This window comes from Oncorhynchus kisutch, linkage group LG7 (assembly GCF_002021735.2).
Source record: "Oncorhynchus kisutch isolate 150728-3 linkage group LG7, Okis_V2, whole genome shotgun sequence".
NCBI classification, from domain to species: Eukaryota; Metazoa; Chordata; class Actinopteri; order Salmoniformes; family Salmonidae; genus Oncorhynchus; species Oncorhynchus kisutch.
In genome coordinates, this window is record NC_034180.2 from 45,712,754 (window position 1) to 45,782,799 (window position 70,046).

General features: G+C 42.0%; 5 protein-coding genes and 3 non-coding genes across 13 annotated transcripts in view; 7 read left to right on the top strand and 1 right to left on the bottom strand.

Moving 5' to 3' along the window:
• Positions 1-13,125: 13,125 nt before the first annotated feature.
• On the top strand, positions 13,126-43,098 carry LOC109894667 (CAAX prenyl protease 1 homolog). Of its 3 annotated transcripts, XM_020488306.2 has the most exons (17): positions 13,217-13,421; positions 15,448-15,602; positions 15,832-15,913; positions 16,734-16,869; positions 16,989-17,191; positions 18,760-18,896; positions 19,036-19,177; positions 32,057-35,073; positions 35,951-36,097; positions 36,255-36,341; positions 36,438-36,554; positions 36,688-36,840; positions 36,994-37,135; positions 37,374-37,531; positions 37,892-37,996; positions 38,116-38,259; positions 40,659-43,098. In XM_020488306.2, exons 8-17 carry the CDS (start codon positions 34,969-34,971, stop codon positions 40,881-40,883), a joined length of 1,383 nt encoding a protein of 460 aa, XP_020343895.1. In that variant the 5' UTR covers positions 13,217-13,421; positions 15,448-15,602; positions 15,832-15,913; positions 16,734-16,869; positions 16,989-17,191; positions 18,760-18,896; positions 19,036-19,177; positions 32,057-34,968; the 3' UTR covers positions 40,884-43,098. The 3 variants fall into 3 exon arrangements, with proteins under 3 accessions (XP_031685037.1, XP_020343894.1, XP_020343895.1); XM_031829177.1 differs by lacking the exons at positions 32,057-35,073; positions 35,951-36,097; positions 36,255-36,341; ... (5 more) ...; positions 38,116-38,259; positions 40,659-43,098 and adding an exon at positions 30,986-31,465 and having other exon boundaries at positions 13,126-13,421; XM_020488305.2 differs by lacking the exons at positions 32,057-35,073; positions 35,951-36,097; positions 36,255-36,341; ... (5 more) ...; positions 38,116-38,259; positions 40,659-43,098 and adding an exon at positions 21,502-27,090 and having other exon boundaries at positions 13,130-13,421.
• Positions 28,715-35,314, bottom strand: dynlt1a (dynein light chain Tctex-type 1a). Of its 2 annotated transcripts, XM_020488307.2 has the most exons (6): positions 35,208-35,314; positions 29,784-29,895; positions 29,448-29,489; positions 29,216-29,339; positions 29,022-29,099; positions 28,715-28,889 (listed from the first exon to the last, which is right to left on the bottom strand). In XM_020488307.2, the coding sequence occupies exons 2-6, from the start codon at positions 29,808-29,810 to the stop codon at positions 28,819-28,821; spliced, it is 342 nt and encodes a 113-aa protein (XP_020343896.1). In that variant the 5' UTR covers positions 29,811-29,895; positions 35,208-35,314; the 3' UTR covers positions 28,715-28,818. The 2 variants fall into 2 exon arrangements, with proteins under 2 accessions (XP_020343896.1, XP_031685038.1); XM_031829178.1 differs by lacking the exon at positions 35,208-35,314 and having other exon boundaries at positions 29,784-29,909.
• Positions 43,099-47,492: 4,394 nt separating the features above from the next.
• atp5if1b (ATP synthase inhibitory factor subunit 1b) lies at positions 47,493-49,407 on the top strand. The gene is made up of 3 exons (XM_020488309.2): positions 47,493-47,625; positions 48,842-48,954; positions 49,121-49,407. The coding sequence occupies exons 1-3, from the start codon at positions 47,557-47,559 to the stop codon at positions 49,260-49,262; spliced, it is 324 nt and encodes a 107-aa protein (XP_020343898.1). The 5' UTR covers positions 47,493-47,556; the 3' UTR covers positions 49,263-49,407.
• A 1,033-nt stretch (positions 49,408-50,440) lies between these two features.
• Positions 50,441-54,159, top strand: rpl13a (ribosomal protein L13a). Its single transcript, XM_020488314.2, has 7 exons — positions 50,441-50,555; positions 51,904-51,976; positions 52,242-52,307; positions 52,610-52,711; positions 53,212-53,297; positions 53,465-53,524; positions 53,902-54,159. The coding sequence occupies exons 1-7, from the start codon at positions 50,535-50,537 to the stop codon at positions 54,109-54,111; spliced, it is 618 nt and encodes a 205-aa protein (XP_020343903.1). The 5' UTR covers positions 50,441-50,534; the 3' UTR covers positions 54,112-54,159.
• LOC116374739 (small nucleolar RNA Z195/SNORD33/SNORD32 family) lies at positions 52,429-52,510 on the top strand. The gene has a single exon (XR_004210700.1). It is a non-coding gene; the product is annotated as a small nucleolar RNA Z195/SNORD33/SNORD32 family (small nucleolar RNA).
• On the top strand, positions 52,894-52,965 carry LOC116374735 (small nucleolar RNA SNORD50). The gene has a single exon (XR_004210696.1). It is a non-coding gene; the product is annotated as a small nucleolar RNA SNORD50 (small nucleolar RNA).
• Positions 53,698-53,780, top strand: LOC116374740 (small nucleolar RNA Z195/SNORD33/SNORD32 family). The gene has a single exon (XR_004210701.1). It is a non-coding gene; the product is annotated as a small nucleolar RNA Z195/SNORD33/SNORD32 family (small nucleolar RNA).
• A 435-nt stretch (positions 54,160-54,594) lies between the features above and the next one.
• The window catches only part of LOC109894671 (heterogeneous nuclear ribonucleoprotein R), a 15,667-nt gene continuing 215 nt past the window's right edge, over positions 54,595-70,046 (top strand). Inside the window, exons 1-13 of one of the 3 annotated variants that reach the window (XM_020488311.2) lie at positions 54,605-54,781; positions 57,939-58,096; positions 59,346-59,464; positions 59,563-59,670; positions 59,786-59,899; positions 60,474-60,653; positions 60,854-60,989; positions 61,394-61,599; positions 61,792-61,941; positions 62,052-62,173; positions 62,300-62,841; positions 64,119-64,196; positions 68,404-70,046. The exon at positions 68,404-70,046 is cut by the window's right edge and continues 215 nt beyond it. In XM_020488311.2, the coding sequence (XP_020343900.1) occupies positions 57,943-58,096; positions 59,346-59,464; positions 59,563-59,670; positions 59,786-59,899; positions 60,474-60,653; positions 60,854-60,989; positions 61,394-61,599; positions 61,792-61,941; positions 62,052-62,173; positions 62,300-62,841; positions 64,119-64,147 (1,860 nt within the window). In that variant the 5' untranslated portion in view covers positions 54,605-54,781; positions 57,939-57,942 and the 3' untranslated portion in view covers positions 64,148-64,196; positions 68,404-70,046. Of the gene's footprint in view, positions 54,782-57,938; positions 58,097-59,345; positions 59,465-59,562; positions 59,671-59,785; positions 59,900-60,473; positions 60,654-60,853; positions 60,990-61,393; positions 61,600-61,791; positions 61,942-62,051; positions 62,174-62,299; positions 63,700-64,118; positions 64,197-68,403 lie in introns of those variants that run through there. The other 2 variants (XM_020488312.2, XM_020488310.2) reach the window with 2 other exon arrangements.

Consider the following 70,046-nt stretch of genomic DNA (forward strand, 5'->3'; position numbering starts at 1 on the left):
ATTTGTTGGGCTGTAAACATATGTAGTTCCCTTGTACACCTGGGATATCTTTCAGCTAACCACAGGTGGTACGGATGTCTGTGCATTTGATTAATTGAACCTCATTTGAAATGCCAATCTCTTTAAGAATCCCAGAGGCAGTGCCTCCTCTCCCTAGGTCTTTTATTGTGCATCTTATCATCACTGGGTCTATAAAAGCGTAGCCCTCTTCACTGCCAACGTCAACAAAATACTTGACCATCCCCACTGAGCCATGTTGGGTGACCACGACATGGTTTACTCGTTTCCATAAAGTACTTCCTGTTTTGGGATGAATGCGATTCCCATTAACGATCACTCTATGGTGAAATTGACATGGTTCTTCGTAAGTAACGTCTGACTCTCCAAGGAGAAAAGCCTCCCTCGAGGTTCCGTGCAACAGGATACTCTAGTAAAAATACATAACTTTTTTCACATTTGTTTGGCCGAGTTTGTAGCCCCTTATCATTTCTTCAACAAACCTTTTGCTAGCTTGGTTTGATTCTATAGAATAGCAGGGAGTGTCGGAACTCTGTGGCAAGCAGTCTTTTGTTTATGTGCTCTATTTCTCTTCCAATGTACCAGGACTCAGGGTGATATTTGGACTCAAACCACAGAGTAGTCATTTACTGACACATGCCAAGTAAGGTGCCCTGCATGTAATCAATAGCAAACCCTGCCATCATGTTGAAAACCGTAGGGAACACCTCTGCGGTGTTTAGTGTCTGTGTGTGGTTCTGGCTCATGCAATCACCAAGGCAACCCCTCTGCAGGTGTTTAGTGTCTGTGTGTGGCTCTGGCTCACTCAAGCGGATACACTCTAGTGAACCCATGACCCTTTTCTACCACTTCTCCTTTGTGATAGCACCTGTTACCCAGGAGCTTCTCAAAGGGTGGCTACTTTGAAGAATCTGAAATATAAAATATATTTTGATATGTTTAACACTTTTTTGGTTACTACATGATTCCATATGTGTTATGTCAGTTTTGATGTCTTCACTATTATTCTACAATGTAGAACATCGTAAAAAGAAAAGAAAAACCCTTGAATGAGTAGGTGTGTCCAAACTTTTGACTGACACTGTATATTCTGCAGGATTGCTGCATGATTTTTAGTGCATTACTCCTGTAGGACTTTGTAAGGGACGTATCTTCTCCAACGTTATAATGAAAGTTTATCTTCAAGGTTTTATAACAGACTACAACTATTGGTGTATTGCCGCCACCTACTGTACAGGTAGTGAACGAAAAATGAAAATATGCATTGCAGGAAATCAAATCAAAGTCTTTGTCAAGTGTGCCAAATACAACAAGTGTAGTAGACCGTACAGTGAAATGCTTACTTACAGGCCTTAACCAACAGTGCAATTTTTAAGTAACAAAAATAGGTATTAGGTGAACAATAGATAAAGATATTTTTTTTTAAACAATAAAAAGACAGTGGAAAATAACAGTGGCTAGGCTATATACAGACACCGGTTAGTCGGTCTAATTGAGGTAGTATGTACATGTAGGCATGGTTAAAGTGACTATGCATATATGATAAACAGAGAGTAGCAGTAGCATAAAAGAGGAGTTGGCGGGTGGTGGGGGGTGATAATCCTTCAGTGATAATCCAAATAACATCCATACACAGGTTCAGGAAGGTGAAAATGGTGCCCACAGACATGACAGCCCTTCTTCTATCTCCTTGGCAACTTTGCAGAATAGTTTGTGTTATTTCTTACATTATTAGCCCACAACGTTTTTTGTGTTATTCCATACAGCCGGAAATAACTTTTGGATATCGGAGTGGAAGGAAACTCACGAGGACTGGGATATGTTCCTGGTTGCCTCTGAGAATAATATTGACTTATACACGGACATGGTGACTGAGTTTGACTATTAAAACGTACCCAAACCAGAAACTGTGGATAGATGGCAGCATTCGGGCAAAACTGAATGCACGAACCCACAGCATTTAACCATAGAAAAGTGACTGGGAATATGGTTGAATACAAACAGTGTAATTATTCCCTCCGTAAAGCAATCAAACAGGAAAAACGTCAGTACAGAGACAAAGTGGAGTCGCAACTCAACGGCTCTGTCACGAGACGTATGTGGCAGGGTCTACAGACAATCATGAATTACAAAGGGAAAACCAGCCACGTCGCGGACACCGATGTATTGCTTCCAAATCAAATCAAATCAAATCAAATTTTATTTGTCACATACACATGGTTAGCAGATGTTAATGCGAGTGTAGCGAAATGCTTGTGCTTCTAGTTCCGACAATGCAGTAATAACGAACAAGTTATCTAACTAACAATTCCAAAAAACTACTGTCTTATACACAGTGTAAGGGGATAAAGAATATGTACATAAGGATATATGAATGAGTGATGGTACAGAGCAGCATAGGCAAGATACAGTAGATGGTATCGAGTACAGTATAACATATGAGATGAGTATGTAAACAAAGTGGCATAGTTAAAGTGGCTAGTGATACATGTATTACATAAGGATGCAGTCGATGATATAGAGTACAGTATATACGTATGCATATGAGATGAATAATGTAGGGTAAGTAACATTATATAAGGTAGCATTGTTTAAAGTGGCTAGTGATATATTTACATCATTTCCCATCAATTCCCATTATTAAAGTGGCTGGAGTTGAGTCAGTGTCATTGACAGTGTGTTGGCAGCAGCCACTCAATGTTAGTGGTGGCTGTTTAACAGTCTGATGGCCTTGAGATAGAAGCTGTTTTTCAGTCTCTCGGTCCCAGCTTTGATGCACCTGTACTGACCTCGCCTTCTGGATGACAGCGGGGTGAACAGGCAGTGGCTCGGGTGGTTGATGTCCTTGATAATCTTTATGGCCTTCCTGTAGCATCGGGTGGTGTAGGTGTCCTGGAGGGCAGGTAGTTTGCCCCCGGTGATGCGTTGTGCAGACCTCACTACCCTCTGGAGAGCCTTACGGTTGAGGGCGGTGCAGTTGCCTTACCAGGCGGTGATACAGCCCGCCAGGATGCTCTCGATTGTGCATCTGTAGAAGTTTGTGAGTGCTTTTGGTGACAAGCCGAATTTCTTCAGCCTCCTGAGGTTGAAGAGGCGCTGCTGCGCCTTCTTCACGATGCTGTCTGTGTGAGTGGACCAATTCAGTTTGTCTGTGATGTGTATGCCGAGGAACTTAAAACTTGCTACCCTCTCCACTACTGTTCCATCGATGTGGATAGGGGGGTGTTCCCTCTGCTGTTTCCTGAAGTCCACAATCATCTCCTTAGTTTTGTTGACGTTGAGTGTGAGGTTATTTTCCTGACACCACACTCCGAAGGCCCTCACCTCCTCCCTGTAGGCCGTCTCGTCGTTGTTGGTAATCAAGCCTACCACTGTTGTGTCGTCCGTGGCCACGCAGTCGTGGGTGAACAGGGAGTACAGGAGAGGGCTCAGAACGCACCCTTGTGGGGCCCCAGTGTTGAGGATCAGCGGGGAGGAGATGTTGTTGCCTACCCTCACCACCTGGGGGCGGCCCGTCAGGAAGTCCAGTACCCAGTTGCACAGGGCGGGGTCGAGACCCAGGGTCTCGAGCTTGGAGGGTACTATGGTGTTGAATGCCGAGCTGTAGTCGATGAACAGCATTCTCACATAGGTATTCCTCTTGTCCAGATGGGTTAGGGCAGTGTGCAGTGTGGTTGAGATTGCATCGTCTGTGGACCTATTTGGGCGGTAAGCAAATTGGAGTGGGTCTAGGGTGTCAGGTAGGGTGGAGGTGACATGGTCCTTGACTAGTCTCTCAAAGCACTTCATGATGACGGATGTGAGTGCTACGGGGCGGTAGTCGTTTAGCTCAGTTACCTTAGCTTTCTTGGGAACAGGAACAATGGTGGCCCTCTTGAAGCATGTGAGAACAGCAGACTGGTATAGGGATTGATTGAATATGTCCATAAACACACCGGCCAGCTGGTCTGCGCATGCGCTGAGGGCGCGGCTGGGGATGCCGTCTGGGCCTGCAGCCTTGCGAGGGTTAACACGTTTAAATGTCTTACTCACCTCGGCTGCAGTGAAGGAGAGACCGCATGTTTTCGTTGCAGGCTGTGTCAGTGGCACTGTATTGTCCTCAAAGCGGGCAAAAAAGTTATTTAGTCTGCCTGGGAGCAAGACATCCTGGTCCGTGACTGGGCTGGATTTCTTCCTGTAGTCCGTGATTGACTGTAGACCCTGCCACATGCCTCTTGTGTCTGAGCCGTTGAATTGAGATTCTACTTTGTCTCTGTACTGGCGCTTAGCTTGTTTGATAGCCTTGCGGAGGGAATAGCTGCACTGTTTGTATTCGGTCATGTTACCAGACACCTTGCCCTGATTAAAAGCAGTGGTTCGCGCTTTCAGTTTCACACGAATGCTGCCATCAAATCCACAGTTTCTGGTTAGGGAATGTTTTAATCGTTGCTATGGGAACGACATCTTCAAGGCACGTTCTAATGAACTCTCACACCGAATCAGCGTATTCGTCAATGTTGTTATCTGACACAATACGAAACATCTCCCAGTCCACGTGATGGAAGCAGTCTTGGAGTGTGGAGTCAGCTTGGTCGGACCAGCGTTGGACAGACCTCAGCGTGGGAGCCTTTTGTTTTAGTTTCTGTCTGTAGGCAGGGATCAACAAAATGGAGTTGTGGTCAGCTTTTCCGAAAGGGGGGCGGGGCAGGGCCTTATATGCGTCGCGGAAGTTAGAGTAACAATGATCCAAGGTCTTTCCACCCCTGGTTGCGCAATCGATATGCTGATCAAATTTAGGGAGTCTTGTTTTCAGATTAGCCTTGTTAAAATCCCCAGCTACAACGATAAATCGTTTCCAGTTTGCAGAGAGTTAAATAAAGTTTGTTCATAGCCATCGATGTATCTGCTTGGGGGGGGGATATATACGGCTGTGATTATAATCGAAGAGAATTCTCTTGGTAGATAATTTGATTGTGAGGAATTCTAAATCAGGTGAACAGAAGGATTTGAGTTCCTGTATGTTTCTTTCATCACACCATGTCACGTTGGCCATGAGGCATACGCCCCCGCCCCTCTTCTTACCAGAGAGATGTTTGTTTCTGTCGGCGCGATGCGTGGAGAAACCCGTTGGCTGCACCGCTTCGGATAGCGTCTCTCCAGTGAGCCATGTTTCCGTGAAGCAAAGGACGTTACAGTCTCTGATGTCCCTCTGGAATGCTACCCTTGCTCGGATTTCATCAACCTTGTTGTCAAGAGACTGGACATTGGCAAGAAGAATGCTAGGGAGTGGTGCACGGTGTGCCCGTCTTTCGGAGTCGTTTTTTTGGGTCGCTGCATAGGATCCACTCCGTTGTCCTGTTTGTTAGGCAGAACACAGGATCCGCGTCGCGAAAAACATATTCTTGGTCGTACTGATGGTGAGTTGACGCTGATCTTATATTCAGTAGTTCTTCTCGACTGTATGTAATGAAACCTAAGATGACCTGGGGTACTAATGTAAGAAATAACACGTAAAAAAAAAAAATGCATAGTTTCCTAGGAACGCGAAGCGAGGCGGCCATCTCTGTCGGCGCCAGACAAACTAAACACCTTCGCCCGCTTTGAGGATAACACATTGCCACCGACGCAGCCCGCTCCCAAGGACTGTGGGCTCTCCTTCTCCATGGCCGACGTAAGACATGTTAGCGTGTTAACCCTCGCAAGGCTGCCGGCCCAAACAGAGCATGCGCAGACCAGCTGGCTGGAGGGTTTACGGACATATTCAATCTCTCCCTATCCCAGTCTGCTGTCCCAACTTGCAAGATGTCCACCATTGTTCCTGTACCCAAGAATGCAAAAGTAAATGACTATCTCCCCATTGCACTCACTTCTGTCATGATGAAGTGCTTTGAGAGACTAGTCAAGGATCACCTCCACCTTACTGCCCCAATAGAGCCACAGACGATGCATTCACCATCGCACTGCACACTGCCCCATCCCATCTGGACAAGAGGAATAGCTAGGTAAGAATGCTGTTCATTGACAAGAGCTCAGCCTTCAACACCATAGTACCCTCCCTGGGCCCTGGGTCTGAACCCCACCCTCTGCAACTGGACTTTCAGACGGGCTGCCCCCCCAGGTGGTGAAGGTAGGAAACAACACCTCCATTATGCTGATCCTCAACACAGGGCCTCACAAGGGTGCGTGCCTAGCCCCGTCCTGTGCTCTCTGTTCACGCATAACTGCATGGCCACGCACGCCTCCAACTCAATCATCAAGTTTGCAGATGACACAACAGTAGTAGGCCTGATTACCAACAATGACAAGACAGCCTACAGGGAGGAGGTGAGGTCCCTGGCAGAGTGATACCAGGAAAATAAACTCTCACTCAACATCAACAAAACGAAGGAGCTGATCGTGGACTTTAGGAGACAGCAGAGGGAGCATGGTCCTATCCACATTGACGGGACCGCAGTGGAGAAGGTGAAAAGTTTCAAGTTCCTCGGTGTACACATCACTGACAATCTGAAATGGTCCACCCACACATACAGTGCAGTGAGAAGGTGCAACAGCACCTCTTCAACCTCAGGAGGCTGAAGAAATTTGGCTTGGCCCCTAAGACCCTCACAAACTTTTACAGATGCACAATTTAAAGCGTCATGTCAGACTGTTTCACCGCCTGGTATGGCAACTGCACCGCCCGCAACTGCAGGGCTCTCCAGAAGATGGTGTTTGAAATATCCAATAAATGTCGTTCCACTTCATGATTGTGTCCCACTTGTTGTTGATTCTTCACAAAAAAAATACAGTTTTATATCTTTATGTTTGAAGCCTGAAATGTGGCAAAAGGTCGCAAAGTTCAAGGGGGCCGAATACTTTCGCAAGGCACTGTATATACTGTATTTTAGTCAATGCCATTCCAACATTGCTCATCCTAATATTTATATATTTTTTAATTCCATTTACAGATTTGATCAGGTATGAAGGTAAGACCCAGATGCAGACAACATCAAATTAACAATGGTTTAATAATCCAACAGGGGCAATAGACAGGTCAAGGCAGTGTCACAAACCGTCTCAAAGCCCGTAACAAAAGGGAGACAACGTGGAGATAAGGCGTAACAAAATATATATTATTATATTATATATATATATTTATTAACTAAAGCAACTAAGGAAAATATACAATGGTGTGTGTAATCAGTAATCAGTAGTGTAAGTGAGTGTTTTGCATGCATGAATGTGATAATGCAGGTTGTTGAAAGATGTTGTCGCAAACAACCCAAAAACCACCAAGAAACACAACAAAATCCATAAAGGTGTCTGCATGGAGAGAGTCTCCTCCATGAATGGGGAAGTGGTGTATTTATCCTGGGAGACACCGGACCCAGGTGTTTCCCATGTAGCTGACGACCCTCCCAACTCCGCCCACCAGCATCCTAATAAGGAAATAACAGAGAGAGAATACGGCAGACAGAGTGGGAGGGTCGTCACAGCAGGCAGGGGTCAGTAACCAGAGGTGGAGCAAAGGTACTGGACGGCAGGCTCAGCGTCAGGGTAGGTAGAGGTCAATAATCCAGACGTGGGGCAAAGGTACAGGAGAGTGAGAAAAGAGAGAGACTGGGGGAAGCAGGAGCTGAGACACAAAAATGCTGGTTGACTTGACAAACAAGATCAACTGGCAACAGACAAACAGAACACAGGTATAAATACACAGTGGAGGATTGGGAAGATGGGCGACACCTGGAGGGGGGTGGAGACAATAGGGGGAAGGAGTCTATATTAAAGAAAAGTATTAGCCTTATTACACCCTTTTAACATGGCATACATTTGAGGATTCCATTGAAAATTTGATGTCACTTGGTGTTAGTCCATTTAAATGAACAGAAATTACATTGTGAGCAAAATTAGTCATCATATTAATTCAGTAAATTATTTTTAAAGGGTTTATGATTTCAGCATCATTTAAGAAAAACCTCAACCAAACATTTCTCAGGTGTTGCAATCATTCGTGTTACACCTACTGTTGGCACAATGTTATTATAATGGTAAACATTAGTCATTACGATGCTATATTAGTTGATGTAAAATGGGAAGATATACCCAAATACATTTTAATAAAGAAAATAAAAAGGGGAAGAAATCCCAAAATGCCATGCTCAAATGCCACCGCAATTCAAAAACAACCAATTTCTACCAACTGGAAAATTCCCATTGAGGACAAATATTTTCACAGACAGACGACTGCTTTGTATCAAAAACTACAAGCAGTGTTGGATTTCCCTTACTGTTACAGTAGATCCCCCCCCAGTAGATTTCCTTTTATTTTAAAAATGACCCTTCACTGCACTTCAGCTCTGAAGTGGTTGTGGCATAGAGCTACTGAACAGATCTGTTGATGTTGTGAATATCGGGCATACAGTAGCCTATAGCTGAGCCATTCCATCCCATTGAGAAATAAGGACAATAAACAGCAATGTGCATACGTATAATAAGGACGAGTCTGGAGTTCACAATGCCAATGATGAGAAGTCACGATTCCAAGGACCCCTAACGGGAATATCTCCATTCCAAACAGAGAGACAAACCTAACAGGACATAATTCCCATCTCTCTCATCATGCCAGACCTCCAGTCCAGTCAATATAAAACAAACGTGAATATAAAGAAACCATTTGAGATGAATGGGGATGAGATTGCTTCTGTAAATTGCCTTGTGTGCTGACAGCGCGGCTACATGTGAGTGAGATGGGCGCCTGCTGTTAGCAACACAGGATGTAGTGAAGGTCTTGGTACCCGTGACAACCTGTACTACCTCAGGGACAGAAAATAACCATATGGAAGGACACTACATTTTTTAAGTCTCATCACAGATAACTTTAGCATGTTTGCTAATCAGCAACTTTGCAACTACTTACTACTTTTTAGCTACTTTGTGACTAAACTCAGCAAAAAAATAGAAATGTCCCTTTTTCAGGACCCTGTCTTTCAAAGATAATTTGTAAAAATCTAAATAACTTCACAGATCTTCATTGTAAAAGGTTTAAACACCGTTTCCCATGCGTGTTCAATGAACCATAAACAATTAATGAACATGCACCTGTGGAACGGTTGTTTAGACACTAACACCTTGCAGACGGTAGGCAATTAAGGTCACAGTTATGAAAACTTAGGACACTAAAGAGGCCTTTCTACTGACTCTGAAAAACACCAAATGAAAAATGCCCAGGGTCCCTGCTCATCTGCGTGAATGTGCCTTAGGCATGCTGCAATTAGGCATGAGGACTGCAGATGTGGCCATAGCAATAAATTGCAATGTCCGTACTGTGAGACGCCTAAGACAGCGCTACAGGGAGGCAGGACGGACAGATGATCATCCTCGCAGTGGCAGACCACCTGTAACAACACCTGCACAGGATCGGTACATCCGAACATCACATCTGCAGGACGGGTACAGGATGGCAACAACTGCCTGAGCTACACCAGGAACACACAATCTTTCCATCAGTGCTCAGATGGTCCCAGATAGGCTGAGAGAGGCTGGACTGAGGGCTTGTAGGCTTGTTGTAAGGCAGGTCCTCACCAGACATCACCAGAAACAACGTCGCCTATTGGCACAAACCCACCGTCGCTGGACCAGACAGGACTGGCAAAAAGTGCTCTTCACTGATGAGTTGCGGTTTTGTCTCACCATGGGTGATGGTCAGATTTGCGTTTATCGTTGAAGGAATGAGCGTTACAACAAGGCCTATACTCTGGAGCGGGATCGATTTGGAGGTGGAGGGTCCGCCATGGTCTGGGGCGGTGTGTCACAGCATCATCGGGCTGAACTTGTTGTGATTGCTGTCAATCTCAACACTGTGCGTTACAGGAAAGACATCCTCCTCCCTCATGTGGTACCCTTTCTGCAGGCTCATCCTGACATGACCCTCCAGCATGACAATACCACCAGCCATACTGCTCATTCTGTGCATGATTTCCTGCAAGACAGGAATGTCAGTGTTCTGCCATGGCCAGCGAAGAGCCAGGATCGCAATCCCATTGAGCACGTCTGGGACCTGTTGGATCGGATAGTGAGGGCTAGGGCCATTCCCCCAGAAATGTCTGGGAACTTGCAGGTGCCTTGGTGGAAGAGTGGGGTAACATCTCACAGCAAGAACAGGCAAATCTGGTGCAGTCCATGAGGAAGAGATTCACTGCCGTACTTAATGCAGCTGGTGGCCACACCAGATACTGACTGTTACTTTTGATTTTGACCCCCCCTTTGTTCGAGGACACATTATTCAATTTATGTTAGTCACATATCTGCGGAGCTTGTTCAGTTTGTCTCAGTTGTTGAATCTTGTTATGTTCATACAAATATTTACACATGTTAAGTTTGCTGAAAATAAACGCAGTTGACAGTGAGAGGACATTTTTTGTTGTTGTTGAGTTTACTTAACATGTTAGCTAACCCTTCTCCTAACCCCTTTAAAACAAGTGTTTGTACTTGTCATTATGTGTATTCTAGATGCTAGCATGCACACCTGCTCTTTCCATGACAGACTATCCAGGGGAAAGCTATGATCCCTTATTGATGTCACTTGTTAAATCCCCTTCAGTAAGTGTAGATTAAGTTGAGGGGACAGGTTAAAGAAGGATTTTTATGCCTTGAGACATGGATTGTGTATGTGTGCCATTCAGAGGGTGACTGGGCAAGACAAAAGATTTAGGTGCCTTTGAACGGGGTATGGTAGTAGGTGTACCGGTTTGTGCCAAGAACTGCGGCGCTGCTGGGTTTTTATGCTCAAGAGTTTCCTGTCTGTGTCAATAATGGTCCACCACCCAAAGGACATCCAGCCAACTTGACACAACCAGTGCATCTCTCTAACTTTAAGCATCAGCTGTCAGAGCAGCTTACCGATCACTGAACCTGTACACAGCCAAACTGTAAATAGCACACCCAACTACCCCATCTCCATACTATTACTTACCCTCTTGCACCCCAGTATCTCTACTTGCACATCATCATCTGCACATTTATCACTCCAGTGTTAATGCTAAATTGTAATTATTTCACCTCTATGGTCTATTGACTGCCTACCTCCCTACTCTTCTACATTTGCACACACTGTACATAGATTTTTCAATTGTGTTATTGACTGTACGTTTGTTTGTGTGTAACTCTGTTGTTGTTTTTGTCACACTGCTTTGCTTTATCTTGGCCAGGTCGCAGTTGTAAATGAGAACTTGTTCTCAACTGGCCTTCCTGGTTAAATAAGGTGGGGGGAAAAACAAAACGTGGGAAGCATTGGAGTCACCATGGGCCAGCGTCCCTATGGAACGCTCTCAACACCTTGCAGACAGTGGCGTAAAGTATAGAAGTAAAATTACTTTAAAGTAATACTTTTATTTATTTAACTAGGCAAGTCAGTTGTGAACATATTCTTATTTACAGTTATGCTTAAGTCGTGTTTATGGGTATATGTACTTCGCCATTTATATTTTTGACAACTTTTACTTCACTACAGTCCTAAAGAAAATAATGTACTTTGTACTCCATACATTTTCCCTGACACCCAAAAGTACTCATTATATTTTGAATTCTTAACAGGGCACGAAAATTGTAAAATTCACACACTTATCAAGAGAACATCCCAGGTCCTTCCTCCTGCCTCTGATTTGGTGGTCTCACTAAACACAGACACATCATTTGTAAATTATATCTGACTGTTGGAGTGTGCCCTTAGCTATCCATAAATAATGGGAAATAAGCAAGAAAACAGTGCCGTCTGGTTTGCTTAACTCAATATTACGAAGGTGTTCTTAATGATTTGGGAACTCGATGTCTGTCATTATGTGTATTCTAGATACTATCAGATATATCTCCACAGTACACTGGGCCTGTATATTGTATGTAAGCTGTTACTCATGGTTATTTCCTTATCTTTCCATATAACCACTTTTACACTCATACTTTCTTTTTGAGCAGTCAGTACAAGGAGTTTGGTGTGGTGAACCACATTATCTGAATAAACCTGTTTGAAGATTTCTTTGACTTGTTCTTGCCGGGCAGACCTGTGGTGACTGAACCTTATCCAATGGCACCTAGAGCTCTATACTGGTTTTACATGGTTCTCCCAGAACAGACCCGTAGTATTTCTCACAACATGAAGAACATTTCCCATTAAAAAAACACAAGAACTTTAGTAAGAATATTATTTTAAAAACATACATTCTTCAGCATCAGCAAAACTCTGTCCTCTATCTTGTTAAGTGTGTTCAGATGTGCTGGCCAGTGGCCACTAATTGGTCACACCTGATCTTGATGGGTGCTTTTTTCCTTTGAAATGGGGTCTGTTTGAATAGGCAAGAATTAACCACTTTGCTTGGCATGCTAGCTCCATCCTGGGCTAATTTCATGGATAGAGAACAGAAGAGTCTAGGTTTGAATCTCACTGATGCTGTGCCACAATAAAAAAAGGATTGTCTCTGTGTAATTAATGCCAAAGCAAATGAATTTCCGTGTGTACTTTGAGTTCTAACAGTTTTATTGAAACATGTTCTCAGAATGTTAATAAAACTTCTGTTTTCCCTTCTGTTCTCAGAACATTTTTTTTTTTAAAGTTCAGTTTTACCCGTCAGGAAACATATGACTTCGTTCCAAAAACCAGTGGGAAACCAAACATGTACTTCCCACAACTTCCAATGAAACAAATGTGCAAGTTGGGTTGGCCGAGTAGGCCCGCTGAGAGTGACCCAAAATTGTGCTTTTAGTAAGTTCAGTTTCTCGGTTTTCATTGTTCTAGTCATCCATTATTTAATATTTTACTAAGCAAGTCAGTTAAGAACAAACAACAGTGTGTTAACTGCCTGTTCAGGGGCAGAACAACAGATTTGTACCTTGTCAGCTAGGGGATTTGAACTTGCAACCTTTCAGTTACCAACACTCTAACCCCTAGGGGACCCTGCCGCCCCAATTATATTGTACAGAAGGAGTTCCAGCCTCCCAGGCCAACTGCCTGGTGGATCTGTTAGGAACAAAGTGGTGGTTTTGTTGGGGATAGTGGCGTATTTGCAGGGTTAGATGGTGCTGCAATTTTTTTTCCCTCATTTCCATTTTTTGTGAACAAAATGTGCAATTTCCACTCCGACCTGAAAAACGCAGCAATACGCCACAAAGCATCTAGTCTGTCGGAAAACAACACGAAGAAGAAGTGGTGAGCGCACGCTGGTGCACGCGCGTCACATGAAGGCGATGCATACGCGCGGTGGCGGGGACTGAAGATGGCGGATAGTGATGTTGAACCAGAGCCCGACTGGAGTAATCGGCCTTCCAACACTGCCGAGGACACTCTCGTCGCCATGGAATGCTTGCTCACCACCCTGAGAGCGCTTGAAGCAACGCTCAGGCAACAAGACATTTCGGAAATATCATCCACCGAATATTGCGACAACTTCTGCCAGGTAGCTAAGCGTGTGTGCATGCAAAACTCAAAGGAAAACCAATGTTTTTTTCGCATAGCTTAACTAGCTAGCGATGTTGGCTATGTATGCGCCAGCGCCAATATGGCCTTTAGCTGCTAGCTGGAACATTTTGATCAGGATAAGCAAACAATATGCATCTAATGCACAATTAACGATCCCAGCAAAGTATAACATAACTGCATGACATAACCACCAATGATGTGCAAAACATAGCCATGCTATCATCAGTTGGGCTACCTAATAGTTAGCTAACGTTAGCAACCAATGTTGTCATGGTTGTTGTGCAAGCTTGTCCGAGAGAGAGACGGATGCAGTGGTCAAGGACGACAACCAGGCATGCAAAATATTTTAGTACTATTTCCAGTCTGTACAAACTAGTAGTTAACTAGTTTATCGTGCTGCTATTTGCAACGTTTAGAATATTTAAAGTAAGCGGGGCGGGGTGTTTCACGTTTTGTTTCAGGCACTTGCAGACATGCATGTAAATAGGCCTGCAGTGCAAGTGTTTTTCGTCAGCCTACTTATCAATTAGCCTAGTTAGTTTATTTATTAGCCATTTTATTTGTTAACTACAACTTAAACCTTACTTGTTTCATTATCGAGTTAAGGAGTTTATTTGACCCTCACTCTACAAAAACATGCTTTCTCGCTAGTTGATGGCAACGTGGTTCATCCACGTTCATTTTGTTTTTAACACCAAGTAACACTTGTGTCAAAATCAATATTCAAGTATAAATCATTTGAAAATTAAGACTATTTTGTTTTTAACTGACTGTTCTGTAGTATCAGTTTGCTATGCTGTTTTTATCTACATTCGTAAAGTTGAGAGTTTAAAGGGACAATCAGATTGCTACATACCTTTTTTACTTGTAAATTCATGATATAGCCATTCATTCTTGAATATAACTTTAAAATGCCTCAATATTAGTTTAACTGTCTTGTTTGTTTTATAGACTTTTTCTAAACTAATGTATTTGTAAACAATGTAATTTTAAACACACACTGTATAACCTCAACATGGTTAAATCTATGTTGATATAATTGATTGTCCGTGCATCTATAGCTCTGTCTATGAATTTGATGGTGCTTACTTTTCTCCAGCCCCATTCCTCAGCTGTTTACAGAATCAGTGGTGGGGAGATTACTTTATTGTTTGAACTGCAGATTTCCCATTTAAATATTTGACCAAAAATCCTAAACTGGGTTAATTATAGCTGCTAACCATTAATTGGAAGTTAATTGGGTGTTAGATATACTCAGGCTGGAGCTTATTCTCTGGAGGAGTGACTCTCATATTTACCCTAGATGGAGGTTAAATTTAGCCAACCCACTGTAATGGTGGTAGAGAAGTGCACACTGAGGACTCTTGGCAAGAGGGGCTTTGGGGAAATGTTGATGTGACAGACTGGGGGTCCACAGCTCTCTAGGTACACCTTGTCTTAGAGCTGTCAAATGTGTAGGCTGCTCCCCCAGGCCCAATCAAGGTAAAAAAGAGAGTGCAAGCTGGGACCAATCAGACAGCCCCCCCCCCCCCATGGCAATTCAAATAAATATATATATATATAATATACTTTTTTATATATATTATTTTTAGATTTACTTTTCTACACATAGATGGTGTAAAAACAAGACTCACTTTGGACAAAAAGTAATGGGCGTTTTGTAAGAAACTGAAACAACAAATTCCACGCAATTTAGGAGGGAGAATAAAATAAATCCTAGGGGAAACACTCTGTAGCCTCTTTCCTCAATGAGCCTTGCCACACCTCACAGGAAGACTAATTAACAGTGACATATGGTGCTTGCCCTGCCTGCCATCAACACAATGTCTTTGGCATTCAGGGTGTTTTCCGTAACTAAATAAGATAGATGTTAGTTGTCTTAATCCTAATGAAAGTGAAAGTGCAAAAACATATTTTTTTAATAACCACAACCCAGCTGCCTGTTTTTTTTTTTTTTTTTTTTGTCATTGAAAGAGTTGACTTCTCCATGTCTGTCTTTGCAGGCACTGATGGACTACGCTGGGAGCAGGAATTCTGTGGAACATGGTCTTCCTCTCCTGGAGGTCTACTGCCTGGCCATCAACTGTTTTGCTGCTGCAAGGCCACATCTCACTGCAGACTCTGACACTGTTGCCCTGGTGTTGAAGAGATTAGCACTGTGAGTCAACTCAGTAACCAAGTGCTTTACACTGTTAGGGTTGTACCTAGATTATTATTTTGAAGCCAGAGAAGTATAGTGATCACCACATTTCTACTGTGTGCTCCGGGCCTTCTTTTGTTGTTGACATGGCTTCATTGTTTTTTTGTGCTGCATGTTAGAAATAGATAACGTTGTGTCATGAAGTTTCACAAGTTGTCCTTCGTTGTCTCTGTTATTTTGCTTCCAGGAGCTGTTTTGAACTGTTGCTATCTGTGCCTGAAAACGAAATCCCTTATGAGGCCTGGGTTCAATTTCACCGCTCTGTTCAGGTAAAGGATGGGCTGTGAGATGTTAAGAAATAGTAGCTAATGAGAGAGAGAAGATGGAAGGGAAAAATAATGATTGGTTGACTGATTATACTGCATCCACTTCTCTATAGTTCAAAGACAGGTTTATTTACTTTCGCTTGGTGGTACTATTGACATGCTGTGTTGTTGATGAATGGCAGTGGCCCAAGCAATGTTCCCTGGACAATACTACGTTATACACTGGTGCTGTCTGATAACGTGCCGTGGTTCTTGACCACCTGGGGCCTGTTTGATAGGAAGTTGGGAATCCACCAGAGGGGTTTTTCAGTAAATGTTTCACATTGAAAGTAAATGTGTTCTGGAAGAAGGGAGTGAAAGCGTTACAACACATTAGCAGGGGGAATTGAAACAAGTTGCAGTTGGGATTTTTTTTATTTTAATTTCCAATTGAAATCTTGATATAGTGAGGACCTGTCCTACATTACATACTTTATTGGGTCGGGACAATACCAGTATCGCGATACTCATTAGTATCGTGGCAAGGAAATAAAACACACAGCGGATGATAACTTCTTTAGGAAAACGTCCCTAATGTTAGAAACAAACATGTTGTCATCCGGAGTCACATTTATTTTCCAACCAGCACACAATATTTTATATACTGCATGTTTTTAAAATACCAAAGAGTTTGGTCTGCTTCATGTTTTCATTTTTTGCTGTGGAAAAAAATATTGCAATACTGGTATCGTCACAGCCCTATTACTTTACCATGATGTCACTGTTACCTCACCTGACATTTGTGACACAACCCCCTTTTTGTGTGTTCTTGACGGTTTTGCAGGTGGCACATGATGCCTTGTTGGAGTATGGGAGCATAGATCTACAAGCCCTCCTCCAAATCACAGGGGAGGGTGGAGCGTGGAGTAACCCTGTCCTAAGCGCCCTTCTCACCGGTCATCCCACAACCGCAGAGGAAGGTCAGTATCACAACCTTACTCTATTGTCAACAGTGCAATAATAAATCAATTATATACATTTTACTATGATTCCAGTCAGCCAGTCAACTAGCATCTGTTGCTTTGTCATGTTCCTGTAGTTGACGCGTACATCTCCTTGGAGGGGGAGGGCTTCATGGAGATGCGGGTTAAACACCTGGAGAAAGTGGGGGAGGTGGCGAAGGCTGTGGTACTGGCTAAGGCCTGTGCTGAATGCCATCTTGTCTCCAACCAAACCACCTTCCGCCAGACCTATGTCTCTCTCCTCTGCCAACTGCTGCCGGGCGAGGAGGCCATCATGGAGGTCTGTCAGTGTGTTGTTGAGCTCAGCTCAGTTGCATTATTATTCATACTGCTATTTAAATAGCTTTCAGAGAATGCTGTTATGTAAGGAAATAAGTGTGATGGCTTAGTGAATTTGACAGTGTTTGTTTGAACTCCTTTGCCCTTAAAATGTAAGTGATATTTTCCACAATACTGTAGTTGGTGTTTTCAGAAAGTATTCGTACCTCTTTTGACTTATTCCACATTTTGTTACTGCCTGAATTCAAAATGGATTCAATAGATTTAGACACAATACCCCATAATTACATATTGGAGCATGATTTTACATCTCATTTTATATCTCATTTACATAATTATTCACACCCCTGAGTCAATACATGTTAGAATCAAATTTGTCTTTCTGGGTAAGTCTCTTAAGGATCCGCCCCTTATAATTTTCGCCTAAAATGGCATACCCAAATCTAACTGCCTGTAGCTCAGGCTGTGAAGCAAAGATATGCATGTTCTTGGTACCATTTGAAAGTAAACACTTTGAAGTTTGTGGAAATGAGAAAGGAATGTAGGAGAATATAACACATTAGATCTGGTAAAAGATAATACAAAAAAGGTACAATTTTTTTTTTAAAATAATAATCTTTGAAATGCAAGAAAGGCCAGAATTTATTATACCAGCCCAGGTGCAATTTAGATTTTGGCCACTAGATGGCATCGGTGTACATGTAAAGTTTTAGACTCATCCAATGAACCATTACGTTTCTGTTCAAGATTTTGTATCAAGACTGCCCAAATGTGCCTCATTTTAACTTTTCATTTTCAAAATTGGGTACTCTCCTCAAACAATAGCGTGGTATCTTTTCACTGTAATAGCCACTGTAAATTGGACAGTGCGGTTAGATTAACAAGAATTGAAGCTTTCTGCTAATATCAGATATGTCTATGTCCTGGGAAATGTTCTTGTTACTTACAACCTCATGCTAATCGCATTAGCTTATGTTAGCTCAACCGTCCCATGGAAGGGGCACTAATCCAGATGTTTTAAGAGCTTTGCACACCTGGATTGTACAATATTTGCAGTAATTAATAACTTCACCCTGCTCAAAGGGATATTCTATGTCTGCTTTATTTTTTTACCCATTCCCAGGTGCCCTTTGCTGGGAATTGGAAAACCTCTCTGGTCTTCGGGTTGAATCTGTTTGAAATTCACTGCTTGATTAGAGACCTTACATATAATTGTATGTGTGGGGTGATGTAGATATGACGTAGTCATTCAAAAATCATGTTAAACACTCATTGCACACAGTGAGTCCATGCAACTTAGGTGACGTATTAAGAACATTTTTACTCCTGAACTTATTTAGGGGTTGGATACGTATTAACTCGAGACATTTCAGTGTTTCGTTTTTCATTTAGTTGTTAAAATGTCTAGAAACATAATTCCAATTTGACATTATGGGGTATTGCGTGTAGGCCAGTGACACATCTCAATTTAAAATTCAGGCTGTAACACAACAAAATGTGGAAAAAGTCAGGGGGTGTGTATACTTTCTGAAGGCCACCGACTTGGCGTTGTATTTATTTATCCCACAGATATCCAGACTGGACTGTAAGGATGTGCTGGATATTACATGCAATTTGGAGACTGAGGGGGAGGATAACACAGCCTTCATCCTGTGTACTACCTTCCTAACTCAACAGCTGCAGCAGCAGAGCCTGTACTGCTCCTGGTGAGTTTTCAGTCAATGCCAAGAGTTTTGCAAAGCATATGGATAAATTGAAATTCTTATTTCTGCGCTGGTGTGTGTTTTTGGGTCTTGTTCCAATTTTATATTTTTCTATGCTATTTCATCTTTTCTGTCTTTTTAGGGAGCTCACACTGTTGTGGAGTAAGCTGCAGAGAAGGATCGACCCATCTTTGGAGTCACTGCTGGAGCGTTGCCTGCAGCTAGGTGCCATTGCTAAGACTGTCTACCATCTGCTCTTCCTTGTGCGTGTCATCCGGACAGAGGTAGGAGAATAGACTTTTCTACCTCTGATTTTGATATGTCATTGCAATGTAAAGTTTAAACTTATTTTCTTAAAATATCAGTTACAATTTCCCAAAATGTAAAGTAACTGCCCAGTGTTTGCAGATTTCTATGAAATATGACCTATAATTACTTACAATATGAGTGAAATGGTTTTCCTTCCAAAAAATTGTAATTGAGTATGTTAAAAAGCAACTTTTCTGTGTTGGAATGATGTCAACGTACCCCAACAGAATGGTGTGGGTGTATAGACGGGTTGGTTGTTTAGCGACAAAAGCAACGCGTGCGCAACTATGGGGTAAAACGGACGGTATGGCTTACACTGTTGACAACATGTAAACTATATAATTAGTCTCAATGTTTAATGAAAACATAAATAAATTTGCTCAATGAGTGCTTATTGTCTCTGAAATACATCGTTACAATTGTTGGTTAGCTAGTGAGTTTGAGCCATATTAGCGTAAGACATGACATCAGTCAAAACACCTCAAAACAAGATACGAAACGAGCCATCTGCAATTTCCCACAAGGAAGATTTTTGTCATTGTTGCTAGACATCAATGCACGCATCATTGTAATGCCGTTGTCAGCCAACCCGTCTATACTGGTCATTAAATATTCTTTTAAGTAAACCACTAATTGGTCAGCTCAATCATCAGTGAGATGACGACATGTTCTGAGGAAATAGCAGCATTTTTAAAAATGGTCTGGTTGAGGTGGGGTTTTTGAAGTGTTTTAATTATTTATTTATTTTACTTTGGCCAGGAGTATATGACGGATCAACAACAGTTGGATATGACTTAACCTGTCTAGGACACAGGTTCCGCTAATGGACCCCCCCCCTCCCCAACATTCCACTGAAAATGCAGCGCGGGAAATTCAAAAATATATTTTTTAAAGATTTAACTTTCACACATTAACAAGTCCAATACAGCAAGTGAAAGATAAACATCTTGTTAATCTACCCATCGTGGCCGATTTTTTTTAAAAACGTTTTACAGCAACAACACAACATATATTTGTTAGATCACCACCAAATCCCAAAAAACACAGCCATTTTTCCCAGCCAAAAGCAGAATTAGAGATAAAATGAATCACTAACCTTTGATAATCTTCATCACTCATATGACATCATGTTACACAATACATTTATGTTTTGTTCGATAATATGCATATTTATATCCACAAATCTCGGTTTACATTGGCGCCATGTTCAGAAATGCCTCCAAAATATCTGTCATATGTCAGATAACAGAGATACTCATCATAAACTTTGATGAAAGATACATGTTTTAAATATAATTAAAGATACACTGGTTCTTAATGCAACCGCTGTGTCAGATTTTTTTTTTTTTACGTTACGAAAAAAGCATACCATGCAATAATCTGAGACGGCGCTCAGAAGTAAATATGTTGGAGTCAACAGAAATCCGAAATTACATCATAAATATTCCCTTACCTTTGATGATCTTTCATCAGAATGCAGTGCAAGGAATCCTAGTTCCGCAAAAATTGTTTTATTCGATAATGTCCATTACTAGTGTCCAATTAGCTACTTTTGCTAGCACGTTTAGCTCACATGTCCAAAAGCTGGCTCCGGTCCAGGCGAACTTGGACGAAAACTTCAAAAAGTTATATTCCAGGTCGAATAAACTGGTCAAACTAAGTAGAGAATCAATCTTCAGGATGTTATTATTATTATTATATATTATCATATATCCAATAACGTTCCAACCGGAGCATTCGTTTTTGTCTACAGAGTAATGGAACGCAAGGCAATATAATAAGTACTGTGCGTAACAAGGAACTGGCATTCTGCCAGACCAGTGAATCAAATAGCTGCCATCCGGTCCCACATCACACTAGAGGCTTCATTCCACGTTCTGACTGTTGACAGCTAGTGGAAGGTGTAGGAAGTGTGAACAGATCCATATCTTACTTGGATGTGAATAGGCGATGAGTTGAAAATCAACCAGCCCCAGAATGTCCACTTCCTGTTTGGAAGTTTGCCTGCCCTGAGTTCTGTTATACTCACAGACATAATTTAAACAGTTTTATAAACTTCAGAGCGTTTTCTATCCAATAGTAATAATAATATGAATATATTAGCATCTGGGACAGAATAGGAGGCAGTTCACTATGGGCACGCAATTCATCCAAAGTGAAAATGCTGCCCCCTATCCCTAAAAGGTTTTAACAGAATATATTTTTTTAAAGTGGAATTTTCACTGGGCTGGGCAGTTACTTTAAATTGTATGCCACTGTCACACCAATGGAAAAAAACAATCTCATGTTTATTCTACAGGCAGAGGAGCTGGGTCTGGCTTCATCTGTGGAGTTATGTGTTAAAGCACTACAGCTCCCAAAGCAAGAGGACACAGAAACGAGGATATCTGTGTGCAAAACTGTATCCTGCCTCCTACCAGACGATCTTGAGGTGTTGCGGGCCTGCCAGCTGACAGAGTTTCTCTTAGGCCTCTCTCATGTGGCCTTCAGCACCCTTCAAGAGCTCTATCTGCGGCCCGATCAGAAGTATGACCAGGAAAATGCCATTATCCCCAACTCTCTGCGGTGTGAACTGCTCCTGGCACTTAAAGCCCACTGGCCTTTCGACCCTGAATTCTGGGACTGGAAGACACTCAAGCATCAGTGCATCATGCTGCTGGGGCTTGAACCTGAGCCGGAGGAGGAAGAAGAGAAAGGGCGGGGGCAGGAGGAGGTTAGTCTTGAGCAGGATGTAAAGGAGGAGGCGGTGGAGAGGGGATTTGTTGATATGCCAAAAGAATACATAAATGGGACAAGTGGAAGCATTGATGGTCATGAGAAAGATGAAGAAAATGACCGGGACAGTAAACCACCTTCAAAGCCAGATGCTGAGGGTACCTCAGAGCAGGGTTCACTGCAGAAGAAATACAAGTTCTTCTGCAAGATTTGTAAGAAATCTGTTACTGAGACTCGAATCCTTCTTCACTCTAAGAGGCATGAAGAAAACGGTGTTTCCACCTGCCCTGTCTGCCTGAAGAAGTTTAAGAGCAGGAAGGATTTTATCCCACACACCAAACTACACCTTCAGATGCCATCCAGAAGCACTCGACAGAAGAAAAAGGACAAAAAGAGGGTTGATTTGGATAAGGAAATGGAGGAGGATGACTTGGATGACTTGGAGCCTGGTGAGATTGCCCTTGACCCATCCTTAATGCTGTACTACCAGTCCACACATGATCCTGATGTTCTGGAGCACATTCTAGAACAAGCTTCATCTGCACCCAGGAAGCCTGGTCATGAGGATAACATCACAATTGAATACATTAACGTTCATTTTGAATTGCAGAATCGTGACATATACACATGCCCTGCTACTCACTGTACAAAGACTTTTAAGCATTCCAAGTACCTGGGTGTGCACCTTAAATCAGAAGACCATGTTAGCGACGAGAACGTGAAACATTATTGTGAAATGAGAGACCGTAGGGAAAAGTGCACTTACTGTCGGCGCCACTTCATGTCTGCCTATCACCACCGCAGGCATCGGCGTGTGCACTACGGTGACCTGCCTTACATGTGTATGGTCACAGATTGTGGTGCTCGTTTCAGCACCTCCAATGAGCTTGTCACACATAAGCAGAGCCATGGCTTTCAACTTAGCTACCAGTGTGAGCTCAAAGGTTGTAGTCTTTCTTTCTGTGACTTGGGGCAGGTATACCACCATGAAGCACAGCACTTTCGTGATGCAGCATATAGCTGCACTAGCCTTGATTGCAAGAAGTTCTACTTTTCTAAAAAGGAATTTGGCCGGCATTTAGCCACACACGGCATTACCTTCTCTGAGGAAGACTTTGAGGCACAGAGGAAGGCCAAAAGAAAACATCTTGACTCCATAACAGAGGAGATGGCCAGCCCCAAAAAGTCGTGTGACATAAAGACTGTACTGGAGGAGGTAGTCAACGGGGAAAACATTGTTACTTTCTCTACATGCAGTGCCTCCTCCTCACAGAGTTGCAAGGAGCCCAAGGGCACAATGGCATCTGTTGCTGTGTGCTTCGATGGAAAAAAGTTCACTTGTGGTTTCGAAAGGTGTGGATTGACCTTCTCCAAAGCTAGAGATGTCCACCAACACCTAAGGTGTGTTCATCCAGAACATTTCAAGTCTGAGAATAAGGAACGCAAAAATCTTGTCAAAGAGAAGGGCCTGAAATCGAAAGGTCTAAAGATAAAAACAGAGAAGAACAACGATGACAAGAACAAACATGAACTTGCAACTTGTCTGCTAATGAAGGGGTCAAGCCAGGAAAATGCTTGTCCTATTAAGAACACAGCAACATCTCCCTCAAGCCTGGACAATGACCCTTTGAGAGAGATTTTGATTGGGCTTAGCCAGCTTAGTCTGACTCTCTCCAGCTCTACAAATGGATTTTGTGAGCCCTTCCATCCAATCTCAGGATCCACATCAAAGATATCCTGCCATCAGGGTCTTGGTACCAGGTCCCCAGTTGTGTTTTTGCAAAAGAGAGCGCAACCCGCTGTTGGCAAGAGGGTGAAACTGACATCAAACACGGAACCATCAGTAGCCCACAGTCTACCCACAGAGCAACACTTAGATGCAGACCAGGTCAGCCCCTTTGTTTTGCAAGCCTCTACTAAACCATACTTCTGTGAGCTTAATGATTGCAACTTTAGAAGTGTGACCAGCACAACCCTAATGCGCCACTACATGAACAAGCATAGTTTCTCAGAAAAGAAGGCGAAAGGAATGAAGATCCTCAAATCACTGACATTTAAGCCATTTAAGTGTCACCTCTGCTTCAAATGCCATAGAGAGAAGACTGACTTGAGGGTTCATTATCTTCAGACGCATAGACTTAGCGAGGCAGTTGTGGAGCAAATGAGCTGTTGGTCTAAAAAGCGGGTTGAGGGTAAACCCCCAGAACCCACCAAGCCAACAGTCTCCATAACACAACCCCCAGAACCCACCAAGCCAACCGTCTCCATAACACAACCCCCAGAACCCACCAAGCCAACAGTCTCCTTTACACAGCCCCCAGATGACACCGAGCAAACATCCTCCTTTACACAAAAATCTCAGACCCCCACCTGGCAACACCCCTCCTGGCAGCAGAAGTACCAAAAAAAGAAAATAATGCGACAAAATATTGTACAATTTGCTAAATCTGGAGACAAGCGTAAGAAATGCAGTCATGCTCCATCTGTGCAGGATCACTTCGAAGAGGAGGAAAGTGAAGACAGAGGTATGCGAAGAGGCAAAGGCGGCATTCATATGTGCAAGCACAAGGACTGTGGGGTTATTTTCTCCCACGCCTCCAGTCTTTATCGCCACCAGAAGAAGCTTCATTCGCAGGTGATGGGACATCCTTCCGTGCTTTCAGAAGACCCAGCTTTACAGAAGTTTAGGTGCAGCTACGCCAACTGTAATGCTTCTTACCTCCTGAACAGTAGCTTGGTGCGACACACAGAGAGTGAGCATCCTAACCAGGCGACCAGTAGCTTGAAGCGTCACAGAAAAAGTGATCATCCTAACCAGGCGACCAGTAGTCTAAAACGTCACAGAAAAAGTGATCATCCTTACCAGGCGACCTTGTGCTGCAAGTATGACGGCTGTACAAAAGTGTTCACCCAAAGCAGTAGTCTGAAAAAACATGCACTCTCTAGCCACCTCAATTATTATGATTCACTCGTATTACGTCTCCAGAATACTCACAAGGACACGTCAGCCACTGGATGCCAAAAGAAGCTGATCATCACATCTACGCCACAGAAAGATGAAACCAAGCTACCCCTCAGGCAATCTCTAAGACACTGCCCAAAGTCTCCTGAAGATGTTAAGGCTGAAGAAACTAGTGAAGAGCAAGATGAAGATGAAGTTGAAAATTTGTCAACTGAAAAGAAATCCAGAAGGTTTGAAGATATGGTATTCCGTTCCCATGAGGAGGCCTTGCAGATGTGCCAAGATCGTTGTCAACGTGAAGCCTTCCCGTGCATGGTGCAAGGTTGTGATTCTGTAGTTAAATTTATACGTAGTATGCGCCGTCACTATTTGAATTGCCACAAATTAACCAATCATGCTTTTGAATTGAATGAGGATAAGCTTGTGTTTAGTGCAGAGAAACTGGACGAGCTGATTCAGAGGAATACTGTATTATCTGCTTGCCCTGATATGACGAGGGCACCTAACGGAGTTCTGAAGATGGAGTATCAAGCAGAGCCAGATAACCCTGGTGGTCCATCTGTCCCTATGAGTCTGCACTCCATCGAAGCAGACACACTTGATGAGCATGACCCACTGCGGTTCAAAGAGGAGCCACCTGCTGAGAGGAATGTTTTGGTGGGTGCCGATGACTTGCTTTATGGAGAACCTAGTGGGCACACTGAAGAGCCTGTTACTCAAAACAGCCAAGAGGAGAGGCCAAGGCGAAAATCCTCAAACCCGCCCGCTCTTGATCTCTCTCCACCATCCTCCCTCCGATTCAGTGTTGATGAGGGCTTCATGGACAGTTCAGGCAAAGATGGTGGCAAACCAACAATTTCTGTGCCATTGCCCTCCCCTCAAGCCCGCCAGCCACTTAAACGTAAGAACGAACTCTCTGAGCTCCTTCCCATCCCAAAGGACTCCCAGCCTCACAGCCCTCCCCTTCGCTCATTTGACCTGGCTGCTTATAAACCTATGGGATTCGAGTCATCTTTCCTGAAGTTCATACAGGAGAGCACTAAGGATGATGTGAGGCCCCGGGCTTCTCACTGCAACAGCCACAGGCCTGAACCACCTGTGGTGTCTGCTCGGCGGCGGGATTCCTACAGACGTAACTGTTCTGTAAAGGAGAACAGCCAGATGGGCCTCTCTACTACCCGTAGCAGGCGGGCTAGATCTTCCCCACTTCAGCCTCTTCCCAGGACAGGGGAATACACATCAGTCCAGAACTTGCGCCTCATCTTGGACAAGGCTCTGACGGGTTGTGGTGACTTAGCCATTAAGCAGCTGCAGTACCTCAGGCCCGTGGTAGTTCTTGAGAGGCCAAGGTTTTCCACCTCCTTGCTTGACCTCTTCCCCACAAAAACTAATGATAAGCTACTTCTCGACGGATCGTAGAACTGAGTACCTTTGTGTCCAATATAAAGACTATCCCAGTGTTTTTTTTTTCTAATGTAATTACTACTCTGATGTTATCAGTATCTTTTTAAGTTGCCAAACTGATTAGCTCAAGTACCTTAATTGACATACAACAGATACGTGTGTAAAATGATCCTTCCCCTGATTTTTTAAAAGTTCTTTAGAGTATTTGTATTACATTTTTGTCAGGTGATGAACGTTCTAATGTGTATATATATATGCGTCTTCTCACTACAAAATGAAGTTTTATAAAACATTTTCAAATATTATTTAGAACGGTGTAGCTCATTGTACCATTTCAATGCTATGAATTTGTCTGAAAAATAGCTTTCATGGGAGAGAAACATCTCATTTGCCCACTAATAACTTGAGGAAAAATGTTGTCCCCTCTGAATATTAAGACCCCTTTCTTTTTTTCAATGCAGTGGGCAGATGTGTAATGCTTTATAAGAATAATAAATGTTTGAATAGGCCCTTTCAAAAATATGAAATTGCATTGTCTATCTTTATTTTCCTTGTCATGCCTTTACAATGATTAGTCTTTAAACTCTTCAGGGAACTAGTCAGTGAAAATATAGTGGACTATCTATGAAAATAAACACATTTTACTTTATAGAGTGGCTTTTCTCACAAGAAAGTGTTTCAATAACGAGTGTGCCCACTAGCAAAGTGGCACGAGCGCTCTAGCAAAAAGCGTGCAGGTAAAGTTCTGTACCTGCACACTGTTGACTAGAAAGCACGTACAGCATATATGGTGAGATTGTTATGGATTGTTATGTTATTTGTCAAATGGCAGCTAAGCATCCAATGATAATGTCTCCAGAATAAGACCCTCTATTTATTGGAAATGAGCATCAAGCTTGCACTTTCACCGCCCTGTGAAGTTTATTGTAATTTATTTAATCTGTAGCCTAATAAACTGCATGATTTCCCGACCAGTCGTAGTGGAAGGACCACACGTCATCGCGTCCCAAGTTTTCTTCAATATTATGGTTATATCAATATTTGTGCATAAAAGCGTTTCCACCGACTTCTCTCACATAATTCATTTTATCGACACTAGTTGGGTTTTCTTCACATTTGGAAAGTTTAGCGACCATGTCTGTTTCTGTCAGGCCTGTCATGAGGTACTTTACTTGCATACGGTTGAATGAAAACCTGGTTTGACTTTTCAGATTTAGGAATGATAATTTTTCACAAAGCAGTTTGGTTGTAGTGAACTACACTGAACAAAAATATAAACACAACATGTAAAGTGTTGGTTTCATCAACTGAAAATAAAGATCCCAGAAATGTTCCATATGCACAAAAGGCTTGTTTCTCTCAAATGTTGTGCACAAATTAGTTTACATCCAGGTTAAAGGAGAGTTTTCTTTGCCAAGATAATCCATCCATCTGACAGGTGTCGCATATCAAAAAGCTGATTAAACTGCATGCTCATTACACAGGTGCACTTTGTGCTGGGGACAAAAGGCCACTAACATGTGTAGTTTTGTCACACAACACAATGCCACAGATGTTTTGAGGGAGCACGTCTGTAATAAAAGTCCTCTTGTGGGGGAAAACTAATTATGATTGTCTGCACCCCTGCCCAGTCATGTGAAATCCATAGGTTAGAGCCTAATTTATTTATTTATTTCAATTGACGGATTTCCTTATATGAACTGTAACTCAGTAAAATCTTTGAAACTGATGCATGTTGCATTTATATTTTGTAAAGTATACTTTTTCAAAATAACTTTTAAGTAAACTATGTTTCTTAAGGGTAGCTTAACTTTTCCAGGTTGAAGTAATTGGTGGCTTGGTAAACTGGGCTCCCGAGTGGCGCAGCGGTCTAAGGCGCTGCATCTCCGTGTAAGAGGCGTCACTACAGTCCTTGGTTTGAATCCAGGCTGTATCGCATCCAGCCCTGTTTGGGAGTACCATAGGGTGGGGCACAATTGGCCCAGGGTAGGCCGTCATTGTAAATAAGAATGTGTTCTTAAGTGACTTGCCTAGTTTAAAAAAAATATTTCAACTATGTTTTCAGATGCACAAACACTGGTTAGTGTGGTAGGAACAGGACCAAAACAAGGGAGAAGTTGAGCCTTACACGTCAATGCTCTTAGTTGATGTGTAAATTGACCCACTATGCTGTTTATTTTCTGCATCTACGTCATATCGCTGAGACTATCTTTTAAGGTATATTTATAAAAAGGCATATAAGTGGTATTAAACTGTTCATTATTCAGTGATTTTAAATCTGCAATGATCAGTTTGCAATAATGTGCAGTCATCATTTGGGAAGAAAGGAGAAAAAATAATTTCAATGTCTTTTTAACTTTGTTGAGAACTTGTTGAGCTAAACCGCTTAACGTGATAAGGAATAAGACGGGTGTATTCAATGATTGACCAGTTGTGTTCAAAACCAAGGGCTACATTTATTAGACTGGTTTCACTGGGGTTGGGAAAATGTCTGATTACCAAACAGGGGAAGATAGAAGATGGTGGTTGTTCAAGTCAGACAGCCAACCCAAAGACACAAACTATACAGTACGTGGTTTTGTTCTCCCATCTCACCGTACAGCTTCCTGGAAGAGAAACAAACACAGATTGTGATAGTTCCCATTCCAACATTCTACAGATAATGAAAAACCATTGTGGGCCTCTGCTGTTACTTAGCTTTGTAGATGCTGTCTGCAAAACATTGTTATGTTGCTTACTGTCCATAGTGTTGTCCCAGAAGCAAGAGCTGGCAGTGTGCAGGCCTGCTCCATTTTTCTGCAGTATGATGCAAGTCACTAATGATGAACACAGTAAAGATGTGTAAATCATTACTTGATTTTGTTGGGTCCTTTCATTGCCATACTTTTACATTTTACAAATGTACTGTACACAACATAACAAGAAGGGTTACCTATGTATTTAAAGGGTTTTCCTAGTTTGGACAGTTGATTCAGACTTGTTTCCACCACACTGGATGTCCATTGGTTAATTCGATTTTGTTGATAGGCACTGCTTCCAATAGTTGTCTCCACAGTCTTAAGTATTTATTTCCGGTAACACTGACATGTCAATCACCACTTGTTTAGGAAACTGCAAATACATTTTATGATTGTAGTAATATCATCAATTGCGCAAATACTTACATCTTTTATGATTGTAGTTATATCATCAACGACAAATGCAGTCTGAAAAGGGAGTGAAAATATCATTTTTTCTAGCTAGGAAAGTAACATTTGCAGCACGACATTTGGTGTTTCTGTCTCTTGTTTTATTTCCCACATACAGTATATAGCCACCGGATTTTAGAGGTCAATTTATCTGTCCCGCTCAAATAATAGACATAACGTCACAGCAACATAATGTAGGAAATGTGATTAAATGCAACAAAAAAAAAAGATACAATGCAACAATATAGGCCGGGAAAGAACTCAAATGTTTCCCGAAGATAATTTAATGTCGCGTTTTTTCTTTAAACCTACCTCTTCAGATAATTGAAATTCGTCCATGGCCCTGTGGTGTACGAACGTTTTAGATGGTTGCTATAGGGACCTCCAAACAAATATGTCAACGTCAAATCACGGGGACCTGAATCTGCAACAGAAATTCTGAGATTATTTGGTTTCAAATGTAGGCTATTATTTCTGCCTATAGTGTCAGTTGGATTTTATTTTCAATACCCATTTCTTTCTTTTATATCTATGCCATATCCCGAATATTCAGGGGACAGGGGACGTTTTAAGATGTCAGATATTTTCATTTATTTCTGGATAACATAGGCCTTAAGCACAAATGTGTGGACATGATGGAAAAACACATTCAATGGAAATAATGGATGGAATGTTGTGGAGAAAGATGCCTAATAAGGCCCTGTCATAATTATATGCAGCGTTTGTGAAGTCATGCTATAGAATGACTAGAATCTCATTTTAGATGCTAGAATGTCGACCAATTTGTGGGAAATTCAATTGCGCCACAACACGTTTTATCAGTGCATTTCATCCATCTAGCCATTTAAAATGTCAAAACATTGATTGAAATGGATTGGATTGAAGGAGCTGAACCCCAATCATCTGAGTGGTCAAGGATACGTTGTGCATTAACGACAGGCTTCACTGGTAGCAACAGATTCAGACATGCAACTTTCAATATGGTTGTCCCGTCGCCGCAGACTGTCTTTGAAGGATGGAAATGCTTCACAGCTTTATTTGTGGCTGCTCTCTCCTACCTGTGTTATATCTACTGGGACAGAATAGAACTTGCTTCACAGGTAAGTGTGGTCCTAACTCCTGTCTCAACCATCATCATCACCCACAGCACAGAAGACAATTCAATGTCTATTCAGCGGTTGGTTCAACGGAATTTCCTTGAAATGACGTGGAAACAACGTTGATTCAACCAGTGTGTGCCCAGTGGGCATCACCACCACCATCAGAGTGGCAGTTGACTACTTCAAGCAGCATGATGCTATGTTTAATCAAAATGAATTACCATTATTGAATGATTTAGCAGTCAAATGATCATGAAAGGAGGCCACAAACTCATTTTCTGTAACCAAATATTTGATTCAGCCACTCACTATCCCATGTTCATGTTTTGTCCATTGATAGTTATGTGTTAATTTAAAATGTAATTATCCTTTTATAGGCTACTGATGTATTACATTCTCAACGTTTTCATTAAGGCTGCCTGGACTTGGGTGACCAAATGTCCAGCTAGCTGGAAGAACTCAGGGGAGAAGATGGAGCAGCGAAGGTCCAGTAAAAGACAGCAAAGCCCTCTGCTGATCAAAGTCAAGCGGCTAGAATTGAAAGTGACTGCTATGAAGAGAACCTTGATGAAGCATGGTTCACATCGAACCTCCCCATCTTGTTCCTCCCCACACTGCTCTCAACACATTCTCCAGACCAAGGGCTCTGTACACGCCAACAGCTCTTCACACTGGGAGAGCGCTGCATAGGTCATAAAGATAACATGGACTCTACTCCAAAGGAGAAATTTAAATGGTTATTTCATTGACCCTGCAGTTTAGACTGCAGGACACCTATGTGTATACAGCATTTCATTGGCATGAGAAAACACTTTCTAAATATATTTTCTTTCAATAATATCTCTGCTATCTCTTTCATTCTTGGACTAACAAAATGATGGGAACCACTTAAAAGGGCTAAGTAATCGGTCATACAGCCGTACTACAACAAATACATCGGATACATCTCTAATTGCTTGAAATCAATGGATTCCCACAGGAGATTATTACTGATTATCTGTAATGTTCATAGCATGGAATAAATCCAAAATAGGTTTACCTACTCAGTTGACTCAGTTGACTACTCAGTTGACTTGGTTTATCATGTTACTTTCCAAATTACTTTGTTTTCAGTAATTTTACATTCATGGTATTATTATATATATATTTATATAAATGTATTTATTAGCATGTGTAAAGTAAGAAGATAAAATGTCATCACAACGCCATTAGTTGCTTTAATAATACACTTTTGCCGCCCTCCCCATGAGTTGTATATACACATGTACAGTACCAAAAAAGGTACAGCAATGCATACAGGAAAAAAATCTGACAAACATATAAACATGTCACTCATTATGAGGACTGTTTCGCTAGCACAGACTGGAATATACTCAGAGATTCATCCAATGGCGTTGAGGGGTATACCACATCAGTCACTGGCTTCATTAATAAGTGCATCGACAATGTTGTCCCCACATTGACTGTACGTACATATCCCAACAGGAAGCCATGGATTACAGGAAACATCCGCACTGAGCTAAAGGCTAGAGGTGCTGCTTTCAAGGAGTGGAACACAAATCCGGACTCATCAGAAATCCAGCTAAGCCCACCGACGAACCATCAAACAGGCAATCGTCAATACAAGACTAAGATTGAATCCAGAGCAGAGCACTGGCTCTGGCTCTGCTCGGATGTGGCAGGGCTTGCAAAATATCACAGATCACAAAGGGAAACCCAGCCACGGGCTGCCCAGTGATGCGAGTCTACCAGACCAGCTAAATGTCTTCTATACTCGCTTTGAAGCAACCAACCCTGAACCATGCATGAGAGCACCAGTAATTCCGAATGACTGTCTGATCACGGTCTCTGTAGCCGATGTGAGTAAGACCTTTAACCACGTTAACATTCATAAGGCTGCAGGGCCTGACGGATTACCAGGACACATACTCAGAGCATACGCTGACCAGCTGGCAAGTATGGTATTTTTTGTTGTTGTATTTGACCCCCTTTTTCTCCCCAATTTGGATCTTGCCTCATTGCTGCAACTCCCTAACGAGCTTGGGAGGCGAAGGTCAAGTCATGTGTCCTCTGAAACATGATCCGCCAAACCGCACTTCTTAACACCCGCTAAACCCGGAAGCCAGCCGCACCAATGTGTCGGAGGAAAGACTGTTCAACTGATGACCGAGGTCAGCTTGCAGGCGCCCAGCGCACCACAAGGAGTCACTAGAGCTCGATGAGCCAAGTAAAGCCCACCCGGCCAAACAATCCCCTTACCTGGATGATGCTGGGCCAATTATGTGCCGCCCTATGGGACTCCCGATCACGGCCGGTTGTGATATAGCCCGGGATCGAACCCGGGTCTGTAGTGATGCGATGCAGTGCCTTAGACCGCTGCGCCACTTCGGGGGCCCTGCACTGACTCCCTGACCCTGTTTCAAGCAGACCACCATAGTCCCTGTGCCCAAGAATGCCAAGGTAAACTGCCTAATTGACTACTTCCCCGTAGCACTTACATCTGTAGCCTTGAAATTATTTCAAAGGCTGGTCATGGCTCACATCAACAACATCATCTCAGAAACCCTGGACCCACTCCAATTCGCATACAGCCCCAACAGATCCACAGATGACGCAGTCTCTATTGCACTCCACACTGCCCTTTCACACTTGGACAAAAGGTACACCTACATGAGAATACTGTTCATTGACTATAGCTTAGCGTTCAACACCATAGTGCCCTCCAAGCTCATCACTATGCTAAGGACCGTGGGACTGAACATCTCCCTCTGCAACTGGATCCTGGACTTCCGGAAGGGCCTCCCTCAGGTGGTAAGGGTAGGCAACAACACATCCGCCAAGCTGACCCTCAACATGGGGGCCCCTCAGGGGTGCGTGCTTAATCCCCTCCTGTTCTCCCTGTTCACCCTACGACTGCGTGGCCACGCACAACTCCAACACCATCATTACGTTTGCAGACGACACTATGGTGGTAAGACCGATCATCGACACTGCCGATAGGGAGGAGGTCAGAGGTCTGGCAATGTGGTGCAGGGCAACAACCTCTCCCTCAACGTGAGCAAGACAAAGGAGCTGAACGTGGACTACAGGAAAGGAGGGCCGAGCATGCCACCATTCACATCTACGGGGCTGTAGTGGAGCGGGTCGAGAGCTTCAAGTTCCTTGGTGTCAACATTACTAAGGACCTATCATGGTCCAAACACACCAAGACAGTAATGAAGAGGGCATGGCAATGCCTATTCCTCCTCAGGAGGCTGAAAATATTTGTCATGGGACCTCAAAAGTTATACATCTGTACCATTGAGAGCATCCTGAGTGGTTTCATCACCGCTTGGTATGGTAACTACTTGGCATCCGACCGCAAGGCGCTACAGAGGATAGTGGGTACGGCCCATTACATCACTGTGGCCGATCTTCCTGCCATCCAGTACCTCTATATCAGGTGGTGTCAGAGGAAGGCCCTAAAAATTGTCAAAGACTCCAGCCACCCATAGACTGTTCTCTCTGCTACCGCACGGCAAGCAGTACTGGAGTGCCAAGTCTGGAACCAAAAGGCTTCTCAACAGCTTCTACACCCAAGCCATAAGACTGCTGAATGGTTAATCAAATGACTATTTGCATTGTTTTATTATAATTTATTCTTATTTCTTGCACTGACTCTCTTGCACAGGCTCGATGTATAGTCACTGGACTCTAACCACACACATACTACACTGACACTCCCACACACCCACCCACACACACAAAACACACACATGCATTTTGAGGAGTATTTCTGTCTGTAATAAAGCCCTTTAGTGGGGAAAAACGAATTATGTTTGCCTGGGCCTGGCCCTGGCCCACCAGTGGTTGGGCCTGGCTGCCAAGTGGGTGGGCATATGCCCTCCCAGGCCCACCCATGGCTGCACCCCTGACCAATCATGTGAAATCCATAGCTTAGGGCCTAATTTATTTAAATGGTCTGATTTCCTGATATGAACTGTAACTGTAACAACTTAAATTGTTGCGTTTATATTTTTGTTCAGTATATTGAGAGATAATACAGTGACTATGGAACCTTAGTTATTTAGACGACTGGTTCAGTTTCACTGGGAACAAAATTAACTGCTGCACTGACATTTAGCATGGCAACCGCCGTTAAACGTTATCGAAGAAGAACATTTAGTATGAATGGAAACTGGATGCGAATGAGCTTGCTATCAATTTGAGTGGACCGGTGAATGCTAGTCAATTTAATCTGGTGATATAAACCATACTAAGTTATTTAAATATAAACAGTTGTATCTTCTGAATAAAGACTGGAAGGCGTGTGAACGGGCGGCTGTTCAACCAGTGAGTCCAACTAGCAACACATGCTAGCTTGCTAACTTTAAATAGAGACCAAGGCCAGAATAAAGATGGAAACAATACTTAACCTACCAATCGAAAATAAGATATTTTATGCTGTTCTGGTGTTCTCATGGACGGTGTATCTATGGGAGGCCTACCTTGCCTACAGACAGGTAATTGTTGAACTTTACTTTGTTTCGTAACGGTCATCTTTGTCAATAAGAAGGCTTTCTTTACTGCATTTCAATGCTTGCTAGCTAGCCGCATGCTGACTCTTTTCATTATTGTTTGTCTACAATATTTTTACCAAGAACAAAGCTGATTTCGGGAGTGACGTCGTCTTTGTGCTGTGTAATTCCATGGTAACAGAATTACGCTGAGACCGGTTTTTCGCTCTAAACTGTATTCTAAACTGGGCTCGCTAGTGGCGCAGCGATCTTACGCACTGCATCTCAGTGCTTGAGGCGTCACTACAGACACCCTGGTTCGAATCCAGACTGTATCACAGCCGGCCGTGGTTTGGAGTCCCATAGGGCGGCACACAATTGGCCCAGCGTCGGCCGGGTTTGAACGGTGTAGCCCGTCATAAGAATTAACTGCCTAGTGAAATAAAATAAAACATCGAAACAAAAATCATTGATTTCAAAGTTTAACAAACCATCCAACTCTATCCACAAGAACAACTTTTAACAACTTCCACAGATTTTTTTTTTTTTTACAGAAAAAACTTTGCACATGCAACGTTTGGTAACATAATAAAACTGAGGGAGATGTTACCATAATTCTGTTACCAAACTTCGCATCTGCAGTTTTTCCAGTAAATGTTATTTTATTTACTGTGTCAATTGTTTAAAGTACTCATTGTGAGTAGAGTTGTATGGTTTGTTAAACTTTGAAATCAATGGTTTTTGTTTGGTGTAATTCCGCAAACATGGAATTGCCCTACTGCAACTCGAGGTCCCACTAATCATTCTGTAACATGGACAGTTCTTTTTTTGAATAGCTAAGTTGAATATAAAAACATGTTTAAGTGTCTCTTCTAACACCCAGCGGAGAATATACAGGTTGACCTTGCAAGTACCACAAGAGTTGGGAAAGATCATGGACACAGACACCTTTGAGAAGTCACGCCTTTATCAACTGGACAAGAGCAACTTCAGTTTCTGGTCTGGACTGTATTCAGAAACTGAGGGGACGGTGGGTACAACTAAAATATCAATTGATTTGTCAGGACCTACTTTGCTATATTACAACCTAGTTGTCTACCTCAATTTATCTGCTGACAGAGTATCACCTCCACACAGAGGGAATTTCATTTTTTCCCCCAATATAACACTGCTGTGTTCTCTCATAGCTGATCCTGCTGTTTGGCGGAATCCCTTTTGTTTGGAAAGTTGCTGGGACAGTGACTGCTCGTTTTGGATTGGGTCCAGAGTATGAGGTGTGTGCATGGTCCACGGTTAAAATAGGCAGTCCAGTATTACAAATGTTTTGGCAATTTTCTTGAATCATTCAATGGCTCTGTCTTTTCTTTTAGATCTTCCAGTCTCTTTCGTTTCTGATACTAGCAACCCTGTTCAGTGCATTCACTGGTCTTCCCTGGAGTATCTACAACACCTTTGTTATTGAGGAGAAGCATGGCTTCAACCAGCAGGTAGACTGTCAACTCTCTGAGGACATTCTTATTATACAGACAGTTTCCTAGATTGAATCAATTACACTTTTTTTTCACTGGCATGGTTTGTAACACTGTTTGTTTTTGTTGTTGTCTATGGTCCTCCTTCCAGACACTGGGGTTCTTCCTAAAGGATGCTGTAAAGAAGTTTATTGTGACCCAGTGTATCTTGTTGCCTGTGACCTCACTGCTCCTCTACATCATCAAGATTGGTGGAGACTTCTTCTTCATCTACGCCTGGCTCTTCACACTGGGTGTCTCGCTTGTCAGTCCTTTCACCTCGTAACTGGCTGGATGGGAATATTCAAACAACAGTTGTTTAGGCTCTGGGGAGGAATTAATGGAGCTTAACTCATATCCAATATATCCTAATAGATTACAAATGTATTTCTTTCTGGTCGTTCCTTCTCTCTCCTAGGTTCTGGTGACCATCTATGCGGACTACATTGCGCCCCTATTTGACAAGTTCACCCCTTTGCCAGAGGGTGAGCTGAAGGAAGAGATTGAAAGCATGTCGAAGTCTATCAGTTTCCCTCTCACTAAGGTCTATGTTGTAGAAGGTAATCACTTTTTTTGTCCCAAAGATGTAACACCTTAGACTGTATCTATAATTGTTTAACATCAGAGGAGAGCAAGGGATAATGGGCGCTACTCTGCAGCTTGACCCTGTGTTCGTCTCAACTGTGTGTGGTGATGTGTGGGGGTTGAAAACATAGCAGAAACACCTTTCCGATGTTCGCTGTTACTTATGGACTATAAAGTTGTATTGTAATGATCCATTTTGACCTACTCTTCCAGGTTCCAAGCGTTCCTCTCACAGTAACGCTTACTTCTATGGGTTCTTCAAGAACAAGCGCATTGTGTTGTTCGACACCCTGCTGGAGGACTACTCTCCCCTCAACAAGGACGGCGAGCCAGAGACTGACACACTAACCGAGGACAAATCCAAGCTCAAGGTCAGACTTACTCAGTTACGCAGAGAACTGGGTGTCAAAATGTTATAAATATAAAATATTGAAAAAAGATTCAGGAAGGCAACTTGATTCCATTCAATAATATTTATTGCTGAAGCAAGCTTCTTCTTCAAAGGTCTCCAGTATTACTGAGCACCACTTCGGCCATACATACCATTCCTGTAGTCTTGGTTAGAGCACTGCGAGCACATAACAACTTTCATGTTATACATCTAATTTGTTGTGGTGGTCCTATCATAGAAACTTAACATGGTGTACTAGAAGTTGTAGTCAATATTTCATGCATAATTCTTTTAAAAATCAAACCAGTTATGTTCTAACTTTTTTTTTTTTTTTTTTCAGAACAAGAAGCAAGGCTGCAACAATCCAGAGGTCTTGGCGGTGTTGGGCCACGAGCTGGGCCATTGGAAGTTGGGCCACACTGTGAAAAACATAGTAATCAGTCAGGTTTGTTTGGGAATTCCCTTGATATGCATCTGCACGTCACCTCTATACCAATAGGCCACTTTCATGTTGATGCAGAAATGTCATCGATACAATTTTCTCCCCTGCCTCTGTCCTTGCAGATGAACTCCTTCCTGTGCTTCTTCCTCTTTGCTGTGCTAATTGGACAGAAGGAGCTGTTCATGGCCTTTGGTTTCTATAACAGCCAGCCCACTTTGATTGGGTTAATGATCATATTCCAGTTCATCTTCTCCCCATACAATGAGGTGAGTGACTCCATCTCCTAAACAATGCATTTACACTTGAGTGGACAAAACATTAAGACCATCTTCCTAATACTCAATTGCATCCCCCTTCTGTCTTCAGAACAGACTCAATTCGTCAAGGCATGCTCTACAAGGTGTCGAAAGCGTTCCACAGGAATGCTGGCCCATGTTGACTCCAATGCTTCCCACAGTTGTCAAGTTGGCTGAATGTCCTTTGGGTGGTAGATCATTGATACACACAGGAAATTGTTGAGTGAAAAACCCAGCAGCGTTGCAGTTCTTGACTCATACCGGTGCATCTGGCACCTACTACCGTACCCCTTTCAAAGGCATTTAAGTGTTTTGTCTTCCCCATACACACTCTGAATGGCACAAAGACACAATCCATGTCTTAAGGCTTAAAAAATATTATTTAACCTGTCTCCTCCCCTTCATCTACACTGATTTTGATGTGGATTTAACAAGTGACATCAATAAGGGATTATTGCTTTCACCTGGCCAGTCTGTCATGGAAAGAGCATGTGTTCTTAATGTTTTGTACACTCTGTGTATATGTGACCTCTTAATACACTTCAGTGGAGGCCTTATCTGTTGGCCCTACAAGTGCTGTGGCAGCTATTTTCATTGTGTCCAGTGTTTGTTTGGCGAAAATACCTTGAGCGTACTAGTAGTAAATATGGCCAAAGAAATATACAGTGCCTTGCGAAAGTATTCGGCCCCCTTGAACTTTGCGACCTTTTGCCACATTTCAGGCTTCAAACATAAAGATATAAAAAAAAAAAAAATTGTGAAGACTCAACAACAAGTGGGACACAATCATGAAGTGGAACGACATTTATTGGATAATTCAAACTTTTTTAACAAATCAAAAACTGAACTCCAGAAGTTCAGTGAGGATCTCTGAATGATCCAATGTTGACCTAAATGACTAATGATGATAAATACAATCCACCTGTGTGTAATCAAGTCTCCGTATAAATGCACCTGCACTGTGATAGTCTCAGAGGTCCGTTAAAAGCGCAGAGAGCATCATGAAGAACAAGGAACACACCAGGCAAGTCCAAGATACTGTTGTGAAGAAGTTTAAAGCCGGATTTGGATACAAAAAGATTTCCCAAGCTTTAAACATCCCAAGGAGCATTGTGCAAGCTATAATATTGAAATGGAAGGAGTATCAGACCACTGCAAATCTACCAAGACCTGGCCGTCCCTCTAAACTTTAAGCTCATACAAGGAGAAGACTGATCAGAGATGCAGCCAAGAGGCCCATGATCACTCTGGATGAACTGCAGAGATCTACAGCTGAGGTGGGAGACTCTGTCCATAGGACAACAATCAGTCATATATTGCACAAATCTGGCCTTTATGCAAGAGTGGCAAGAAGAAAGCCATTTCTTAAAGATATCCATAAAAATTGTTGTTTAAAGTTTGCCACAAGCCACCTGGGAGACACACCAAACATGTGGAAGAAGGTGCTCTGGTCAGATGAAACCAAAATTGAACTTTTTGGCAACCATGCAAAATGTTATGTTTGGCGTAAAAGCAACACAGCTCATCACCCTGAAAATACCATCCCCACTGTCAAACATGGTGGTGGCAGCATCATGGTTTGGGCCTGCTTTTCTTCAGCAGGGACAGGGAAGATGGTTAAAATTGATGGGAAGATGGATGGAGCCAAATACAGGACCATTCTGTAAGAAAACCTGATGGAGTCTGCAAAAGACCTGAGACTGGGACGGAGATTTGTCTTCCAACAAGACAATGATCCAAAACATAAAGCAAAATCTACAATGGAATGGTTCAAAAATAAACATATCCAGGTGTTAGAATGGCCAAGTCAAAGTCCAGACCTGAATCCAATCGAGAATCTGTGGAAAGAACTGAAAACTGCTGTTCACAAATGCTCTCCATCCGACCTCACTGAGCTCGAGCTGTTTTGCAAGGAGGAATGGGAAAAAATGTCAGTCTCTCGATGTGCAAAACTGATAGACATACCCCAAGCGACTTACAGCTGTAATCGCAGCAAAAGGTGGCGCTACAAAGTATTAACTTAAGGGGGCTGAATAATTTTGCACGCCCAATTTTTCCGTTTTTGATTTGTTAAAAAAGTTTGAAATATCCAATAAATGTCGTTCCACTTCATGATTGTGTCCCACTTGTTGTTGATTCTTCACAAAAAAATACAGTTTTATATCTTTATGTTTGAAGCCTGAAATGTGGCAAAAGGTCGCAAAGTTCAAGGGGGCCGAATACTTTCGCAAGGCACTGTACATCTAAAGCTACAATATATTTCTTAACTCTGCTTAAACAGAAAGTGTTTTTGAGATGGCGATTTAGCAGATGAGTACCTGCTACAGCCCGCTGAGGAAAACTGACATTTCTCCCATTCTTACCTCCAGGTCCTGTCCTTCTGTCTGACTGTCCTGAGCCGCAGGTTTGAGTTCCAGGCGGACTCCTTTGCGCGCGGCATGGGTCGAGCCTCAGAGCTCTGCTCTGCACTCATCAAGCTCAACAAAGACAACCTGGGCTTCCCTGTGGCTGACTGGCTCTTTTCCATGTGGCACTACTCCCACCCTCCCCTCCTGGAGCGCCTACGGGCCCTGGGAAGCACCAAGCAGGACTGACGAGTCCCAAAAGGAGAGCCACGCCTGCTGCCTCTCCCAAAGCGTCTCCACATGCCTCTTCTGGCACTCTGATGTAGTCTCCCCTATTTTCCTCTCTGTTTCCCTATTTTTGTTGTCCTTTATCCTTTCCATTATGTTCCTTTTTTGGTTACATTTTTTTCCCAGTTTCAAACTTGCACAATACCAAAAGTTTTCAGAAATCTAGTGTGAGACCAGATCTATCAGCTATGCTTATTCTAGGTGTAATGGAGTTAAGAATGTCAAGCTAGCTGTGAGCTTATGGTACATGTTGCCGATGGAGCTATCGATTTATACATTTTCCCGATAGCTCAAACGGTTGGTAAGTTGTCAAGGAGAGCGATCACGTGTGCTAGCCAGGCACGTGTGCTAGTCAGTGCGAGCCGAATCGGGAGCAACCTGTACTCACTAAGCAAGCAGCGTGACGTCCGTAACATAGGCAAACATGAACATGCAATACCATTGTGGGCATAAATAATTACCTGAACATTTTTAGTTTAAGCACTTGCCACTAGTACAGGTCACATTGATCAAGGATTTCTCATATTTCAGCAAGGTTTACATTTTTCTGAAGTTTTATTTGAATTTCATTTACTCCCCTAAGAATTTGTAATTCCAAATGTTTTCTCATAAAACCTTGTTGTACAGTAGTGGAACTATCCCTGGCCAGTAGGGGTGGAACTATCCCTGGCCAGTAGGGGTGGAACTATCCCTGGCCAGTAGGGGTGGAACTATCCCTGGCCAGTAGGGGTGGAACTATCCCTGGCCAGTAGGGGTGGAACTATCCCTGGCCAGTAGGGGTGGAACTATCCCTGGCCAGTAGGGGTGGAACTATCCCTGGCCAGTAGGGGTGGAACTATCCCTGGCCAGTAGGGGTGGAACTATCCCTGGCCAGTAGGGGTGGAACTATCCCTGGCCAGTAGGGGTGGAACTATCCCTGGCCAGTAGGGGTGGAACTATCCCTGGCCAGTAGGGGTGGAACTATCCCTGGCCAGTAGGGGTGGAACTATCCCTGGCCAGTAGGGGTGGAACTATCCCTGGCCAGTAGGGGTGGAACTATCCCTATCCAATCCATTTTAGGGGGGGGGGGTTGAGAAAAAAATATCAGGAGTGTCCATAGGATCTACAGCGAATGGGCCATCAATTTATTATTAGTAGTATATCCTGCTGGTCGATTGGCTCCATCTACAACTGTTTATTATGAGAGGTGTGTGTGTGAACACTAGAACTTTAAAAGATACACACCTTTTCAGATTTAGTCAAGACTATGCTTAAGATGGATCATTGTTGAAGTTATACAGGTAACTGCCAAAGTAATGAAACACTTGAGGAAATTAGGGATACAAAGTATATTGAAAGCACATGCTTCCACACTGGTGTGGCTTCTAAGTTAATTAAGCAATTAACATCCCATCGTGCTTAGGGTCATGTATAAAAACCATGACAATGCCCCCATAGGATGACGATGCCCCTATCCACAGGGCATGAGTGGTCAAATAAAATTGTATTTGACACATGCGCCGAATACAATCGGTGTAGACGTTACCATAAAATGCTTATTTACAAGCCCTTAACCAACAATGCAGAGTAAGAGGGGGGGACGATGCAAATAGTCTGGGTAGCCATTTGATTAGATGTCCAGGAGTCTTATGGCTTGGGGGTAGAAGCTGTTTAGAAGCCTCTTGGACCTAGACTTGGCACTCCGGTACCGCTTGCCGTACTGTAACAGAGAGAACAGTCTATGACTAGGGTGACTGGAGTCTTTGACAATTTTTAGGGCCTTCCTCTGACACCGCCTGGTATAGAGGTCCTGGATGGCAGGAAGCTTGGCCAATCGCACAACCCTTTTGTAGTGCCTTGCGGTTGGAAGCCGAGCGGTTACCATACCAGACAGTGATGCAAACAGGATGCTCTCGATGGTGCAGCTGTAGAACCTTTTGAGGATATTAGGACCCATGTCAAATCTTCTCGGTCTCCTGAGGGGGAATAGGTTTTGCCGTGCCCTCTTCACAACTGTCTTGGTGTGCTTGGACCATGTTTGATGTAATATGTAAACTCAGCAAAAAAAAGTTATGTCCTCTCACTGTCAACTGTGTTTATTTTCAGCAAACTTAAAATGTGTAAATGTATGTATGAACATAACAAGATTTAACAGACATAAACTGAACAAGTTCCACCGACAGGTGACTAACAGAAATGGAATAATGTGTTCCTGAACAAAGGGAGGGGGTCAAAATCAAAAGTAACAGTCAGTATCTGGTGTGGCCACCAGCTGCATTAAGTACTGCAGTGCATCTCCTCATGGACTGCACCAGATTTGTCAGTTCTTGCTGTGAGATGTTACCCCACTCTTCCACCAAGGCACCTGCAAGTTCCCGGATATTTCTGGGGGGGAAGGGCGCAAGCCCTCACCCTCCGATCCAACAGGTCCCAGACATGCTAAATGGGATTGAGATCCGGGCTCTTCGCTGGCCATGGCAGAACACTGATATTCCTGTCTTGCAGGATATCATGCACAGAACGACCAGTATGGCTGGTGGCATTGTCACGCTGAAGGGTCATGTCAGGATGAGCCTGCAGGAAGGGTACTACATGAGGGAGGAGGATGTCTTCCCTGTAACGCACAGTGTTGAGATTGCCTGCAATGACAACAAGCTCAGTCCGATGATGCTGTGACACACCGCCCCAGAACATTTATTTGACCTTTATTTTACTAGGCAAGTCAGTTAAGAACAAATTCTTATTTTCAATGACGGCCTAGGAACAGTGGGTTAACTGCCTTGTTCAGGTGCAGAATTACAGATTTTTGCCTTGTCAGCTCGGGGATTCGATCTTGCAAACTTTCGGTTCCTAGTCCAACGCTTTAACCACTAGGCTACCTGCCGCCCCATGACAGACCCTCCACCTCCAAATCGATTCCACTCCAGAGTATAGGCCTCGGTGTAACGCTCATTCCTTCGACGATAAACACGAATCCGACCATCACCCCTGGTGAGACAAAACCACGATTTGTCAGTGAAGAGCACTTTTTGCCATTCCTGTCTGGTCCAGCGACGTTGGGTTTGTGCCCATAGGCGACGTTGTTGCCGGTGATGTCTGGTGAGGATCTGCCTGACAACAGGCCAACAAACCCTCAGTCCAGCCTCTCTCAGCCTATTGCAGACCGTCTGAGCACTGATGGAGGGATTGTGCGTTCCTGGTGTAACTCGGGAAGATGTTGTTGCCATCCTGTACCTGTCCCGCAGGTGTGATGCTCGAATGTACTGATCCTGTGCAGGTGTTGTTACACGTGGTCTGTCACTGCGAGGACGATCAGCTGTCCGGCATGTTTCCCTGTAGTGCTGTCTCAGGCGCATCTCACAGTATGGACATTGCAATTTATTGCCCTGGCCACATCTGCAGTCCTCATGCCTCCTTGCAGCATGCCAAAGGCACGTTCACACAGATGAGCAGGGACCCTGGGCGTCTTTCTTTTGGTGTTTTTCAGAGTCGTAGAAAGGCCTTTTTAGTGGCTTAACTTTTCATAACTGACCGTAATTGCCTACCGTCTGTAAGCTGTTACTCTCTTAACGACCGTTCCAAAGGTGCATGTTCATTAATTGTTTATGGTTCATAGAACAAGCATGGGAAACGGTGTTTAAACCCTTTACAATGAAGATCTGTGAAGTTATTTTGATTTTTTACGAATTACCTTTGAAAGACAGGGTCCTGAAAAAGGGACTTCTTTTTTTGCTGAGTTTAGGTAAGTGACTGCATAGATAATAAACAGCGAGTAGCAGCAGCGTAAAAAAGGGGCTCAATTACAATAGTCCGGGTAGCCTTTTGATTAACTGTTCAGTAGTTTTATGGCTTAGGTGTAGAAGCTGTTAAGGAGCCTTTTGGACCTAGACTTGGCTTGATGAGCATGAACTATGTAAACCATATGCCACGGCCGTCTGTCACCAGATCTCAACCCAATTGAACACTTGTGGCAGATTCTGGATCAGGCGCCTGAGACAGCGTTTTCCACCACCATTGAAACACCCAATTTATGGAATTTATTGTGGAATAATGGTATTGCGTCCCTCCAATAGAGTTCCAGATACTTGTAGAAGCTATGCCAAAGTGAATTTAAGCTGTTCTGGCAGCTCATTGTAGCCAAACACCCTATTAACCTATGAAGACACTTTGTTGGTGTTTCCTTTTATTTTGGCAGTTACCTGTATTAAGGTTTGAGTGCATGTGACTTCCCAGGGATCTGTCACTTGTGGTGAAAGTTTTTAAGTAATACTTGGGCCAATGATGGACCAAAGGAATTTGAAATTTAGGTTAAATTTCCTAATTTCTTTTTACAACTCAATTTCTATTTTTTAATGCACTATACTTGTAAATCATTGATTAGCTTAATGGCAAAGGGAGAAAAAGTGAATACATTTGTAATATATGAATGTGGTTTGGGCTCCTGTTAATGTGGTTTGTTTTTTCTTTTCTGGTGCCTGTGTGTGTGTGAGGTGTGATAGTGAACCCAGTTTTGACTGAAAGGGAGGGGGGGCTACATCAGATGAATCAAGTGTTTGGTTTGTTATAGAAGGACATACTTTTCTTGCAGCATTGTGAATAAAGTCCCTCACAGCAGCTGCCTTTTCCTATTTGTGTCTCAGCCTTTTTATGGGTAGTGAGAGTCACATATAGTGACAGATGCACTACTGCACTAACTGTAATATAGCCCATTTGTATAGTCATATCGCTGCCAACTTGGTCTGAGCATTTCATATTATTGTGTATGTAAATTTGAGACACTCATTTAGTTTGATGTTTCGTTGGTATTTATTTGTGAATGTCCATCACCCATTTTGTGTGATATGTTACGAATTACATTTTGTATGATATGTTATGAATTTTCAAACCGTGTGATATGTTATGAATTCTACCTAGGTGGCTAACGTTAGCTACGTTTGGGGTTAAGTTTAGGAGTTGGGGAATGGTTAGCTGAGATGATTTGAACTTGAAACTTTTGGGTTGCTAGACATATGCATTTTATGCCCACCCCGACCAACCACCCTACTTTTGTTAGTGACCTATCTTATGTAACCATGCCAAACGTAACATATCATACTAATGAGTATCCTGGATTTACATTTACTATGTTACGTCTAGTCTATGAGACCAGGCTGAGGGTACATATTTTAGCCCAATATCTTGTATAGCGAAGTAGATTATGGCTATCAAAACAATAATTATGTCTACACATAGTAAGCATAGCCTGCATAAGGGACCAATTAAAGTAAATTACAGACCACATAATCTCATTACTGACTTTAAAGTGGCAGTCAGCACCTGAAACAAAGTTCTCGATCCCCACATCTATTTCGGTAAAAAGCTGAGGGATGGGGCTGGAGAAATGTAACCACTCTCAAAGGACTGGCCATACATTATATTAAATGTCCAGTTTTAACCATGTTTTGAGACTACATAGTGTTACATTTAGTTTGTTTACAAACATTGGAATTAAACAAACTTACATTTTGGGTTCTGATGCAGTACAACAGTTGAACTAAGCTCATGAGGCACAAGTTAATTCTTTAAGAATCAATGGGTACATCATTAATATACGTAAGGCCCAAAATTGCTGTAGCTCCTGCTGATTGCCCATTTAACTGACCACTTCTTACAGCATAAAACAAACGTTTTGTTTTTACACTGCCTCTAAAGTGTGATACTTGGTATGTTGGCCATAGAAAATGTCAGTTACCCAAACGATTTACTACTGGGTAAAGAGTCATGCATGGCTTTCCTGCTTGCTTTCTGATGACTGCATTTGTATAATAGTAGGCTATAAATACAATCCCTTAATTTCGAAATAGAAAATGTAATTTTGAAATGTCAAATAGTTGTGGTGTAGGCCTACTGTGTGTTTGACAACATGCATATGTTGTCATCAAAGCCATAATTTAGCAGAAGTGCTCACAGTAGACGAATACAATCAACAAAAGGCCACTCCAGACGCCACTACGTAGTGCGCAGTCCATCGATATCAAACGGTCTAGCTATAGCGGTGTCATCAGAAAGGCAAAGCGAAGGAGTTTACTCCGCCCTGAAAGTAATTTTTTTTTTATGGAGATCAATGAGTGTCGAATTTGGTCAACAAAACATGTAATTGCTCATTTTCTAAGTGAAGCTTATTTTATCGAATATAAGTTGTGTATTGGTTAGGTTGTTATGAATGCACGTGTAAGTAGACGCACGTGGCATTTCGGCAACTTTGATAAGAAACGACTTTATAAAATGGTCCAAACTGATCTTGCGTCATTCAGACGTCCTTCCATTTTGAGGACATGCATTTCCCTTGTAAAAGCGGTCACTCCTCTATCTTGTCAATATGATAAAACATCTTTGGTATACTGTCCGTACCATTACGCATAGGGGTGAACGTTTTTTCAAATATAATTGTTTGAGACCGATCACCATTTATTAAAACGTTCTTACTGATAAAACCCCACTTTTCACAGATGATCATCTATTTCGCTGTATCTTATTGATCCTTAATAGAAAAATAATAAAGACTCAGTTCATACTCATCCCCAAACACCCCCATTGTATTAAATGGTTAGGCCCTAATTTGGTTTATTTTGGTAGACAAGGGCAGACGGTCTAATTTTAGTTTTTTGGGGACGAAATGGCAAGGTTTTTGAGAGCTGATGTTAGGAGTCTCCTCACCACACAGCTAAGGATGGCATCTGACCAGGTAAAAACGCACCACATATGATTAGACCACCACGTTTAGCTGCTAATACAGTCCAAAGTTAAAATGAAACGAGTGGTATTCAATTGTCAAGTGATTTCGCGATGGCCTTGGACAATTTGTAATGCTCTTGTTACTATGTCAGTCAGTATGTTACAATGTTTAGCTGGTATTTGGAACGTTCTGATACAAATTGTTACAAACGACTCTACTGACGCCGTTCTATGAAGAGGAAATGGCTTTGTAAGCAGCTCAATCATACACTTTGGTCTAATGTGTGTGTGGAATTTGGTTGAATGCTTCCATCTATGAATGGTTATTGAAGCCAGTCTCTGACGCTACAGTTGTTGCCCACAATGGTCAGATTTTTTTTTTTTTTAAAGGCAGTGTTTAGATTTTCTGGTCAATTCTGTTGGTCTTTTCAGTCAACATTAAAGCGGGGAAGTTTTTCATTGGAACATGAACATTTAGTGTATTTTATGATTTGAGGCTACATAGCCTAACACTTTGCAATGCATTGACATAGATTACAGTGTTCCACGTACAAAAAGCTCCCCACTTCAATATGTGCTTTAGCTAGTTCAGCTGCATGTCACGTGAGGATAACCCATAGAGATGTATAAAGGACTCAACTTGGAAATAACAGTTTTAGCATGGACATTGCCATTGAAGGCTTCCACAATTTTAAAGTAGTAAATTGGGCTGGGATTTATATGGTTTGGGAGCAGAGAGTCAATGATCAGAGCATTGTCTTCTTCAAATGGGGTGCTATGAAATGATCTCCACTATGATACCAGCATCAGCTAAAGGTAAAATAAATCTAGTGGCCACAACATATGAATGACAAGATTTGGTTCAGGACTCCAGCACTGCAGGTAGCGGTTAATCACTAATATTAGCTTTACACTTTTTTTCAAACAGGAAAATAATTGACTACTTTAAAATGGAGATAGCTCATTGTCACTGCCCATGCTGTCAGATATATGCCAAGATTATACCTCTTTCTATCTCTGTGAGAACCCTTTACTTCTATATACTGTATGCTGATAACAGCCTAGCCTTTACCATTTTAAAATGAAAGCTTTATGCAATGTGAAGGTCATGTTTTTTTCTCTAACAAAAGTTGTGCATAACACAACAATCTCGTTCCTTAGTAGGACTATGTATATCTTGTTGTTCTTATATGTTCACCTGTTGATTAATCTTCTCTATGTACCAGCTGGGTGAGTTGGGCAAAGGTGCAGGGAAAGGAGGTGGCGGCGGAGGATCTGTCAGAGAGGCAGGAGGAGCCCTCGGAAAGAAACAGGCAGCAGAGGAGGAAATGTACTTCCGGTTAGTTGTGACTTACAGTATACTGTACGACCAATAGGTGGTAGACCTATTTGTTTGCCTAAATTGACACTGTATATTTATTTATTTAGGCTTTGTGGCAGTCTGCCTGGCCTGTATTCATACTGTGTCCTCACTGTACCTAACACTTTCCAATCTCCCTCTACAGGCGTAAAGAGCAAGAACAGTTGGCTGCACTAAAGCAGCATCACCAAGAGGAGATTGACCACCACAAGAAGGAGATATCGAGGCTGCAGAGTGAGATTGACCGTCACAAGGGAAAAATTAGGAAACTGAAGCATGATGACTGAGACTCACTCCATTAGAATAAAGGCCAGCGATTCTCTATTGCCAAATCCTAGTCATCACCTGCACTGTCTCTGGGCAGCTCTGTGTATATGTGATTGATTGTTCTGTATATGCTTGAGGTTATTAAACATTTATTTGAAATGGTTATTGTTTTGTCATGGTTATTGCTTTCAATTATTGTTTGTGGTAAAATTAAGATTTGAGATGTGGGGTGCCATTATGGAGGATGACTGTTTGCCACATTACAGAAGGATGATTACAGCTAGTGTAGTTGTACTGTCTAAATGGATTCCGGCAATATGAATGGCAAAGAGAAGACAAAATTTGGTGCCATGTCTTTTGAAACTTATCCCATGAATTGGTGTCCATACACAACTCTCTGTTTTGCCAGTGCCATAACATCCTCCATTGAAGAAACAATCATGCAACATTGCTAATTGAAGGTGATACCAGCTATTACCATCAGGCTGCAGATACAGATCCCATGTACACAGATCCACCAGAGCACAGAAATCCCCCCCCCCCCCCATTAACCTTATCCACATGTTGTAATATTGTTTGATTTTCATTGTATTGATGCTGTGCTGTTGCTATGCAAGACATTTCCTGAAAGAGACACAATAGTCATGTTAATCGATGAAACCATGAAGGTGACACTTATGAAAACAGTCGTGAAGGAGATGCTTGTTGTGGAGTACTATACATTTGAGACGTGTCTATTTCTGATATTTACATGCATCTAACTCATTGACTGTATGGATGTATTTAACTAGGCAAGTCAGTTAAAAAAAATCTAACAATGGCGGCCTACCGAAAAGCCTCCTGGGGGGATGGGGGCTGAGATTAAAAATAAATAAAATAAAAATATGGGACAAAACACGTGACAAGAGACAACACTACATAAAGAGAGACCTAAGACATAGCATGGCAGCAACACAGCATGGGAGCAACATGACAAAATGGTAGCAGCACAAAACAGGGTATAAAAAGGTAGAGACAATACATCAATCAAAGCAGCCACAACAGTCAGTAAGAGTGTCCAATGGACCCAGATACAGAGGGACCATTGAATATCTAGGGAGAGCAATGATTTATGTAATCCTCACGCTGTCCAGAGGGTGGCAATTAGCACATTGTGCACTGCGTATAAAGCCCTGTGTAAATCCCGTAAAGAAGAATGAACAATCTCGTAATTTCCTCTAAAACTTTAGCTCCGCCTAGAAACCCCTGTCTTTTACAGCGGGACAACCCGTCTGTCTTTCTTTTCGCACATCATGGCGGACCGGTTCAATAAGGTGTGTAAGCGCGGAAGAACCAACATATCTACATTTGTAAATAATACGTCCATATAAATTAATTTGACTCCTGTTAAATATATCTCTGTGCATTGTAAATGAAGACTAGTGGAGGTCATTTCGTCGCATTTTTCGTATTATTTGACACAACCAGGATGTCATGTGTTGGCTAACGCAACTTCGCTAAATGAATGCGACGCGGCTATCTAGTTAACTCCGACTAGGCTGGATAGTTAGCTACAAAAACCCTTCAGAATAAATCCTTGGTTCGTTGGCATTTTTGGTGAAGTGTTGAGGTCAAATGAGTATAGTTTTTGAAGATTTCTTAATGAATTTACTATTTAACGTTAGCTATAGAACATTAGTTGGGTAAGCTACAGGCCACGTTTGCGCAAGTTAATGTTTAGACCCAGTTAAAATGAAATCCACCCAAAACCACTCATTCCTATAATTTTAAAGGGTCACTTAACACTGAGAACCATCATTTTTGTGTAAACAAATGTTTAATTTTGTCGTGATACGGTTGGTAGCAACATGTGGATATATGTAGCAGCTCAAATCGACTACTAACCCCACAATGCAATGCTCTATGGGCTAGCTAGCAAACGTAGCAACACACTATAATACCCAAGTCATTATCAGCGTGTTGTGGAGTAAAATAGCTCAAACTGTACTGTCAATTTAGGATTCTACAATTTCACGATTTTCAGCATGAAGATCGATGTGCCTCAGAGTGGAGTCTGGCATTCGCAACGGCGCCATGCAATGCGACCGGAACTGAAAATGCAAACAAATGGGAGAAATGTTTTAAACCCCCTATTGAATTAGACGTTTCGAGGTAGGAATGCAAGAAAAATATGAATAATGGCTCATTTGAGAGAACAACCTCCTGCATTATGACATCGGCCAATATTGAAATCTGACATGTATGATGGACGTTTTAGATCTAAAAGTTGTTTTCCTATTAACAGTTTAGTGAGTGGCTTCATCTCAAAGCTACGTCATACGAGCCTAATTTCTCCCTGCTTGAATAGCAGTAACTCAGATTCACGTGAACATTAAATTTGTCAAGGAATCGCTGGAATGCTGCACAAAAATAATACCCATTTTGAATGTTATATCTTCACTTGAAGGATGCTTTTGCCAGCCAGATTTGGTCATATTGGCCCTAAACCCTAAGCTATAATGTATTTATCCAAGTTAATTTGTTTTGCTTGTCAGTTTAACGACCATGAGAATACTGTACATGCACTACTATCTGAGACGTAGGCAACTTTGTTGAATCATTTGAACCACAGGTGGGGGGGCAACTATTCTCAATTACTTGATGTGCTTCTTACCTTTCCAGGTTCTGCTGCTTGATGGCAGAGGCCATCTACTTGGTCGTCTCGCTGCCATTGTGGCAAAGCAAGTTCTGCTTGGTGAGTCATGTCACAATAAATTAATACCCATCTTGTGACTGATCAATATTCAATCCAAGAATTTCATGTCGCCTGATGTGTAATTGCACCTCGATTTGGTCCTTGTTATGTTTGACTAGCTTGCTACGACGGTCAATGATTCTTTTTAACCTACATTGCTCGAGTAACCACAACGATAACTCGCATTATCATCCGAAACAGTGGATATTATACAATGGGGCCTGTACTTATTTCAATATGTAAGTCATGATTTCTCCCGTTTCAGGCCACAAGGTGGTAGTTGTGAGATGTGAGGGTATCAACATCTCTGGAAACTTCTACCGTAACAAATGTAAGTTATTGGCACTTTGTATATATTCAGGTTAACCCATTTGATGTAATGTGTTGTGTGATTCTGATGTCCTACATTTGATTCATAGTAACTGTTTTGAGCTAAATCTTAAGATTTGCTTGTTGTCAGTGATGTTTACCAAAGTAAATATTCGAGTTTAACGACCATGAGAATACTTTACATGCACTACCATCTGAGACATAAAGCAATATGGTATGACCAGAGTTGTGAAATTGTGGCTGTTGTGACACGGTTTAGACACTGGTATAGCTTGAATGTATTGCGTCTATCTTTATGAATAGTGAAGTACCTGGCTTTCCTGCGTAAGAGGATGAACACCAACCCCTCACGTGGACCATATCACTTCAGAGCGCCCAGCAGAATCTTTTGGAGGACCGTAAGGGGTAAGATAACAGTCCCTTCTTTTAAACAGGGATTTTTTTTTTAGCTGCATGTCTTACTAGTCCTGGGGCTTGCTTGGACCTCACCTTTCTGGACATTGATTTAAATGATCCCTATGGGGTGAGTCAGTGGCATGAAGTATGCACATTCTGAACTCCACCTTGCACAACATATGGTTCCTACTTGACTGTGATGAACACTTATCCCGAAGCTGATCGTTTTGATGAGACAAACTTTCGGATCTGACTGCTGAGTTTAGTCAGGGCCACAATGTTGTGCTGGTGTCTGTTAACAGTTACAGGGAAGTTTCTGCACATTTGGGATTTATACCTATTTCATATTTACAATCTAAAAATGGCATGGAACCTATCTCCATAAGTGTATATATAGATTTTTTTTTCTTCTTGGCTTCCCTTGTGATAGAGTATTGCCTATCCTATGTGGGTTGACCTAATTGCCTAGTAACAGCCTAACTTTATTGATCCCCCTTGGAACCCAACAGGCATGCTGCCTCACAAAACCAAGAGGGGACAGGCTGCACTGGAGAGGCTGAAGGTGTTCGATGGTATCCCACCTCCTTATGACAAGGTGAGTGTCTCAATCATCCAGCATAACTCTGATCTTGTGCTGTCAATGATGCTACCTTTTTTAATACTCTGTTTGAATATTGACTTTGAGAATATGAAAAGTGAATGTCTTCCACTTTTAATGGACTTGCTGTTGCTTTTGGAGCTGACATTTATTTTGTTCCACAGAGGAAGCGCATGGTCGTACCTGCTGCCCTGAAAATTGTCCGTCTGAAGCCCACTCGCAAGGTAAGCCTAAAATCAGTTTAGCAAATAACACCACTGAATTGATTAACTGTTCATTGACTAGTAGGTAGTTGTCAAAAGTTGTAGGCAGCACTGTAGTTGAGCTAATGCTTAGCTACATTCTTGCTAGCCAGACATTGGCCAAAATGTATTTAGCCAGGTACCCATCTATTCTTATTGTCAGTGATGTTTTACGTCAGTAAATATTCGAGTTTAACAACCATGAGAATACCTTACATGCACTACCATCTGAGACAACAGCCAAAGAATAATTAGAACCCGAAGTAGTGGAAACTATTCTTATGACCTTTATATGGGTTGTTGGGCTAATGATTGATTTGTGATATTGTTTCTACTTTGTGTGAACCTGCCTTCCCCAGTTTGCCCTCCTCGGGCGTCTGGCCCACGAGGTTGGCTGGAAGTACCAAGCCATCACAGCCACCTTGGAGGAGAAGAGGAAGGAGAAGGCCAAGATCCGGTACACCAAGAAAAAGACCGTGACCAAGCTGTCAAAGCTGGCAGAGAAGAACGTGGAGAGCAAGATTTCAAAGTACACTGCTGTCCTGAAACAATATGGGGTCCTTGTCTGAGCTAGTTTGTGGTGGCCAATAAAGATAAATAAATGTTTATAGAATGTTTGACTCTCTTGATTCATCTTTTTTTTGTGTTTGAGTTGCATGAAGTTGAGAAGGGAATGTAAAGTAGAGTGCAAGCACTGCTATGCTTTATCTTTGCCAGGTCGCAGTTGTAAATGAGAACTTGTTCTCAACTAGCCTACCTGGTTAAATAAAGGTGAAAAAAAAGAGTAATGAATCTTGAGATGCTGCTCTACTGCTAGAGATGAACAGTATTACTTCTAATCAAAGTTAGAACACAATGAAAGCACGCCTCGACAAAATGCTGTTTATTTACAATTGAAGCAACATCCAGGTTGTATATTTGTCAAAACTGACACATTTTGCGTGTAATAAGTGCTTATTAACCAGTGCTAAATGCGTTAATGTAACATTACTATGGCGTTAATCCTGTTCAACGCCTTGTGAAATGCTGTCGGAAACCCCGTGGATCAGATGCGTGCGCGCGGCTGGCAGGGTCGGGTTGACCGCGAGAAAGGGGCGTGAACGAGCGCCAGAGCGGTCATTCTCCGATGTGCAAACCCAAATAAACAAGAATCACAATTTCTCGGGACACTTTTGTTCACATTTGGCATTTCGTGACAATTTTAACTTTTTTTTTTTAAATACGGGGATTTGTGGAGCGGTAAGTGCTTCCAGGTTTTGTTATTCATGATCGGGAAGGATTAGCAAAATGGGCTGTTGAAATTGCGATACTGTAGCAACTAGCTAGAGCGATTAGGCCCAAGTGTTGGACACTAGTTAATCATGGGGGGGAAACACCTGAAATCAAATGGAATGTAATCGATGCCTTTTGATCTTCATTTGTAATTGCATATGTACTGGTATAAATGTAAGCGAATGGCCAATTATGCTCAGTCGAGGGGGGCGGGTCTGCTTAGCTTTGTGTACTACAGACGAGCCCACGTCCCAGACATACCAGCCAGACATGCATCGTGCAACCCAGCTAGTAGTAACGTTAGCCAGATGTACCTCTCACATGCAAAATATATTTCAACCGACTAGCTTAGCTACTTGTCGCACTTTTCAGTTAAAAGTAACGTTATTGTAAAATCGTGCTTGAATTTCATAGATTGAAGTGCATCTCGGTTAGCAATCTAGCACGTGAATGGTGTATTACCTCATACTTGTGATATAGCGCGCGAAAAAGTATCCAGGTGGCTGTCTGGTCGACACTGGCACTCATTTTTGTGTGTGGTTTCACAGTATGCAACCGTTATTGACAAATCAATACAAAGGTACATGGTGAACACGTGTGTGTGTATATAAAGAGTATACAATGGACAGTTGGGCTAGGGGGTAAAATAACACATCACATTACACTGGCACTTAACTCCTGCTTGGTTGGCTACAATGATGTGTAAAGTCTGTATTGCGGATGCAATGTAATAGCCAATGAGAGGCTTTGACGCCACCGGTTGCCATATTGGTACTCCTCAGCAGCAGTCATCCACAGGAATGAATTGAGTTCCACAGTAGTTCAGATGTTACAAGGACAAAATTACATGTATTTAAGTATTTGTTGTTCTGGGTACAGTAACATTAGTACTCCTTAAAAAAAAAAACTATAATCTCTTAAGGACACAATTGGCCCAGTGTAGTCAGGTTAGGGTTTGGCCGGGGTAGGCCGTCATTGTAAATAAGAATTTGTTATCGGACCCTTTTTTTCTATTTTTGCCTAAAATGACGTACCCAAATCTAACTGCCTGTAACTCAGGCCCTGAATCAAGGATATGCATATTCTTGTAACCATTTGAAAGGAAACACTCTGAAGTTTGTGGAAATGTGAAAGGAATGTAGGAGAATATAACACAATAGATCTAGTAAAAGATAATGCAAAGAAAAAAACAACCTTTTATTTATTTTTTGGTATCATCTTTGAAATGCAAGAGAAAAGCCATGTGTTATTCCAGCACAGCTGCAATTTAGATTTTGGCCACTAGATGGTAGCAATGTATGTGCAAAGTTTTAGACTGATCCAATAAACCATTGCATTTCTGTTCAACATTTTGTATCAAGACTGCCCAAATGTGCCTAATTTGTTTATTAATAACTTTCATGTTCAAAACTGTGCACTCGCCTCAAACAATAGCATGGTATTCTTTCACTTTAATAGCTACTGTAAATTGGATAGTGCAATTAGAATAACAATAATTTAAGCTTTCTGCCAATATCAGATATGTCTATGTCCTGGGAAATTTTCTTGTTATTACAACCTCATGCTAATCACATTAGCCTACATTAGCTCAACTGTTTCCTGGACTGGACACCGATCACAAAGAAGTTTTAAAGACATCCCCCGGATCTTTGGCGACTACTAAGTATTTTTTAAACCACCCGCTTTGGTCTGGATGTGTCAATGTGTAGTTCATGCGTGCATAATCTATGAGCAGAATTACTGTTTTACCTCAATAGCGGAGTTACATAAAGATGGTGTTTCCCATGTACTTACCACAAATTCCTCGTTTTGCTAAATTAGCAGTATTGTACATAGCTCTCTCCATTGCGCTTTTTTTTTTTTACATTAGAGTATACATGATCTCAATTTGAGCTTCAAGACACCAGCAATTTATAAAAACTAAAATGTAGATTGTGCTGATTTATTGGCACGTTGAACCATATCATGCGCAGTAGTTTAAAAACTCAGTAGATAGTGCTAAGACAATGAGCTTGTTCGACTGACTGATCTACAAAGAACCTCGAACCATAAATAACTACTCATTATTATTTGTAGGTCAGTCAATCACAATTTGCCCATGATACATAACAGTTTTGGTCTTCTCGAACAAGGCCAATGACGTCATATCTGAATTTTGCATTATGCATGTTCCCCATCAGCCACAAAATCTCTGCACCATTTTCCTACATTTCCCCCCACGTGTGCCAGCCCCCTAGCAATTCGAGTTCTAGCCAATGAGCTTCAGCCCCTCGCCATTTAAGTGACATCTAGCAAGATGCACATACATCAGAGTGAGTGAGAGAGCAATGCCATGTGCACATATTGCGATGCACATATGTGATGTAGTACACAACTTTGGGGACCACTTTTGGTTCGTGAGTGCTACTTTCAGAACTACTGACTAAAAGTAACCTACTTGAAATATATATTTTTTATTTTTACTTATTTGTTTAGTTCACATAATATAATTAAAAAAATTGCATTAAGGTGTTTGTAATAGAATATACTTTGCAAAAACGACTGTAGACATTAATAAACACGTCTTTATAGCTTCCAAAATCTATTATAAAAAAATAATATAAAACATTTTACAATGGAGGAGTATGAATGGCTGCTTGGTGGCTTCAGTACTGTGCCCCCTGTCAGACATCAGTGGTTGGCTCTATAACAATGCCCTGTAGATAGATAGCCAGCTAGCTAGCTAACTTATTACCAAGCTGAACTTTCTGTATTTCTGTGATTCACATTTAAAAATGTATCCACTGAATTTCTGTCGACGTAGGCTTGATAATTCTTCCCCTGCTGTGGAGGTTTATTGGACTCTTGCATGACGATGACATTAGCTAGCTAACGGTGGGTCAGGTGGCAATGGCAAATAAATAGGCCTATTGCATCACAGTTGCATTTTACCCAATACCTAACATGTTCATATCCATAATTGGGCAGTAAATAGTATTCTACTCATTGTAGAGTAGCTGGTATTGTATTATTATGTCTTACATATTGTTTGTGAATGCGCAGCATAGGTGATGTATAGGCCTGCTTCTTCATGTGGTGTCTAGTCCCCTGGTATCTCTTTTGATTCACATCATTTGACCCAAAGGAGAATGGCAGCTGAAGTGAATGGCAGTTCTGCTCCAGTTAAGGAGGAAGACGAACCAATGGACATAACTGTAACACACACAGAGAACTACCAGACACTCATAGACGCAGGCCTTCCACAGAAAGTGGCGGAGAGCCTGGATACGATATTTCAGACTGGTAAGTGCAAAGGGCGGGGGTTGTTCACACTACTTCTTGATTGCATTGCATGATATTTCTTAAGACATCATAATGTATATTTCTGCAAGCTCAAGAAGACTATCAACCAAAAGATTCCACCTTGGTCAGCGGTATGATGTAAATCACGTTGAGTGAAGGAGTCAGTGAGCGTTGAGCTCATAGCAGTGTAATGGTGACTTACAGAGAGAGCCCTCTCCCCCGGGCGTCATCATCATGTTTCAGTGACTCTCACCAGGAATGTAATGACTTAGTTGTGACCCTATAAATAGAACGGAGTGGCTGCCGATCCGACTTTTCCTGAACCGTTCTTCCCGACAACTAAAGGTCAGAGAGCATGTACAGGATGCTCTATGTAGATGTTTTTATGTTGCCGCTGCCCCTTCCTCTCCGCGTCGATGATCGGACATCTTTGCCTGGTGTAGTCTACAGACTTGGACATGTTGTACAATAGACATGATTGACTTATTGTACAACAAAACATTTTGTCTGTTGTAACAGTAGGTTATTGCAAGCATAAGCACAACACAAAAAGGCAGTCTAAGTAACGATTTCATGTTCTTTTTTCAGGAGGCTGTACATGCGACAATTTAGACAGCAAGACACAGACACGCAGTCTATATAGCGATTTAATGTTAGTTTTTTCACCATCACTGCAAACATTTGCAAAGCAGGGGGCAGACAAGCAGTCAAAGTAGCAGTGTTATTTTTGTTTAGCTTCTCAGGCTACGTTATGGAAGCATAACTATAAAGATGACATTATCAGAAATGTACACGCGTGACTAAAACGCAGATTGTTTTGCCCCAATGCGTTGTGTAAACTGCGCCCCTGCTTGTGCTACGGCATTATCCTTAGTTTCAACAGACAGAGAAGGTTGTAGCCTACACCCTAAATTAGCCTACTTTTTAATAAATAAAAAATGTTCATTCTAATAGCTGCATGTTCAGAAATATGAGGCAGAGACGTAGCCTACATGATCATGTAGATAAAATTGGTTGAGGGTTCATAAGAGGGTGGGTAAAGAGAGAAATGTGAAGGGGGAGGTTGAGCAGCAGCTATGTTAAATAAAAAATGTGTCCGTAAATTAATACATGCGAAATAATGTAAATTGGATCTTCAGCTCTCGGGGCAAAAAAACCAAGGGGGCATGGTGATTACCTACGGATCCGCAGACTCCGCCTAAATAGAATTCTCTCTGTCTGTGTGTTGTGTGGTGTGTGTGCATCCCAGGACTGGTGGCTTACGCTGACCTGGATGAGAGAGCCATCGACGCCCTGAGGGAGTTCAATGAGGAGGGAGCCCTGTCAGTGTTACAGCAGTTCAAGGAGAGTGACCTGTCACATGTGCAGGTGAGTGGTCCTGTCCACACTGTCGCTCAAGAGTAGTCATACAAGACGCAACAAGGTATAAAAGTGATTTACACTAAACGCTATTGGTCCTCTCTCAGAACAAAAGTGCATTTCTCTGTGGTGTGATGAAGACATACCGACAGCGAGAAAAGCAAGGAAGTAAAGTTCAAGAATCCACAAAGGGTCCTGATGAGACTAAGATAAAGGTGAACAAATGGTTTCTTCTTTTCTCATTAAGTTCCATAAGCTTATGTTTTAAAAATGATGGACATATGGACTAAAGGTCTCTGAGTGAATGTATCTGTCGTTGATACTGTTTAGGCTCTTCTGGAAAGAACAGGTTACACTTTGGACGTCACCACAGGACAGAGGAAGTATGGGGGGCCTCCACCTGACGAGGTGTACTCAGGGGCCCAACCTGGAATCGGAACAGAGGCAAGAAGCACAACCTATTTTCTATTGTCTGTCAGTCTTCTCATGCAGGCTATTGGCTGTTAAGGAGGTGTCCTCCTCTCAATTTTGGGCTGTTGAAAAAAACATTTGCAACCTTATGGAAATGAATGCAACATTTTTAAGGTGCAATAAGTCCGATTTTCGTCCACAAATATATGCAAATTAAAATCTGTTATATGTAAATAATTAATGGTTAGTTAATGCCACAATGCAGTTAGAAACTTGCTAGCAAACATTGGTGCTATTGGAACTAAATAAATACCTCACTTTGAACCACAACATTTTTAGTATAGGTAGACAAAGGAAGGAAAGTCAACTTTAAAACGTGATGTAGTTTTATTGGGATTTGCAGCTGTTGTTGGTAAGTAATGAATCTACAAGCTTCTGAAACATCTAACTCAGCCTTTAAAGTTATGATATTATCTAATATGCCTTTTCACAAATCGACCTCTTAAGTTCCTAGAGTGCTCCATCTTGTCCAAGTCAAAAATGCATTGAATACAATCAAAGCTACACAGTATGCTTGTAATTTGCCAATTTGATCTTATCAATGCAGGTATTTGTTGGCAAGATCCCCAGAGACTTGTATGAGGATGAGCTGGTGCCTCTGTTTGAGAAAGCCGGGCCCATTTGGGACCTGCGTCTAATGATGGACCCCCTCCTTTCGGGTCAGAACAGAGGATATGCCTTCATCACCTTCTGCAATAAAGATGCTGCCCTAGAGGCCGTCAAGCTTGTAAGATTTCCCCTTTTAATCGCCACAAGTAAAGAGCATGACTTGGTCATTTATGGTGTTTGCTTCGCTAGCCATGAACGTTGTAGACAGGTTGGTCACTGTGTCTCATCATGCCAGAGTTATCTGGGAAGTGTAAATGCATGACTTATCTGTGTGGGGGTCAATTTTGAGAACACTTTTTGTTTATATTTTTGTTCTAGTGTGATAATTATGAAATCCGGTCGGGCAAATACCTGGGTGTCTGCATCTCTGTCGCAAACAATCGGCTGTTTGTTGGGTCAATTCCAAAGAACAAGACAAGAGAAAGCATATTGGAAGATTTCAGCAAAGTCACAGGTTAGAGAAAATCAGTACCATTGTTATATCATATTTTTTGGTGCCCTCAATTTAAATAAGGTTTTATATTTGAAACATCGGCTGACAAGTACAAGGAAATTGGAGATTCTTACATACTTTCATAGAGATTTTCAACAAGGTATTAAGTTATCTGATTCATGCTTGAATACCTGGCTACCCCACCTAGATATAAAGATCTGCCATTCTTTCCCTATCTTCATACCGTATATTAGTTGGTGCAGCCCTGTGTGTTCTGACATTCATCCCAAATGATTTCATGAATCTATTCTTACCGGTGACCTCATGTCCTTGTCGATCATATTACACTCATATTATATAATCAATGTAATGGAGGCTTTTCCTGTGATTCTTTTTGACCATGTACATATGTGTGCCTCCACCAGAGGGCCTTGTGGAGGTGATACTCTACCACCAGCCAGATGATAAAAAGAAGAACCGTGGCTTCTGCTTCTTAGAATACGAGGACCACAAAACTGCGGCCCAGGCCCGTCGCCGCCTCATGAGTGGCAAGGTGAAGGTGTGGGGGAACCCTGTTACTGTTGAGTGGGCAGATCCAGTAGACGAACCGGACCCAGAGATTATGGCAAAGGTAAGGTCCTGAAGACCCCCCCCCCCCCTCCTTCAAGCTAGTGTCTGACTACAGCAAAGGATGTTAAATCACAGATACTGGGGAGTAGAGGAAACACCCAGATATCTTTCATGTAGAAACATTACACTGAGAGAACTGGCCGTTCTATGCCAGAGAACAACTTCTAAACTCACTGTGTTGGTCTTCCACCAGGTAAAGGTGCTGTTTGTGAGGAATCTGGCCACACCGGTCACAGAGGAGCTCCTAGAGAAAACATTCTCCCAGTTTGGGAAGTTGGAGCGGGTCAAGAAGCTGAAAGACTATGCCTTTGTGCACTTTGAGGACAGAGATGCTGCCGTGAAGGTGAGTGCTGGCGTCTTCTACACCTCCTTGGAGTATGCATGCTATGTGTTTGCCTTGTGCTTGTAGAGAATCTCTGGGATATTCACTTGGGGAAACCCATCACTGTTTAGGCAATGCAACAAATGAATGGCAAAGAATTGGAAGGCGAGGAGATAGAGATTGTTCTGGCAAAGCCTCCGGACAGGAAGAGGAAAGAGCGGCAGGCCCAGAGACAGCCAACTAGGACCACAGGGTGAGTAGAGGTTGACCGCACCTAGCCACGCCCAGTCCGCTTGGAGTGGCTGGTATGACTGTATAATTATATTTTTTGCCATTAGTCTTATTTCGTATGTCCCTGTTTGCTTTGTTGTTGTCACAGATATGATGATTACTACTATTATCCTGCTCCACGCATGCCGCCTCCCATGAGAGGCAGGGGCCGAGTTGGGAGAGGTGGCTATGCCTACCCTCCAGACTACTACGGTTACGAGGACTACTACGATGATTACTACGGGGGTGGTTACGACTACCATGACTACCGAGGTGGCTACGACGACCCTTACTACGGGGGATACGATGACGTCTACGTGCCGAGAGGAAGGGGGGGCAGGGTGAGTCGAGGTGCCCCCCCTCCCCCAAGAGGCCGAGGAGCACCACCCCCTCGTGGCAGAGGTGGCTACGTCCAAAGGGGGGCTCCTATGGGTGTACCGAGGGGAAGCCGTGGGAGCCGGGGAGGTCCGCCCCAGCAGAGGGGCCGCGGCATCAGAGGGGCCAGGGGAAACCGCGGGGACAACTTGGGTGGGAAGAGGAAGGCTGACGGTTACAACCAACCGGACTCCAAGCGCCGGCAGACCAACAACCAGAACTGGGGCTCCCAACCCATTGCCCAGCAACCCCTGCAACAAGGTGGCGACTATTCTGGTAACTATGGTTACAATAATGACAACCAGGAGTTTTACCAAGATTCTTATGGGCACCAATGGAAGTAGAAAAAACATGAACGGATTGGGCTTTGACAGCAACCTTTGATTGGCTGTGTGTATATATCACCCTTCACATTCAAAAGAAATAGAAACAAAATAAAAAATGAATCAAAATGCATAAATAACATTAGAAATATGGATTTGTTGCACTACAGTACCAATATGGAGCAAAATATGAATGTACATACATAAGCTTGCTTAATAATTTGTGCTAATCCTTTTTTGCTTTGCTTGTGGCTACTTGGGACATTTTTTACCATTATTTTATTATTTTTTTAAATTTAAGATTTTTTTGTTTAGCTTTTTTAAGCTGGCATTTACAGGAAAAATTGGACGATCATAAAAAAAAGAAGAGAAAAATTCTTTGAGAAAGCATTTGCAATCATGAGAATCGTTCAGTGACTGGCCAGCAACCCATTCCCAGACCCCTCTCCCCATTGGACATTTTCCCTCCCAGATTTCTGATAGGTAGGCATAGGACTTTGCTTGTACATAAAGGCTTTAAACTGAAGGCTTTATTTTCAGTTTTGTTGCAGAGGTGGGGGAAAAAGGAGAGGAAAATTGCACTTTTTCATGTACCGGAATAGTTACGTAAAAGTTGTATGTTAAGCATTCGTAGAAGTAGACAAACTGTGTTTTTCTAAACGTATTACTACAGCTCTCTCAAATTTGCCCTTTTAGATAATGGGTCTGGCAAAACCTTAATCGCCAAGACAATTTGCTCTTTGATGTGTTTGTATTTATAAAAATGTTCTTGTTACATTTCAATAAAACTCAACCATACTTCATTCAATTATCAGCAATTTCAAATTCAGTTGTGTCAAGTCGTGTCATGATTAGACTAATTTTGACCTCCATGTTTGGCCTTGAATGTGAGTGATCTGATTTTTTTAATGAAAGACACAAAGCAACTGCTTTTATTAAGATCATATAGTTATTTGACTGATGTTTTGCTATTCCAATTTGGGCATCTTTACACCAAATAGTGTAAAGTGACATCAAAACAATTACACCGTACACCTGGCAATTCACGCAAATGTGCTATTTCCTGGCCCCTCCATTTCCCGGCAATGTAAATAGTACAGCAGATTTTTCTGATATTTTTTTTATCCTTTTGATTTCTTATTTAGCTACTCTCCCATTTTATTACAACTTAACAGTTTTATTTTGTGTTTTGTTTGTTTAAGTTTCTCCTTTTATTCCGAATTACCCCAGGTGAAGACGCGAGAACGGCAGCGGGTTGAGTGAGTGAGGAACACATCTATTCTCTGCTGTGTTCTTCCCCAAAGAAGGGTGAGCCTGGTTTACCTCTTCACCGCTAAACTGGCGCTACTCTCCTCTGCTGAGGGGCCTCAGCCCACTTCACTTGTTTTGCTCAGTAAAATAATGCACCAGTTTTATTACATCAGCTGGTATCTGATGTTAACTCATGTTGAAAATGACTAAATTCGTTTTCTGGTAAACACCTCTAGTAAAATAAATTGTGGTAAGGTGAATGGAAAATACTTAGAGGTTTATGCGTGAACACAGATAATGCAGTGGTGTGTTTACTGAGCAGAACATAGAAAATAGCGCTCTCCTCGTATGAGGACTACAGTCACAAAGCTTCCCCAAACTAGCGCTGCCTTTATTAGGCTACCTTGCCAGAGACCAAAGACATATTGTAGGTACAGGTTATGCAGATTAGGGGTCACCTTTTGTTGAAAGTCAAAAGTTCACTGATGTCCTAAACAAAAACACAAAGGGGGCAGATGAAAAAGGATCAGTCTGTGTGTATATGCTGTATTAGCATATCACTTGATTGTTGAACGTCAAAAGCTCACTGCCATCCTGAATGAGATTCATAAAAGAGGGCAGATGAAAAAGACTATTATGTGTAAGTGCTGCGTCAGCCATTTTTTTGTTTGGGTTCACCTGAAAAGAGTGAATTAAAGCCAACATTCAACTGCGTTCCTGCACTTGGGACAATCCTGCTTTATAAGACCTATCATGGCCTCATGTTCCAAATGCTCATGTCTAAATTTGGCAAAACAAATCTGAAGATAGAGATAAATGTTTTCCTGCTCACCGTTTGGAATCTGGAGGACTAATGCAATTGGAATCTTATGTCTACTGAACGTCTCGTGGAAGAACCACACGATTGGCTAGTCTGTTTGTACTGACAGATTGGATACTGTTGCCCCATAATGGATCTTTGGAAGTACATATGGACTTCATGATCACTGTTCATTGTCTCTACTCTGGCACCCTGTCTCGGGTTTATTCAGATATACATCTATTCAAATTTGCCAAATATAATCAGTTTAAGGGCACAGAAATTACAATTTGCCTTGGAGTTGAACCAACAACCCCCCCTAAGTCATCTGTTTATACACTCACATTACTTAACTGATCAGATAGCTGTTTTCTGACAGACTATTGGGCATAGAGTTCCATGCTGATTTAGCTGGATGGAATAAAGCCAGTTACTGTTGTATTATAGACAGAATAGGTTTTGTTTAGAATAGGACCACTTGTCTAGTGTTTATCACCATGTTGGAGTTTAGTGAATAGTGATATTTGATGTGTTAGTGTTTTCAATACAATGGCGTCTGGCATGAGTTTTTTTCTCCTAATACAGTTGATGGTCAACTTTTATAAGAGAGCCAACTGTGATAATATAATCACATTCTGTTCATTATTAATATAGACTTGAATGTTCAAAAATGAAATGTATTATATATTACATAATACATTTATTATAATTGATTATCCAGCTTACAGCGCTCCAGGCTGGATACTCACGTCCTCTCATTCACAGCTAGCAATGTTTAATACATTTATTATAATTGATTATCCAGCTTACAGCGCTCCAGGCTGGATACTCACGTCCTCTCATTCACAGCTAGCAATGTTTAATACATTTATTATAATTGATTATCCAGCTTACAGCGCTCCAGGCTGGATACTCACGTCCTCTCATTCACAGCTAGCAATGTTTAATACATTTATTATAATTGATTATCCAGCTTACAGCGCTCCAGGCTGGATACTCACGTCCTCTCAGTCACAGCTAGCACTGTTTAATACATTTATTATAATTGATTATCCAGCTTACAGCGCTCCAGGCTGGATACTCACGTCCTCTCATTCACAGCTAGCAATGTTTAATACATTTATTATAATTGATTATCCAGCTTACAGCGCTCCAGGCTGGATACTCACGTCCTCTCAGTCACAGCTAGCACTGTTTAATACATTTCAAAAGTCAAATGAAAAGTAGCTCAGTATCTGACCGTACCCAACCCCAGAGTAAATCCTGTTGCTGTACCTTTTGCTGTTTGATTCAACTGTGAGGCAATCTATTGGATATGCTTATTTATTTATCTTTTCAATGGAGATCTCAGGCTGCTCTCATATCCTGAGTCATATCCTGGAGTGGGCTTTGAATTTTTACTCAGTGTTATTCCTGACATATCAGCCCTCCACCGTTCCGTATCGTATAGTTTTGACCCGTACCCTAATGTGCGTCTGCGCAAGTGTTATCTTATGCTAAAAGAAATACACGATTGTCCCTGCACACAAATGGCCCCAGGCATTTTTATGTGAAATTTGTATACCTATAGAGTACCAGTCAAAAGTTTGGACACACCCACTCATTCAAGGGTTTTTCATTATTTGTACTTTTTTCTACATTGTAGAATAATATTGAAGTCATTGACACTATGAAATAACACATATGGAATCATGTAGTAACCAAAAAAGTGTTAAACAAATCAAAATGTATTTTAACAAGTGTGCCTTGTTAAAAGTTAATGCATTTGAGCCAATTTGTTTTGTTGTGACATGGTATACAAAAGATAGCCCTATTTAGTAAAAGACCAAGTCTATATTATGGCAAGGACAGCTCAAATAAGTAAAGAGAAACGACAGTTCATCATTACTTTAAGACATGAAGGTCAGTCATTGCGGAAAATATCAAGAACCTTGAAAGTTTCTTCAAGTTTTTTCAAAAACCATCAAGTGCTATGTTGAAACTGGCTCTCATGAGGACCACCACAGGAAAGGAAGACCCAGATTTACCTATGCTGCATAGGATAAGTTCATTAGAGTTACCAGCCTCAGAAATTGCAGCCCAAATAAATGCTTCACAGAGTTCAAGTATCAGACACATCTCAACATCAACTGTTCAGAGGAGATTGCGTGAATCAGGCCTTCATGGTCAAATTGCTGCAAAGAAACCATTAATTAACGACACCAATAAGAACAAGAGACTTGCTTGGAAATAGCCCTTACATTGCTCACCAAGAAACATGAGCAATGGTCATTAGACCGGTGGAAATCTGTCCTTTGGTCTGATGAGTCCAAATTTGAGATTTTTGGTTCCAATGATCTCTGCATGTGTGGTTCCCACCGTGAAGCATGGAGGAGGAGGTGTGGAGGTGCTTTGCTGGTGACACTGTGTGATTTATTTAGAATTCAAGGCACACTAACCAGCATGGCTACCACAGCATTCTGCAGCGTTATGGCATCTCATCTGGTTTGGGTTTAGTAGGACTATCATTTGTTTTTCAGCAGGAAATGATCCAACACACCTCCAGGCTGTGTAAGGGCTATTTGACCAAGAAGGAGAGAGATGGAGTGCTGCATCAGATGATCTGGCCTCCACAATCACCCGACCTCAACCCAATTGAGATGGTTTGGGATGAGTTGGACCGCAGAGTGAAGGAAAAGCTAGAAAAGCAGCCAACAAGTGCTCAGCATATGTGAGAACTCCTTCAAGACTTGGAAAAGCATTCCTCTTGAAGCTGGTTGAGAGAATGCCAAGACTGTGCAAAGCTGTTGTCAAGGCTATTTGTTTAACACTTTTTTGCTTACTACAATGATTCCATATGAGTTATTTCATTGTTTTGATGTCTTCACTATTATTCTACAATGTAGAAAGAAAGACCGTTGAATGAGTTGGTGTGTCCAGACTTTTGACTGGTTCTGTATATTGTTCCACATGTATTTTGCCCTGTTATCTCTTGTATGTAAGATTTTGAGAGTTGTCTTGTTGATGCTGTACATGACTATGAAATGGAAGTCCTATGTAAATTCATCAAACTTTGGCTCACACAAGCACCCTTATCTCTGAATAAGGATCTGAATGTTGCTCATTTCAAATTAATTGATAAACACTGGATAACATCATATACAGAATATATATTTTATGCTCAATTTGCAATGCAATGCAAATTTGCAATTAGAACCAAATGATCTCTCAACCAGAAGCCAAATACAATAGATTATTACCATGCTACAAAAGATTCAACAACCAAATGGTGCCAATGCACTAGCTACACCTAACTTTAGAAATTCACGACCAAACCGTTTTAATTCTCAACCCTGTGGTTCCAAAAAACAAAAAGGAATCGACAAAAGAATCTGATTAATTTCAGATGACTTCCAGGAGGAGTGATGTAGGTACTTCTCTATCGTATTTTAACTCCTTGCTTTTGTCACCTGGCTTATCTATCAGGGTGCGTGTCCGAGGTGGCCCCGACCCAGTCTTGTCACGATGTGGACTTGCTAGGTGGGGCTCCCAGACAGAGGCAGCTGTAAGGACTACGGGGTAAGTTTAGGATGTTTTCTTCCCAAACCATTGTTCTCTTTCACTGTCTTTCTCTCCCTCTGATTCAGGTCTCACCAAATCCCTGTGGGGATTAAGATGTGGAAAGAAAACGTCAGTGTCTGGGTGAGTTTAGGTAGAGAGAAAAGTACTGTATCTCTCAATACACAGTTAGAGAAGTTAACTTTGGAGTTGGAAGAAATGTTGAGTTACTTGGAGAATGAATACAGTATACGATACAGAATACCAAAAATAGTAATTCTGTTCATTTAGTTTACAGAAACTTACTCTAAACACTACTTTTATCAAATGTAATGTGTCGTAAGGATTAGCAAAAGTAGCTGCCTGTGGCAATTACCTTTTAGAGGTGAAAACAAGAGCTCTGTCTCTAGTCTAAAGCACTACAGACCCCATTATAAATGCTTTGGGGTCGAGCTTGAAGCTGTTAGAGCTTACTCCAATTGCATATCAGCTCCCGGTGTTGGAGTTTTTTCTCCCTGGAATTACATGTATTGCTCTATGATTCTCTGGAATACAATTTGTTGCTCTATGATTCTCTGGAATTCAATTTGTTGCTCTATGATTCTCTGGAATTCAATTCGTTGCTCTATGATTCTCTGTAATACAATTTGTTGCTCTATGATTCTCTGGAATTCAATTTGTTGCTCTATGATTCTCTGTAATTCAATTTGTTGCTCTATGATTCTCTGGAATTCAATTCGTTGCTCTGATTCTCTGGAATTCAATTCGTTGTTCTATGATTCTCTGGAATACAATTTGTTGCTCTATGATTCTCTGGAATACAATTTGTTGCTCTATGATTCTCTGGAATTCAATTTGTTGCTCTATGAATCTCTGGAATTCAATTTGTTGCTCTATGATTCTCTGGAATTCAATTCGTTGCTCTGATTCTCTGGAATTCAATTCGTTGTTCTATGATTCTCTGGAATATAATTTGTTGCTCTATGATTCTCTGGAATTCAATTTGTTGCTCTATGATTCTCTGGAATTCACTTCGTTGCTCTATGATTCTATGAAATTCAATTCGTTGCTCTATGATTCTCTGGAATTCAATTCGTTGCTCTATGATTCTCTGGAATTCAATTTGTTGCTCTATGAATCTCTGGAATTCAATTTGTTGCTCTATGAATCTCTGGAATTCACTTCGTTGCTCTATGATTCTATGAAATTCAATTCGTTGCTCTATGATTCTCTGGAATTCAATTTGTTGCTCTATGATTCTCTGGAATTCAATTCGTTGCTCTATGAATCTCTGGAATTCAATTCGTTGCTCTATGAATCTCTGGAATTCAATTTGTTGCTCTATGTTTTGTAAAAAAAATCACGTCAATGCCCAGTAGCTAATTGAATATTTATTAATATAACTTCACTTTTCCTCTTATGGAGTTGAGAGAAAAAAATCAGAATTTTGCTGTCATAGCAAATTCATAGCTCCATTTATATCATAGTAGCTATAGACACTAAAATGTTCAAAAGACCACCCAGTGGGCAAAACTTGGTTGAAAAGACGTCTTCTTCTGTTCACAAACTGG

Bases quoted from the DNA above. Each gene is read 5' to 3' on its own strand.
- LOC109894667 (XM_020488305.2), top strand. From the start codon at position 13,242: ATGGCGGATAGTGATGTTGAACCAGAGCCCGACTGGAGTAATCGGCCT. The intron at 15,603-15,831 runs GTGAGTCAACTC...TTTTGCTTCCAG, and splicing joins GTGTTGAAGAGATTAGCACT to GAGCTGTTTTGAACTGTTGC. The intron at 19,178-21,501 runs GTAGGAGAATAG...TTTATTCTACAG, and splicing joins TGCGTGTCATCCGGACAGAG to GCAGAGGAGCTGGGTCTGGC.
- dynlt1a (XM_020488307.2), bottom strand. From the start codon at position 29,810: ATGGACGAATTTCAATTATCTGAAGAG. The intron at 29,340-29,447 runs GTAAGTATTTGC...TAAATACTTAAG, and splicing joins TAACTACAATCATAAAAGAT to ACTGTGGAGACAACTATTGG. The intron at 28,890-29,021 runs GTAAGCAACATA...TTTCTCTTCCAG, and splicing joins CTGGGACAACACTATGGACA to GAAGCTGTACGGTGAGATGG.
- atp5if1b (XM_020488309.2), top strand. From the start codon at position 47,557: ATGGCAAGGTTTTTGAGAGCTGATGTTAGGAGTCTCCTCACCACACAG. The intron at 47,626-48,841 runs GTAAAAACGCAC...TCTATGTACCAG, and splicing joins TAAGGATGGCATCTGACCAG to CTGGGTGAGTTGGGCAAAGG. The intron at 48,955-49,120 runs GTTAGTTGTGAC...CTCCCTCTACAG, and splicing joins GAGGAGGAAATGTACTTCCG to GCGTAAAGAGCAAGAACAGT.
- rpl13a (XM_020488314.2), top strand. From the start codon at position 50,535: ATGGCGGACCGGTTCAATAAG. The intron at 50,556-51,903 runs GTGTGTAAGCGC...TTACCTTTCCAG, and splicing joins TGGCGGACCGGTTCAATAAG to GTTCTGCTGCTTGATGGCAG. The intron at 51,977-52,241 runs GTGAGTCATGTC...CTCCCGTTTCAG, and splicing joins GGCAAAGCAAGTTCTGCTTG to GCCACAAGGTGGTAGTTGTG.